The 72,089-nt window shown below is 34.2% G+C and overlaps 2 protein-coding genes across 3 annotated transcripts; one reads left to right on the top strand and one right to left on the bottom strand.

The window, feature by feature from the left end:
* Positions 1–18,910: 18,910 nt before the first annotated feature.
* Positions 18,911–19,321, bottom strand: LOC128219182 (high mobility group nucleosome-binding domain-containing protein 5-like). Its single transcript, XM_052926995.1, has one exon. It carries the CDS (start codon positions 19,319–19,321, stop codon positions 18,911–18,913), a length of 411 nt encoding a protein of 136 aa, XP_052782955.1.
* A 3,650-nt stretch (positions 19,322–22,971) lies between these two features.
* Positions 22,972–66,111, top strand: LOC128219912 (UDP-glucose:glycoprotein glucosyltransferase 1-like). Of its 2 annotated transcripts, XM_052928078.1 has the most exons (39): positions 22,972–23,065; positions 24,262–24,399; positions 25,311–25,396; positions 26,594–26,724; positions 27,160–27,272; positions 28,508–28,682; positions 29,458–29,554; positions 31,294–31,311; positions 33,148–33,220; positions 37,432–37,532; positions 37,962–38,061; positions 38,412–38,472; positions 38,713–38,868; positions 39,495–39,581; positions 40,186–40,305; positions 40,649–40,870; positions 41,700–41,828; positions 44,382–44,546; positions 44,801–44,924; positions 45,936–46,034; positions 46,675–46,769; positions 47,567–47,773; positions 48,048–48,179; positions 48,929–49,059; positions 49,264–49,359; positions 49,653–49,835; positions 51,981–52,222; positions 52,961–53,067; positions 53,536–53,621; positions 54,045–54,221; positions 55,798–55,893; positions 56,181–56,265; positions 56,559–56,741; positions 57,415–57,518; positions 57,980–58,036; positions 58,921–59,062; positions 59,545–59,634; positions 60,604–60,772; positions 62,674–66,111. In XM_052928078.1, the coding sequence occupies exons 2-39, from the start codon at positions 24,275–24,277 to the stop codon at positions 62,700–62,702; spliced, it is 4,593 nt and encodes a 1,530-aa protein (XP_052784038.1). In that variant the 5' UTR covers positions 22,972–23,065; positions 24,262–24,274; the 3' UTR covers positions 62,703–66,111. The 2 variants fall into 2 exon arrangements, with proteins under 2 accessions (XP_052784038.1, XP_052784039.1); XM_052928079.1 differs by lacking the exon at positions 31,294–31,311.
* Positions 66,112–72,089: the final 5,978 nt, after the last annotated feature.

Below are 72,089 nucleotides of genomic sequence, written 5' to 3'. Positions count from 1 at the left end.
CTGATTTTAAAGAGCACGTTAGTAAACGTTGACCAATGTTGGCCAAGACGAAATCGCAACATGTTAAAGTGTGTGTATGATAATCACACAAAGGTGGGGAATTGGTGTTGTATTCTAAACTAGTTAGATGAGCTGAAATTACCTATTTATTATTAAAATATTACTAAACGCCATTTAGCCCCAGGTTTTAAAAGTCCTTACAAAAAAATCAACAAAAGGACACTATTATATATTGAAATTTATTTTCATAACATACTTCTATTTTTTCTTTTGAATGTCGCCGTTGTATTACATAAAAAAAACATCAATTAAAAAAATATATTATAATAAAATCCAGGCAAACGCACTGAGGCATAGTTCTCAGTGCAAACCAGCACCCAACGCATCTATCATTGATAGGGGAGGTTTTAGGAAACTAGCTGGTAAGAAATCCGTCATTTTAAAAAATTCAAACTAGCGAGTTATTATAATGTAAAGGATACGTTGTATCTAAAACTATATATGAAACATTTATTCTCATAGGTTATTTTATTATTTAGATCTCTTTTGTATATAAATGTAGGCTGAGCCTAAAATGTATGGGGCTTTTTTATATTTGCAGAGTATAATTCTTTCTAGTAGAATTTATATTTATGTATTTGAAGTATTTGATTTTAATATGACTTTGAATGTGATAGAATCTTAAGACATTATTTTAATATTGAATTTTTAACAGTAGATATTTACTTATTGTGTAGAATTTAACATGTATATATAGTCCATTGCACTCACGCTACGATCAAAAAAAGCAGGAAAATGTTTTAAAACTGTATAATTAATTACTGTATAACGTAGCGTGCTCGCCGAATGGGTATAACCCGATAGCAAGGGTAAATCCCCCTCCCTTACGTCATTTGACTACATTGCATTACATAATTGAGCAGGTGCGTTGCTTTCTTGCGGCACTGAAATCGTAAACAAACAAACGGTTTATTTTGACTATTTTTTACACCTTGTATTTTTTTTAATACACATGTATTGATAGTGTTTTAATACTCGTTTTCAAGTGATATTAACAGCATCTTGTCAAAAAAATCTATCAATAATTGTATACTGTCTAATAAACAAATTATAACATTTTTTTTCAAAATGGCTGACAAGTAAATTGGTAAACAATGCAGATATCAAGAAAAAAATTAACAAATTATATTAGAAAAAAGTTTGAATTGAAAAATATTTTTACTTTAATATAGTTGGTTGAAATATGAACTGTTATTAAAACAAGTATGTCGACACGACAACATTGTGTTGTTGTTTTTTGTTGTTGTTTTTTTTTGGGGGGGGGGGGGGTATTAAATATTCCACGTTACACAACACAATTAATCACATACACACGTAATATAAACTGATAAAAAAAGAAAAGACAAAAAAGAGAGATCAAGTTTTAACTAATATATATATAAAAAAAAATCATGAGACGACTAAAATTCGATTTTTGAAAAAAATCCAATACTTATGGTTTTAATATTTAGACAAATTGGGATATTTTTTACAAGAATAGGTTATTAAGATTGTTGCACAAATTTTGTACAAGTCTACATTCACAAAAAAACACCATGTTGTTGTTTTTTGCAATATCAATTGTGAACTCATCCAAATTTCAAAACGTTGTCGTTATTTTGATGATTTTGTTTTCCATTTTCATAATAGCATTCCTTTTAATTGTAAAAAAAACAACAACACACACACACAACACATAAAAACGTCATTTATAGTCATTGACCGGATGCACTACTAAAATGATAATTAAAACATAGTTAGGTCTGAATAAGTAATGCTATGATGCGATTATGTATACTAAACAGTGGTAATGATCTCGTTTGATAAATGCCACCACAGCAGGGGACACTGAAAAACAGGCGCACTATTCCGGATAGGATGTTAATGTAAGCCCAAGATCGATGTTTATTTATTTTCAGAACCATGAATTTGTTACTACCCATTCTTGTACTCGCTTTAGCAGTTGCGATCGTTCCGGGATATCATGGAGCGAAGAGACCCAGTGGTAAGACAAGGGGCGTAACTAGGCTTAATTGAATGTTACGCACGAAAGATGGAGGGTGCGGGAGGGAAATATCCCTGTAGCCGTATGTGGGTTCGGGGATGAGGGTTCTTCCCAGGGGGAAAAGGCAAAATGGAAGTAACATGTTGAGCACTGATGTGTATTTGGAGGGATGTTAAGGTCTCAGGCCGCCGACTTTGTAGCTACCAAGTGATTGATTTAGGCTCAGTAAGCCGTATCTAGAACAGAGAAACAATGCTTACTATAGCTGATCTTTCCTTTATTCTGATATCATTTTTCAGCTTAGCCCTCGACTCGGGTCATTTTTTGGCCATTTTTTTTCATTTTTAAAATTGATGTTACGCATATGCGTAAGTGTGTGGCGTGGGCTACGCCCCTGTAAGACTATTAAGTGTTACTGTCGGCGAGTTTTGCTGTAAATTGATGATTGAACGCCTTTCAGCTTAAATAAAAAAATCTATAATAAGCGTTAGTAAACTGGGCATTAATATTACGTTACGTTACTTGGTTCAGCATTTTATAGTTGATATTATTTCAATATATATATATATATATATATAAATTGCCGCTAAGATTCATTCTAAGTTACAGGTTCGATTCCCCGCCGTACAACTTAAAACGTATTCGGCTTCGGTGAGAGCGTAAACTGTTATATACATTTGTGCACGTTTAAGAACCAGGGTCGTTCTAACCAGTGTTACATTCTGTCTGAACAATATACTATAGTAGATCAGAAAGACTAACAATAGTATCGGTGCCCTTGCCAATCGGGCATTGCCCGAGTGCGAGTATAGATAAACACACTTCTGGATGCAGTGACGGATCCGTGGTCTAGTGGTAACTCGCTTGACTGTTGATCCAAGGTTCGTAGGTTCAGTTTCCCGCAGCAACACTATATACATATCGTCTTCCGGGACGTTAAATGGGGGTCCAATGTGACAGTGCTATATACGGGTACACGTTTAAGAATCGGGGTAGCTCTAATTAGGGTTACATTCTGTCTTTGTTATCTGCTGCGAAAACCTGATATGACTAACAATCTTATCTAAGCACTCGCTAAGTGGGCCTTGGCCGAGTGAAAGTACAAAAGACACTAAAACCCACCATCACCTTCCAGATTCAGCCCCGGAATGTGAATGTCAAAGAGGCTTTGTTTTATCAACAGGATTATTTATGAATATTCTTCCAGCCATAAAATCATTACATGTTAAAAGTGTGCGTTTTTATATTCTAGATTACCGAATTTTATTTCGTTGAAATCTAAGGAAACTCTGATTAATACAATGAGCACTTCTCAAAGTCGCTCAGCGAATCATGATGTATAAACCCTAGCGCCAAGAACAAAATAGAACACTAAGCAATAGTTATATTTACCATTTAAGTTTGTTTGGAGGACATCACGGTGAAAGAAACGTGTCTTCGCCAGAACAAGATATCAAGGCGTTTTTTCAATACGTCGAGCTGCCGCTGCGAAATGTCCACGCAGTGTTTGGAAGGGGACCACAAGTTCAAAACGAAACGAGCATGCAACCGAGTATGCGGCGATAACCGTAAGTCTAACTGATTTATGAATAGTTCCCCCTGAAAACTTAAGTACCTATGACACTCCAATCTGCGATAGTTTTCCTAGTTTGTTAAGCGACTTATTCCGTGAGTGCGTTTTTGTTGTTGTTGTTTTTAGTCAAGCGTAATCCTATAGTACCTTTTCACACACTTATAACATTGTCAAAACGTGTTTGTTCATGTATTCGTATTTGAAGATAAAATCGTGATACCCGAACCCCCCAAATTACAGGAAAATAACTAAAAACAAATGTTTATGCATTATTGTATAAAATTAAGGTCATGGTGTATCTTAAAAGATCTAGAGATTTATTTGTATTATAATGCACGAAATATCAAGCATAGCTTTATTGTAAATTTGCTGGAATTATTATCTAATGAACTCAACATTATTATAACTAACATTTCTTGCCTCAATTTCGTTAGTTTGCCAATTTAATCACCATTTAATCTTTCTTATAATATCAACTTTATTTTGCATGTTTTAAGGTGAACGAAAGTGTACGTTAGCAAAATGAAGTTCTTGGTCTAATGCTTGGAGATTGTGACGAATAAACAAGCTATTTTAGTGTAAATTTGTAAGAAATTGAATTAAAACGTAAATGTACTTCTTTACGTGTCACTTTTCGTTTTGAGTGCATTATTATTTATTTTATTAGATCTAAATGCTTAAATAGATGATGTTCCCGCTTGTGCAAAAATGCTCAGGCAAGTTGCAAAAGGGTGAATTGTAAGAGATTACTGCTTAGCTCATCATAGTGCTTTCTGTGATCGAAATTTTATGTATAGCAATGGGAAAAGATATATGGAGACTATTTAGATTACGTCTTAAGAAAAACTTTGTGGTTTTATTTGTTTATAGAACTTTGCATTGCTCTGCTGTTGTAGGAAAACGCCATCTGCGTAAGGCAACTCTAATTTTCTAATGCTTTCTTGATAAAGCATTCGTTATCTAACGTCATTGATCTAAATATACATCTGAATAATAGCAAACAAAGACATAAATACTTTTATATGCTTAAAAAATTCATTCATGTTCTATTGTTTTCGGTATAGTTATGGACAACCTGGTTTCATTGTATGGAAATAATAACAACACGTGTTTGACTCGGATTAAGGGCTTTTATTCTAGAATGCCGTTTTTAAGTTATATTTCCATTTCTAGCACACCGGATAGGCTTTTCCGGTGAATTCAGCCGTGCTGGAAAACTCCATCTGGCATCCCCCCATGACAGATGAGTCACACGCTGTGACGTAATAATTTCAATTTCTTTTATAATACACGTTTAATATATAATCATAATTATGAAATTTAAATAGATGAGTTCCATTAACATTAACTTTACACAAATAAACTTTAAAAAAACAAAACAAAATAACCCTTAAAAGACGTAATGTCGAAGGAACTTATTGACGTATGCAGTGAATACAAATTACTGCGCGTCATGACGTCAGTAAACATCATCGCACGCTGTTTGGTGATATGTACAAAAATGCACCTTTTTATATATTTTCTTCACAAAATATGTTATTTAATGTATGCTAGAAAAAATATTTATCATGTGTGTCCGTTTCGGATAGAAAAATCCGACCCTCGGGCACGCTGCGTTGCCGGTAACTCGGCAAGCCTCGTTACCTGGCAACGCAGGTGCCCTCGGGTCGGATTTTTCTATCCGGAACGGAAACACATGACAGATATTGTAAACTTGGCAGCTAATAAACCACCACATGGAACGACGGCCTTTATCACATGGCCAGAAACGAGACTCGTGGGTCCGAGTGGTTCTGGTTGAAATTTTATAATATCTATGATATATAACTTTATTTTAAATAATGCAATCTGACAATCAGGCATGGGCGCTCACGTGTGATTCTCACGTGTTTAAACGGAAACGTTTGTGAATGAACAGGTCCGAGCCAGGAAAGTGTAGAGCACATCAACCTCTACATGATACATGTAACCGGGTACACATCGAATACAGTGTGTGTATATCACGTGATAAATTGCGTCATAAATGCTACATCGGAATTTTTGGCTTCGAAAGAAGACGTCTTTAAATAAAGATAACTTCACTATTTGTTCACCATTTTAAATGAAACATAGCGCAGTCTACACCGCTTACGGTGCCCCGCCTTCGGTCTTTTACCAGAGTTTAATTGCGAGTTTAGTTTCTTAAAACACTTCGAAAAAACATTTTCACAATACGGCCGTCTGACGTAGCACTGTCAAAACAGTATTTCGGAAACAGGTTTGTCGAAGTGTTTGATAAAACTAATCACTTTAAGAAAATTCGGTAATAAAACGAAGACGGTGCTCTTTAAACGGCATAGACTGCCCTTTGTTTGATATAAAATGGTGTAGTATCAGAAAAGTTATCTTTGATTTAAGTCTTTATTTTAAGCAAAATGTTGCCTTCCGACGTAGCATATATGACGTAATATATCACGTGGTATACACACACTGGAATACCCGGTTACATACATCTCGGCGATTCATTTCAGTTTCAAATGGAAACATCGGCAAGTGGTCTTCATGGTCTACTTGTACCGTTAACTGTGGGGAGGAATGTCGCCAGAACCGCCAGCGCAAATGCTGGCCCAAACAGAACAATCCTTGCGGCTGTCTGAACGTTAAACGAAAGGAGTTGCGAACCGTAATTTATGAAGGTGACGTATGAGAAATTTGTTTTAATTGCAATATAGAACGGAAAACGACGTATGAATGTAAAATGTATCATTGTTTTCGACTCCAAACAGTCATTCGTAGATTGCAACCCCTTTCTGCATTTAACGCCTACGTAGAAGCAGTTATCGACTCCAAACAGTCATTCGTAGACTGCATCTTCCTGCTGCATTTTACGCCTACGTAGAAAAAAGTTATCGGAAATATATAACATGTTGAATTCTAACAAAAAGAGTAGTGTATGATATTATGGTAAATTGTGATTGTTTTATCCATATGATATAGCCGGTGGTGAGAAATTATATTTAATCTTAGCATCTTTATATAAAACCACGAACACAAGTTGCACTGTTTCTTTGTTTTAACTATTTTAAGTCCAAAAACAATTCACAGTCAATTTCTACATTATATTTTACAGTTTACTTTAACGTTTGATTGGTCAAAGTGCAAATCTTTTGGTAAAGGGTGCGTAAAGTACAGCATCCAGAAATGATTCACTTTTTTTCAAAAGAAAAGTTCTCGTTGAAGTTTTTGGGTTAGACCAATATAGCGAGGTTTAAGATTCGCGAGTCCATAATTTTATTGTTGTCAAACATTGTGGAGTAGATATTTCCTAGATTTTAATTTTGCAGTCTAACCAGAATGCAAATGTGATGATTTAAAACACTTGCGAAATTTTACCATTATTCGATATTCGAACCGTCGAGGGTGTGTTGCCTTCGGTAATATCTTCGGTCGATATCTCCATAACAATCTATTTTAATTATTTATTAATTAAATAGTTCATAACCTTTATATGTCAAATTTTAACTATATATTTAACCATAACTAGTATATGATACGATGATACATGAAAAGTTTTGATTGTTATACCAATATAACGCGTTGGAAAAGGAATTGTTAGTACACGATTAGAGTGATTCAAGTGCAATGATGATAAGATGAAACCACCGTACCCGTAGAAAACCTTTGTGACCATGATAAACCAAACTAAGACAAGTGGAATTTTCTGGGTTCTCCGGTTTTCCCCACAACACAAGATCACACTCTCGTGAAACATCGTGCCAACGATAGTGATAAATATAAGTTGTAATACCGTCTTTCACAATCGTTGTAAAAACTAGTTTTAAAAAATTGCACTCGGATCACTGATGATGGAGGTGAAGACTAATATGAAATGATATGATATGAAAATATCCACATTAACCAATAATATCAAAGTATAAAGTACTTCTTTTTGTACACAATGTCTCAAGATAAATTAATACTTTAAGTGTAATTTTACTAATCATTTGAATTGTGCTATGCAGCTTTTAATAACTAGTTGCAAATTATCAACGTTCATTATACATATTACATGATTATCTTACCGGAAACACATGATATATATTATTTATTATATATTTTGATATTTGTTCGCAGTATTCAACGCTTAAAATTTAAAATGTGGCTTACCCATGCAAATTCAGCAAATAAATCAACGTCGTCTTAGACATAATTGTTCAAACTATACTTTACAGTTCTAATTTTTGTTTTATAGATGACGTGGCCATTTTGATTTGTTTTCGAATTCTCATTTAAGAAATGCGCGTAAGTTGAGTCCTTTTACTATTTCATGCAGTTGGAAACGGAAATGTGACACCGTGGTCCGGTTGGTCCGTGTGCGGTGTTGATTGTGGTGAAGACTGCATAGAAAATCGAACCCGAACTTGCACAGAAGTAGATGGCAACACGTGCAGCTGTCAAGGCATAACTGTCGAGGAGGAACGAAACACAACACTTGAAGGTGAAGCAAATTTTAATGTCATTGTATAATTGAATCTACGGCCGTATGAAATCTCAGAACATAATTTGATATTTAATACCCTCGAAAACACAGAAACGTAATTAACAGTAAGAAAAACAAACTTGGTGTTACCTTACTAATGATTCGACCATGGGCTACTTTGCTTGAGATCTCATTTAACTATTTTTAATTCATTAAGGTTCATAGTACATATTTTAACGGTGTACACGTATTGTTCACAAAATAGGCTATGCATTGATTCTTTTCACAGTATATACAAAGCTTCTTTACATAATATGTAATAAATTATAATTTTTCACATAGTAAAAAGAAACCTTTTATACAATTATATTTTCACAAAACACAGTTCTACATTTGACATTATGCAATGATATATTTAAGAAATATAACACACCACTGAGGGTCATATGACATTATAATGACCGGTCAGTCAGCCACCGAAAGTGTATATGGACCGAGGCGTTAGCCGAGGGCTGACTGACCGGTCCTTATAATGCCATATGGCCCGAAGTGGTGTGTTATATTTCTTTTATTATACAGAACATTTTTCATTACCATTCAATATTTTAAAGCGATTTAAATGTGTTTTATTGAACAAACCTAATAATGTTAACTTGCGACCAGTTTTCGCCGTAGTGGAAATAACAAGCCACACTTATCAATTGTATGACGTCAGCGGTCCATATTACATTTTTGGCGAGGTCCGGACAGGCCAAAAATAAAACGTCACAAAACTGTATTTTAATCAAAATACAGCGATATACGGACCGATCGAGTTTATATATACAAAGAAGGGACAAATTTATATGTGGTATAATATTTAATATTATTATACCTCAGTTCTATAGAGCATATAGTAAAAACGCCAGGGCAATAGTTTCGACTATCATCCCGCACTATCACCCTCTGCCATATTGTTGCCCTCTGACTTCATGAAATTGACAATACGCTACAAATACGCTGCCTTGTTGGATTTTTATGTGAAAAAATGATTAATATAAAACTGGCATTGCAACCTTAAAAGACATAATTATAAAACCTCACTTCCATAGAACATATGAAATTGGCAATACGGTACGAGTACGGGATTTACCGACATTTTTTATTACAGTCTGTATTATCTGAGCGTTTTCTTTACCAGCCGACAATTGTTGTCAAAATGGCAGCAAGATTCGCAGCAGTCAGCGATAATGATTTATTGTCATTAGAAACAACGGAATATTCGGAAAATACCCGGAGGATTGCACGAAGGGGTGTTGCTCTATTTTGGGAATATCTCGGTGAAGAAAATGAATTTGAAAAATTCTCAAAAAGTGAGTTTAACCGGCATCTTTGTCTCTTCTTTTGGTCGGTCAGAACGAATGAAGGTGAAGAAATGAAGAAATCATGGCTACATTCATTCAATCGGTGTTTCTTAATTCTTTATATTCCAAGTGTAACATTGATATTCAGTCTGATGCAGAATCTGTGTCTTGTAAGAGTTTCTACGAGGCAAAGGTGGTTGATTTAAAGAAGAACGGGAAAGGTTCAGTGGACCACAAAAAGGAAATTGCTGAATGTGGCATGCACTCACTAACCTTGATAGCATTGGGTTTGACACAAAAACGCCATGGGGACTTCAGAAAAAGTCTGGTTTGACAGTATGTTCTTCTTGTGCTGACGAAGCAGGGAAAACCTTTGAGAAATGGACAAATTTACATTCGCTGTCCGTCGAGATTCGTCTGGCCGATGCAGTCAGTCATTTATATTAAAGTGGTATTTGAATTATTGAACAAGCCTGAACATTATGTATATTTGTCTATGTAATAATGAGATAATTTCAAACAAGTCAGAATAAAGTAATATATATAAAAAAATAAAAAAATAAAACATATCTTTTACAATTTATTGACGTTCGATGTTTTATTATACTTTTCTTCTAAATGAGTGTTTACTTGCAGCGAAGATATTTCTCAAGATGATACCATTGGCGAAGCGACAATGTACGAGAGGAGAGGTGATCCGATGTGTCCAGTGATCTTATTCCAAAAATACTTGACGGAATTACACCCAAATCGCAATAGTCTGTGGCAAAGACCATTGGACACTTTCCACCATGATGATGCTAGTTGGTACTGCAAGGTACCTGTTGGAAAAATGCTCTTGAATCCATGATGCCAGAAATTTCACGCATTAGTGGTCTGTCTTGCATGTACACCAATCACTGCCTTCGGGCAACTTCGATAACTGCTCAAGACCATACGGAGATATAAGCTCGCCTAAGAGTGAATCTTCCAACCGAAGTCACACAAAGCGTCTTACCGAAACCAAAGTGCGTGAAATGTCAGATACACTTGGTAATGAACCGTGTCCTGCTAATTCTACGGACTTGTCCAATCAGGCAGTTTCTACAGAATTGTCCAATCAGGCTTTTGAACTGAGTGATCAGGAGATTTTGTCAGAGTTCAATGATGAAAATGAGTTTGATGCACAATAACAACTAGCTGAACCTTTCAAAACCTGTTGTTTTTGTTTATGTTCATGATAAATTGTGATTTATTATAATGTTTAATAAAATTTTAAACTGTTACAGTAAATCACATTGTGACTGTTATATGTATGTCATAAACATGTTGATTTTTATTTCAAAATTAAATTTTGGTGAATTTCAAGATCTTTTTCTTTTTATTTACATGAATTTTAATCGAATACTTCTATACTTTTAAAATTCTACAGTTTTTGTACGGTATAATAAAATCGGTCGACAGTATTTACCTCAGGTTGACAAGATGCACTGTCACCCTCAAGGCAGTCAATATTTATATATTATACAATGGTTTGAAATATGACCGCACCCATGCAATTACTTTTTAAAATTATAATGTCATGAATGACGACGACGTCTTGATATAACGTTTTTTAACTTCTCATTTAAGAATTGAGTGTAAGATATGTCCTTTTACCTTTTTGCAGTTGGCAACGGAAATGTCACACCATGGAGCAGTTGGTCCTTGTGCAATGATCCTTGTGATTTTGCGTGCATTATCAGTCGCAACAGAACTTGCGCAGAAGTAGATGGCAACACCTGCAGCTGCAATGGTGTAATCTTGAGTGAGGATTTACCCCAAGCAGGTTAAAGTGACTTTCAGTTTTAAGACTTATAATTAAAACAACTGCTCAAGCTGAACAAAATATAAAGACTTAGTTCGTAATTTCACACCTATGTATATCAGTACTGCAGGATATATGTCATGTGAAATTGACTGTTATAATCCTGCTTCTATTTGTATTTATCATAATAAAAAAACTATGTTGTAGTGATAAAAAATAACATGGGATTGACATACAATTATAAATGTGCTTTACAGTTCGAAGCCGAAGACGGAGAGTCCCATGTTAATTGCCTGTTTGCTGAGAGGGGAACTCCAAGAACACATTGCTTGCTGTTAGGAACAAACATAAAAACATATAAGCACATGCTGAAGAAGTAGCCAATGGTCTCCTCTCACTTGGTATTGCTTACTTGTATGAACATTGTACAAATACACATTTAAATGTTTTATCTTTTTGGCTGTTGCCCCGAAACGATAGGATATAGGAGTAGCATTGCCCGGATCTCAGCTTTTATGTGCCCTTGTCATAACTTTGCCATGTATCTAATGAATTTGAATTAATTTGGGGAAAAGGTTCCCCACATCAAGACGACGTTTCAGGGAATGATCCAGGGTCCTACCCTTGTCGTGTCTGCGATGTAACATATTCATGCGTGTGATGAATTAAACTATGCACAATTATTCGCCACATTGGCATACTGTACCAGGGCAGGATCCAAATTCCTACCTCAAAGGTCAAGGTCACACTTAACGGTTTTTCGTTAAAATATGCAGTCACTTTAAATATTGTCGTGTATAACTTTCTCATCTTTGGGACAAATAAAATATATAAAAGCACAATTGTTTATTGAATGGAGACGATATTTAGTGCACAAGATCCAAGCTCCTACCTCCTTCATGTCAAAGTCACCTGTATATATTACTTGGAGAAATTATGCTACACATTACATATGGTGTGCCTGAGCAGTATATTTCTTACTAATGGCACAAATGTGCATCACATGGAGACGGTCTGTCTTGTGAAATACCAATCTAGGTTCCTATATTAAAGGTCTTGGTCACAGTGAAACTAGTAGTGATTGGAGACAGTGTGCAATTACATTACATACAGCCGCCTAGCTAGAACCAAATTGGGAATACGCAGACCGATAACGGACTGCATATCCCCCCCCTCTCCATCTTTTCTTATTTCTAAATCGGGGTTTTAGGGATGACAAAAACTTCGACCTGTCAAAATTTCATTACGCAACGGCGTATGTGTGTACAGTCAAGTCCGCGCCTGGTTTCACTCAAAAAGGGATGTTAAAATGCTATATAGAGTACAGTACATCTAAGGCATATACTTCAAATAGCGTCATAATTATTAAGTTTTATACTTTTATCCATCATGTAGCGTAAACATGTTTTAGAAAAACGTGTTATGACTGCACTTTTCTGTACATGTAGGTTAAGTTTTTAAAATCCCAATTTATAACAATTTAATTTGTTATTTAAGATAACCATATTAGTATAGTGATTCAAACACACGTTCAAAATTCAAACCGTCAGTTGCAACTAATGTCAGCAAGATACACAAATTTGTTTCTTGGTAACGTAATTTACACTATGATTAAACTGAACTAAATTCTCATAAAATGCTCTTCAAACAGTATGCTATATTCGAAATGTTTGTCTGTGTTCATAGATATCTATTTACGTTTAAGAAACTGGTCAAACAACTGCATCGTTGTATTAATGTCAGACTCTTTGTATATACTTTGTATATTTTCCTCGAACCAAAAGGCATTGGTTCACAGACAGAACAAAGAATGTCATCAGAACTCATCCAAATTAAGTGATCTTTGTTTGGCCATTTGGACGTTGGACATACTTTGCCCTTCCCGTGTTCCATAAAGGAAACTTGTAATGCAAGTTCATCATCGGAAGGATCGTATTTTACTACTTTGCCAATGTATCAGTAATCGTTGTAAATGGCTGCAACAAATCATTTTCTATGAATGAAGCTCTTGATTCAAGACTTCTTTTGCCTGGTCAAGAATGACTTCTGGTTCATTTTGAATGTCTGTGTGCATGTCAGTTTCATTGTTTTTGCTACTTTGTTGTACTATAGTATGCTTGATCCGACCGTCACATCTGGCATTGAACTTCCCGGTTGTGAAAAATTCTTCACAAAAGCATGAGGTATTCTTTACAAATATTTCACTGTTCCCCACCGGAAATACACTATGCAATAGCAATGTACCTTTTATTGGTTTAACATTAACTGCCAATAACTCATTGTAGGCTTCGTCACATTCCTCCTTTGTCACAAATGCGTGCTTTGTCTGACTGTTAGCTAACGATTTACCCCAGTTATAAAAATCTCCTGCTGACTGTATCACTGTTGTTTGCCGCTTGACCGCTAAATAGACCAACCTCTTGGAAGAGACCCCTACACCATCCCATGGTCCTTTTCCGTGACCCGCTTCACCAAACGGCCACGATGCGTTTAAACCAAAGAGTTGAAAATGATTTGCCACGAGAGACATGGTATTCTTGTTTTAATATAGAGACGTGGGCCAATCAGTTATGTAATGCACATAGGAGATTCCCGGATGTTCGATCTTTAAGCGTTCTGTAATTCTCTTAATAGATGCGTACACTGTGCCCGTATTGTGAGACTGGGTATCTGATACATAAATGAAGGATTCGTGATTCAAGTTTTGATCTTTTTGTGTATATAACAACCGGGTATAGTGTGACAGAACATTTATCAAAGTATGCCGTTTAAATTTCATCAGCGTGACCGCAAGAATAATGCTCGGCGAAATCCATTTGGCAAATTGCGTGTGCTGGCGGTAGTCGCTCTTTTAAGCTGTGTACTTGTTCGAACAGAGTTTTAACTCTTGATGTGTGACTTCTAAATTCGATCAGATCTTGTTTAAAGATTTCAACAAATTCAAGTTTAGGCATCTCTTCCTGTGCAATTAACATTCGTTTTGTCAATCTACCTTTATGTTCAACTTCCTTTCTCTTCCATTGCACAAATTTGATAGCGTCAGTGTTGCAGTTTATAATTTTACCAACTATTTCATCATCAGAATATTGCCAAATCACCTGGTCAGGATATTCCGTAGTTATGGTACAAACAGTCTTCAACCCTTTAACTTTTAGGGCAATACTTTGGTGTTTATGGCAAAAGCAAGTTTTACGTGCGCTGTATTTGACCAATTTGGCGTAACGAGGCCTGTAGCTTGAAAAGGTGGTTAAATTTGTTTAAACCCCTGGATTTCCGCTTTAAATATCAGATTTTACAAATAATCATTCAAAACTCATGTTTGCTTCATTCCCGTCTTCGTCTTTGTACTTCCTCTCTTTCCTGGTAGACATGAACTGTTATCATCGCGTTCGAGAAAATCTCTAACCTTTTTGGCCATATGGGTTCTTTCAAGGACTTGACGACGTTTTACAATGCTTTTCCCATATCTGCTTTCTGTAGTTGGCCTCTCTTTACTCCCAGGGCACAGCTCGATTTTGCTCTTAGGCGGTATTTTTTCATCACCTTTCCAGAGACCACCTCTAAGGCTGTGCGTTGACGAGATCTGCCTCGATTTTGAACTATTCTAAATTTTATCTCTTCCACTAGGCTGTTATAAAATGTCAATTTATTGACAAGTCTTGTATGTTTTGGCGGTGATATGCCTTAATGTCGTAGCTCATGAATTGATTTGCTCTTCGGTGTCAGGTTTGCTTCGGAAACGGTCGCTGTCTTGCTTCTTCTTCAAGATTACAATGTGCCCCCTTTTTGCTTGATACTGTCAGATACTTTCTTTCTAAGTGAAATGTTTCTCAAGCTTAATACTCTTGACCTGTGCTTTCTTTAAAGATTGACTTTTCTTCCACTGGCCCTTTCTTGAACAAAATTTTATATTTACGAGAAGCCTTCTATCTTCTGTGACCGGTGTCCTGCTTTCATTCATAGCACTAGTAGAATCACATGGCCCGCCGGATTTATCGTCAACACTTGCATTTGATACATCATGTATGATGTTTTCATTCTGTTCGCTTAAAACGTCTGCAACTGGTTGTTGTTTCAACCTTCTCCAATGTTGCTGCATGCATTTTCTCACCCGTTCCCGTCTAATGCGCAGTTTATGAGACCCAATTTCTGAGGTAAGTTTATAATAACCTCTAACGCGATTCTTTGGCTTTCTTTATTTCCCTAAACGCCCTTTGAATCTCCGCACGTGTTTTCCCCATGGGTCTGAAACATTAGATAATGCAGGTTATTTTTTGAATTACGTTACTACTTTAAATGTGTTTTCTTCCTCCGATGTTTCCCTGCATACAAACAAATAACAACTATGAAAAATTGTAGTCTTATGCTAAAATAAAACAACGGTAAAGAAGTTAAAAATAATCAAAGAAACATTAGACATACCTTATTCTTCATTGAAAACAGACTTTAAATTCTGTAAACAAATAATTTCCCCTTTGAAAACTTTTGGGTACGACGCACCGGGAAGAGTATTTAGTGTATATGATCATAAAACCCCGTTTAATTGATCCTGGGAATTATTTCCCTTGCTTTAAACAAAAACGTTGTAACATAATTCACAGTGACGTAAATCACGTTTTGTAATATAGAAGGTTATCTTGATATCATATGAATACAGATAAACAGTTGTTTTATTATTTTATTGTTATCGTTTAATCTATGTATGAGCTTTATTTAGAGATTATCAAGAGTTTGTATATTGTGTTAGAGAGAGCATGTAATACCCATTAACGTAATTCACATTTTCGCCTAATTTTAGGGGGTCAATATTTAAATGTTATTAATTTAAACATTTAATTAAAAAGGTTAACAATGCGATCGTTATATATTATAGTACATATAAATAGGTCAATAAACAGGCATAAATTTGTTGCATTCGAATAATCATACGATTTGTTGAGTGTGGTTGAAAAATGGTAACGTAATTCACATAGTTTTGTGGGACAAGTGAATATTGCAAGCTCACTCAAAATATTCAAATTGTTTGTCACAAAATGGTCACTAAATTTTACAATTAATTTTTACGTATAAATAGATGTACGTTTTTTTTTCAATTGAGTATTACTTTAAACTATGTTTTAGATACGTTCAAAATCTACCACTCTTAGTTTGTGACAGCCATTTTAAGGGTTTTAAACCATCTTCGGTGAAAAATTACAAAAAAAAATCAGATGAAATATTGTTTTATTTTCATAAAGGTACATAATAAATCTTTGAAAATATGCATTGACATATTGGGGAACCCTTATTATTATTCGTTTATAGCCATGTGACAAGCTCTTTGCGTATTTGATTAACTTTACTCGTTTTGGCTTTTAAAAAACAAATATCAATGCTGTTCTTGGATGACAAAAATAAAAAAAGTTGTCAAAACGTTCAATCTGTGAGAGAGCAGCTTTAAGCCCACTTGTGTTTTTATATGACTTGCAATGAGTTAGCGAGTCGCCCAAAACCCAGATATCTATATTACAGAAATAGACATACCGTGTTACGAGGGAATTTATTACTATTTAATGTAGGGTTACGTTGCATTTGTATGTCAGTGCGGGTTTTGTATATTCTATTCGTTAACAAATGTTATGTTATTGTACGAATGTAATGCGTGAGGTCCAGATATCGCCCCTTCTAGCTTACACGCGGATATATTTATTGTATGCTTGGGAAGACAAACGACCAAGTTTCATAATGTCCGCGTATGGCTAGGTCAGTCGTACGGCCGATACGGAAGCTATGAGATTTAAAGCTTTGGGTACTGTGGCTGGCTCTCGTTAGACATTTGTTTAAGACAGCGGTTACCTGTTGTCTAGTGACCGGAAGTCCGTTGCTGTGACTAAAGGCTGATGTCCCCGCAGGTTTAAGTGACAGGTACTCTAACATAGCTAATACTGGACATGGGTGTGTTTTTTTTCCCGGGGGAGTTTCAACGTGATCGGTGGACCATGTTAACTGGTCTTATGTATTCGTAAGGTCACCGACATGAATTGCTCGTTGATAGCGATGGCTACGTCTTTTCGCTTAATTTGATTAGACGAACCGCTAAGGTTGGTCGCTACCAGTTTTGTCTTGGAACGAGCAGATTTTTGCGCAAATCCATGGAAACCAGTTATATAAGACTGCTGACAAAAAATTAGATCGCAGATTTTTAAATACAAGTTCAAAAATCGATGTTTTATGCCTATTTCTTAAACCGTTAGTAACGATTTAAGCCATAAAACATTAATTTTCGAACAGAAATATGAAAATCTGCGATCTGATCTTTTGTCAGCAATATTATATCATTGGTTCGCAGATGTTTACGCAAAAATTTGCTATTTCTAAGACGAAAAATAAAATAGTTGTAAAAATGGTAAATCTGTGAGACTGTGCAGCTTTAAATTGCCACCATCAAATCTCATTTCAGCTCAAAGTCATTCCTTAAGTCAATATGTATTACTACCGTTCATGATACATAGATGGGACGAAATGGTAATTGGGCCGAATTGACGACAAGTGTGTCCATGCAATTTAGGTTGTAGTTCAAGGAGCCGAAAACATTTGCTACGGAGGAAAGCAGGTGAGATGCCTGGAACCCGGGCTTTTTAGATTCCAGATACAAGCATTTTCTTTAACGTCGGGTATAAAGGAAAAATAAAAATATTGTCATTTGAAACTCAGAACTAACAGAACTTTTTTATTCTGGTAAAACTTTCACAACGTTGATTCTTTCACTTGTCAGAGGTATAGGCATACATAAGACTGCCCAATACAACTTCTTCCCATTACAATTAAAGTAACTAGCCAAGACATATTGGCAGACTCTAAAGAACTTGTTAGAAAGAATTGATGCAAATTGTAATTAAGCAATTTCACAGAAAGAGGAAACAAACCGCGCAAAAAAAATGATAACTGTGTTGTTTTGTTCAAATAACGACATTTCCCCGTGGTGACACTCTTACACGATCGCCACACGCCACTTTCAGAACATGCTCCCTAGTACATCGTTTACCATAGGCGATCGGCAGTCGGCTACGCGCATGCCCAAGAGGCCTCATTGCGCGGGATCCGCTAGCAACCACCGTAACATACGCAAAAACGCAGCGTCCCATCTGCAACTATTCACTACCACTGCCCTCGTCGTCCTAACCTCCACCGAGTAAGGTTTTAAATCTTGGACAAATTTGTAAGGGAACAAGCGGTGCTGGTTTTCAAGCCTGGCTCTCAGAGCCACTTCTCGTACGTGTGGTGTTGCATGGTACGAGATCTGTCTTCTTTTCAGCCTTTTTATTGAGTGTCAGAGTCACCATCGTGCATGCATATGTGGTCGCGCATGTTACGAGAACCATCCACTCAGCCTTCTTAATTACTACCAGCACTAATGGTATCTAATGCTCGTGTTTTTCTTCGTTTCTCTCACCCATACTCCTCCCATTTCTCACCTATCTCACCATCCCTTTCCACTCATCCTCTTGTATCTTTTCCTCATCACCGTACTTTTTAACTCTACTTTAACTCGGGTCTCCCTCCTGTTACTTCTTATTTATCTTCACATGCGTTCTCTTCTTCCATCCTCCGTTCTTGAGCTATTCTCTCATTCCTTCTCCTATTCTTCTAGCCTCCATTCATTTCCACTTCTTTCCTCCATTTAACACCTTCTCTATCTTCCCTTCTCCAATTCTTTTATCCTCAATTATTCTGATATGTTTATATCCTCACTTGTCCCATTTCCTTTTCCCCATCTTTTCCTCCATTCTTCCCCGCCCTGTCCCTTCTTCCCCTCCCACTCCATCCCCCTTTTTCCTCCCTTTTCTGTTTCCACTTCTTCCCTCCACTCTTCCCTTCTTTTCCTCCCTTCTTCATTTCCTTCTCCCTTCTTCCCCTCCCTTTCCCTTTCTCCCTCTCCTCCCCCCTTCTTCTCCTCCCTTATCCCTCTCCCTACTTCCCCTCCCGTCTTCTCCTCCCTGTTTCCCCTTTTTCCCATCACTGTATCTCCACTTTTATATCTACTTCTCTCCTCAACCTCTCTTCTATATTTCTTTCTTCTTCTCTTCTTCTGTTTTCCTCCCTCCTTCTCGTCTTCAATACTTCTTTCCCTTCCCATTTCCCCCTTTTCTATCCTTCATCCTTCTCGTTTTCTATCCCCTCCCTTCCTTTCTTCTATGCTCCCCTCCCGCTCCATTTTGACGATGATGTTGATAATAACGATGAAAACATTCACATTAACAATAACTATTTGAAAATTAAAGATTTTGTTCAAATTTTAACAATTAAAGGGTTATTACTAAAAAGTAAGAACCTGTCATAAAGTTAAGGACAGCACCTTAAAGTAGCTCTGGGTAGCCTTTATTATAGTTCTTAGTAGCTACTGTCATCACTGTGTGGAAACGGACACCGGATACAGCTCAAAAAGTTATTAGTAAACAGACAATTATGCAGTTGTTTTTCTTTACCAGAGGTAAGATCTTGCTGTGTTAACGCATATCTACCGTATCCACAAATGAAGCAAGTGTTTGAACTAATAGCTGAATGCTAAATTTGGCCTATGGTATACTTTAAAGTGCTTACGATTTAGCAGACCTCGTAAAATGTTTCTTCAAATCTGAGATAATCACCTCAAAACTTACAGAATTTCGACAAGTATTGTTATTTTTAGGAAATATATCGAATAAATAAAAAATCTGAATAGAAGGATTTCACAAGCATAAGCTCGACTGTTGTTATTGTAAGAAATGGCAATGTAACTTTTAAACTGTTTAAGATATGCCCTTAGAAATGTTCACAGTACTGTATTGGGGATAGCCGTATTATGTACACGGGATAGTTTCAAAGTTGAGAAATGTGTGTCTTGGAGATAACATGTAAAATGGGACAAAAATTGATAGTAACACTGTTAATATACAATATGCATGTATATGTCTATTTCGAACTTTCAAATAATCTGCAAAAAGTGAGAGTACAATTTGATAAGAAATGATCAGGCAAACTTTAGTTAACAATGAGTTTGATCCATGCTCTCCTAAATGAACGTATATATGCAAGCTGCGTAAATATCAGGGTTGGTCACAATACATTCTTTCTCACTGAAGTGAACGAGCAGAGACCATTATTCTGTTCTAAGTAATACCAACATCGACGTGTTCCAAATTTGATCACAATATCTCATTCCCTACTGGTGACTTTCTGTGTGCAAAAACGTTCCTTCTTGATTAACAAAGCAATACTGTATATATGAATAGCAAACACCACATAAATTATACGGCCATATGTTTTGGGTTACTCATTAAATCAGATTACCGGTGTAAATATTTAGTTATTGATGCTTGTGAAAAACACATCATGGTTAACTAATATGTATGAATGAAACAGTTTTAAGTGCATACAGATACAAAAAAAACAACAACATGTTTTTGCTCTCATCCCTCGATATGGACAACATCGAACAATTTCCCTCGAGCTCGCGTATAGGTAAATAGCCGTAATCATTATCACAGTCTCGTTATTCTAAATACATCGTTACTATCCTCAGTCCACTTAATAGCTATCCCCTGTGCAGTTATTTATTTGCTTCATCTATCCCCAGTACACTGCCAGGGCATCAAAAGGTATGAATATCTCCGTAACAACAAAAGATATCATATTGATATTTTACACATAACTAGATTATGTAATTACAATGAAATCGCTCGATTCAGTTTTTATTCTTATTTTCAATTTGTTGATTTATGTTTGAAATCGTACCACATAAAGAGGAGACACATTTCAACCATAGTCGTATATTGCACAGTATCAAGTAATTCAAAACTCTTCGACTTTGTTATATATATCACAATAAAATACAAAAAATGATAGAAAACTGTCCATGTGTCAAACTCAAATGCTTATCGATTTATCACTTTTTGAGCTATATCCGGTGTCCGTTCCCACACAGTGGTCATACTGCTTTTGTAGTTCTTAGTTTCTTTTGTGAATAGTTATTAGTAGTCCTTAGTAGCTCTTGTTAAAGGGTTCTTAGTAGTTTTTGTTTGTTTTTTAGTCAATACTATATTTGACTTTAATTATTTTGTGAAAGTATTTCTGTTCCCTGTGTTTAAACTTATTTTTAAAATAAAATAAAAATAATAAGATGTTGACATTTCGTTACAACTTACTCAGTGCATGCCTGTTCGGCAGCAACTCGGTTCTCATTTTCCATACACATTTTTGTAACAAATAGTAATTTCATGATTAAAAAAAAGCTTTATATAGTTCTACTTATTATACTTGCTTAAGATGTATTGTGTTTCTTTTTTACATAAAACATCATTTTCAAAAAGCACATGTTTAACGTAAAGGCTTTTTTCCTCTAAGGCGATGAATAGAAAGTGCAAAAATATGTGTTTTGAACAGCCCCGGCATCTTTACAGGCGTTTAATATAAAGAGGCGTATGAACAGTCAGACAATAAAATGATGAGCTTCGACTTCAATGCCTAGTTTAATCCGTCTATAAGTGACTCCCCCCCCCGCCAAACCGTGTATTGATCTTAATCTAATTGCCTAATTGTCTTATCAGACATATCCTGCTGTGCAGTTTATTGAGACTTTATTATAGAAATGGACCCTAAATGGCCCTGAACCAATAAACAGGAAATTGGCCCCTGCTGTGCATCTCCTGCTAATTGCACTGATTTCACAGTAGGGGCCAAATGTGTTTATTTGTTTAAGATTGTCATGCCAAACATTCCTTAAAGGTCTAGTTTAATCCTAATATAAGTGACCCCCCCCCCCCAAAAAAAAAAAATAAAAATAAAAATAAAAAAAAAAAAAAAAAAAAATAAATAATAAAAAAAAATATCATGCCAAACATTCCTTTAAGTAGGCCTTTAAACTAGGCCTTTAATGACTTAATCCTGTACAGTCTTAGGGCAAAAAATGCCACCCATTTCCCGCCGTCGTAGTTCGGGAATGGACGGGGTAGGCATTCTGTATCCAATTACCCGCTCGTCAGCTGCCCATTGATACCCGGGTTCCTGAATGTACTATTAACTATCAGTCAATATTAGCGGGCGCATTTCATACGTATAATTGTAAAAAATGACAACCAAGAAACATGTATATAAGAATTTAAGTTGCATACATTGATTACACCATGAAGGAGGAAACGGAACGACGAGCAGCCCTCAAAGGGAAGACAACTGAATGTGCTAATGGCTTGCATGTACATGCACTTTATGTCGTTAGGTTTCACCGTGTCCCTTGGTGTAATCTATGTGGTCCGGAAAAGAAAGTCGGGTATAAAAGACTGGCCGATCTGAAAGGTAATATGAATATATATATTGTTTTGTGAAGTGCATTTATAATTTTAATACACTTTGTAAACAGAACGTTTTAACCGTTGAAGAGTCGAACACATAGCTGATCAGCACTTTCTTTACTTGTTTTTCTACTTTAACTATTCCCTAACTTTAATGTTTCCAATCACTTCTACTTTTTCATATCTACTTTTTCATATAATGCTTAATCTTTAACCACTAGTCATGTGTGACTGAGACGATGTACGTAAGTTATCTTGCCGCATAAAGCAATTTAGTGCTTTGATTTTGGAAAATAAAATAATGCAATGAATCCGAATTTCAATGGGCAAAAATAGTTTATCTTGTATTTTTAAAATATTCTATTATTTGAAAAAAATACTACTGTAACTTTATTCCCCTTTTCTTGGAAAACAATTTCGCTGTGAATATAAGCCAATCGTATCGCAGCACGTTGACAGCCGTCAACCCGGTACTACAACATGGCAGCCTCCATGTAATATTTTGGTTGTAGATATAGTTTTAAGCGGAAAGAACCAATTTTTGAACGATTAAGGTAGGTTACAGAAAAATAAACGGCTTTTTGAATATAAGTATATGATTTAGGCTTGCGAAAAAAAAAAAATCCATACATGGCTGCAAGTTTCTGTAGAAATAAGTGCCGGCTTTTTAACTTGCACTGACACTGCTAGTCCTAAATAAGTAAATTGGTGAATACCGCATCAGTATTTTAATAATATGAATTAATGAAAGTATTCTAGAAATATATTAAAAAAAAATAATAAATGACCCCCAGCCCCTTTACCACCCCAACCAACAGCCAACCAAAAATCCAAAATCCCTCAAACATATCCAGATATTGTTTAAATATCATAATATGACATTATATGTATCGTCTGACAATTTTCTGTGACCAAGTATATTATTAAAAGGCAGACATAAAAGCCAGCAGAAAATACATACTGTGACGTGCAAGACCAACAAGGCTAACAGATCCCTCAACAGATTCCTTCAGAGAAAAGCATGCTTAACCCGGAAGGGGTCGACTGATCTTTATATACATTATATTCTCCATCGACAGAGAGACCTAGATATGCCAATTTGCATATAATCAAAAACATCACCGTACTACAAACACATCCACCTACAGTACAACATTACATTCAATCAAAATCAAACGTTGGTTAGAAACTTTTACGATTTACAATGTATATAAGGATAAAAACAAATAACTAATTATTTCTTGGTTATCTGATTAGATGCGGAGTTTTGCAGCAGGGTCATAAAATTGGATGATAATCTATGCTACCGTTCATATTAAACTCCTCAGTAAACCAGCCACTCGGAGAAACTAGGGGAATTTTCGGTAAACTGTTTTACCCTCGGAAGCAACCCACAAACATCAGCTTTATATCTCAATGATCAAGGAAAGTGGGTCTAACTCATTCAGTGTACTGTTACATGTATACAATTGACCACATGTTTTATTCTTATAATGCAATTTCTGTTACACAATTCGCCTGTCTTATATCATTATATCATTAGAATATAATTTTCATTCCTATTTTATCTGGAAGCAGACTTTATGATATATCAGTAGTCTTTCAATAAGGCATTTTGGTCATTGTTTGTGTCTAAATTGTGAAATCACTTTGGGTCATTTTATGAGATCTATATTAAACAACAAATATCAGTCTTCATTTTTGTATGATGTCACCCAAATCATTTTGAAATGTTTCTTTTTCATTTTAGTTTATAAGGCAGGATGAGAGTTGCCTGGCTATGTGTCAGTTTGCTTTACCTGGTATTGTCAACAGACGGGGCCTCCAAGTATGTGTCCGTCAGTCTCAATAGTAAATGGAAGTCCACCCCAATGCTGCTCGAAGCAAGGTTAGAATATTATTACTTATTTTAAAGGCGTCTGTTTCTCGAAGAAAAAAAAGAAAAAACAGTCAAGGTATTGTCTTAACCTTGTTGTTGTAGTTTTTGAAAAACTTAAACTCTGGCCATATTCCCAAAACATTTAAGATATTCAATTGAAGCTTGTCACATGTTGACAAACACAATACCCACTGTAATCACATGCATAGCAAGGCCTTGAACTTTGGCTAAACTACTTGTAAGGTTATGACCCCTAATTCAACTATAAATAACAGATCAGCATCGGCTCTGGTCACTCTGTAGCGCTTTGTAAGGTTTAAGCGAGAAACATTTTATCATATTGGAGTTGGCAAATCTTGCTTCTCATAGTGTTAGTGTCAAAAGTCACAGTAGATAGAATGATTTAAGATATGACAATGTAATACATTTTTAAACAAACGAAAAATTTGATAATTATGTTATGCCAGCAGGATTCATGTGCTTGTCTCAATGAGGACAGAAGTGTGGGTGCAGCTTCTTTTTTAACTTTTTAAAGACTGTTTTAACTAAGCTATTACCCTAAATCAAGCATGATGGCCTGAAGCTTGTAAATTATTCTCTCAGCCAATAGAAATTCAGGCATAACTTTACGGGCCATCAGACCAATGCATTTTGTTATTTAATACATCCAAATAGCCTGTATTTCAAAACATATTTCTTGAGACAAAGTTGAGGATGATTGAATTTCTGTAAAGAATGTTTATGATTTCTCCCCTTTTTTAAAAGAGAGAAGAGTTGTTGTTATTCCTATATTTTTTTCTTCTTCAAACAAATTTTGTTCTGGTCTCTTGAAGGATTTGATTGTAACTTGGAACATGGATAGAATGATGTGTTGATGTGCACCTTGTTTGTAATTGTATTTGTTGTTAATTATCTTTCAGTGAGTTCCTTGCTTCTGAAGGCAATGACAACTTTTGGGGATTTGTTACGAGAATAACAGACCTTAATCCAGATCTTCTGGCAGAAGGTAAGAAACATATAACTTCATTGAAAGAAAACACAACTGAACTGTATATATGCTTATTATTGGAACAATATATATCAAAAAAAGACATATGGATGATACATAAATGAGCCCAAAACTCAAACTAGTGCTTGGCATAATTTTTATTTAGTTTTTTTAACAATCTCTGCTATAATAATAAATGAAATTGATCAAACCAGGAATGCATTTTACCAGTGCAGGGCTTGCAGGCTTGCTATTTATGACATCTTGACTAACTTTATCTAACATATATATATATATCAAACTTAGTGATATAGATTTCTCAATTTAGGAGTCATTTTGACTTGCACACTTAGAAATTTTAGTGTTGTTAATGTTAACTCAGGGGTCCAAGAATTGCAGATGAAAACAATTTATTTATCTCTACTGGCTTAAGGCCAGAATGGCTTATGTGATGGCACAGTGTATGTTTTAAGCAATTGCTTGTGAATGCAATATAGTCTACATTACATGTATATCTAAATCAAACTTTTACAGTAGTTGGAGATAGAGAGCTTGGTTCCTTTCTTAAACCAGCCAGATCTGCTCATGCATGACTGGATTATGGCCATTGAAAGCAGAAATATTTTCTAAGGGAAACAACTTTGTACTAAGAATTGTGTATAATAAATATTGAAGTAGGGTTTTCCTTTTGCCTGAAAGCAAAAGTATTTTCTAAGGGAGACAACTTTGTACTGAGAGTTGTGTATTATTGTAGTAGTTTTTCCTCCTTTGCCTGAAAGTGAAAGTGTTTTCTAAAGGAAACAACTTTGTATATAGAAATGTGTAGTATTTTAGCAGTTCTTTAATTTCTCATTGAATGTCAGTTCAGTATGTAGCTCATGGGGCTCTTGTTGTTGTAAGTTATATTGTATTCAATACTGAATATCATTACTGCTGGCCGAATGTATTCTAAATATTATCTTATAGTTGTTTCACATTTGAACCAGTGAATTCACCAGATTCACAAACATTAAAAAGATGTGGGACAGGGTCAATTCAAGTAGTCTGAGACTCCCGGCTGACTAATTGCAGTCTTAAATTTATACAAAAAAAATACAAAAAAAAATAAACCATTGCCTCTGTAAATCAATTTAAAAGCTCTACAGAGCTTATCCTTGTTTGTTTGATGTCTTAAAGATTAAAAATTGATCTTACCTTATCTTTTTGTTTTTCCAGAGACAGATGAGGCCATGTACCATCTGATACAGAAGTTCTCGGCCAAGTTTCTCACACCCATGCTGCAGAACTTTCTCAAGATGTTCCTCTCTCTACGAGCCTACTCTCCGACAGTGGAAATGTTCCAACACGTAGGCTAGATTTTTACTTTTTAAGCTGGTGTAATTTGTTTCAAAGATATTTTTACATCCTTCATATTGTTGTCGATGCTGTTGTTGCATAGAGTAAAAAATCAGATCCTGTGCCAAAACTAAAATATTGGGCTATAAGTTAAAAACTGTTCCAGATATTCATATGAAACTTGGTACACATGTGGCAACTAACAAAACGTTCAGGTGAAGCAAGGCCAACAACTCATATATATAGCTTTGTAATTGTTGAGGTATGCGCTCTGTTCAACTGAAGAATAAAACATTCAATTGGCAATTGTTCTGCGAAACTATTGTTGAATATTAATATTTTAATATTATTGATCAACATTCTAATTCTGATGTAGGAAAAGTAGTCTTAATACATTAAATGAAATAGTATCTTTTTTTAATAGTAATTAATGCTGTATTTTGAAGATGGCCGATGATGCTGGGCCACCTGATGGATGTGATGCCTTTGTGTTCGTTCATGGAGAGAAAACCTGCGATGCTGACAAAATCAAGGGACTTGTCAAGTCTGCTGCAAACAAGTATGATCTCCTTCCGTATTTGTCTTTATAGATGCAATTGCCCTAACGGATGTGCATTGTTTTTTTTCTATCCTTGACTATTAATAATGCTTTTAAATATTCATTGACCAAGTTTCACTGTTTTAATCACGATCTATCAGTCGGACATTTTGTTGACTTAAAACCAATTCCCTAGAGGTGTATCTCTTAATTTGTCGATGCAATTATACTTATGAGAAAGAGGTGCAGGCCTAAATGAAGAGGTGCTTTGTTTTAATGAAGTAATGTTGCACCTGTATATTTAGACTTCCACCTATAAATATTGAAGTGCACATAATATTTTATATAACTAGAAAAAGGCGAATTTGTCTCTAATCAGTGTGTGTATAACACGTGATAAATTACGTCATATATGCTATGTCGGAAGGCAACATTTTGCATAAAATGAAGACTTAAATCAAAGATCACTTTTCTTTTACTACACCAAATTAAATAAAACTAAGGGCAGTCTATGCCACTTAAAGAGCCCCGCCTTCATTTTATAACCGAAGTTTGTTTAGGTGATTAATTTCCTCAAACACTTCAACAAACCTGTTTCAAATATAATGTTTTGACAGTGCTCCGTCAGACAGCGTTATTGTGAAGTGTTTGAAGAAACTAAACTTTCAATCAAACTCTGCTAAAAGACCGAATGCGGAGCTCTGTAAGAGGTGTAGACTGCGCTATGTTTCATCTAAAATGGTGAAGAAATAGTGAAGTTATCTTTGTTTTAAGTCTTCATTCGAAGCAAAATATTGCCTTCCGACGTAGCAATTATGATGCAATTTATAACGTGGTATACACACACTGCTAATGATACATCATACAAAACCTTGAAATGATAAGCCAGGGTGTTTCGATTCATAATGATAAGGAAGCTTATTTCTTTCTGTCAACGCATATTATAGGAATCCTAAATGTCAGAGAAAGAAAAAGCTCAAATTATTTCAGCATTCAGTAACAAAACTTAATCAAACCACATCATTATTTCATTCAAACATATTTATTTTTTTGTAGATTGGTGATTTATTTAAAGAGTATTAATTTCTTATTTTTACTCAAAAATTGATTGTCATAAATTCCAAATCTATCAAAATATTGAGTTTGATATGTAAATCATATACGGCTTTGCAAAGTTTTAACCTCAGGTAATTTGCAAACATTAATTGCAGGATCTATTGTATTAAAACCTATAATTTAACATGTATATTTCCTAGAGATGGTCCTGTGCTGTTCAAGTTTGATCATGTCTATCCTGGTGGTCGGGATGCCCAGGTGACTGCCATCCTGTACGGACAACTGGGGACAGCTGCCTTCAAGACCCTGCATGGGAAGCTTGTAGAACTCACAGCTGCCGGAGATGTCATCTATGTGTATAGGCATTACCTCAAGGTGGGTTGAGCTTGTTGGATCATTGTTGGATCATTTGTGCCAGTATTCATTCCAGTCATGTTCAGGGCTTCCATTAAAGGAAGTTTGAAGTATATTATCCCTAAAAGTGTGCCAAAACTTAAAAAATTGAGTACTTGGATGTACACAAACTTCCACTATTTTGGAGAAAACTTACAAAAGTGAAGGTTTGGAAGATCAGAATATCAAAACCTGGTGTCAATGTTACGTTATGGCCACATTTTAAACAAGTCTTGAAGTAAAATGAATTCTTTAAAAACAATTGTGTGAAGTTTGCAAGTTATAATAACAAATATTTTAGTATTTAAAGTATGTTATTGAACAATAGTGGAAAATTTCATCACGTTCGAGAGCCACGAGGAAACTTCCAAATTTCAGAGGAAAACTTCCAATATGTCTGTCAAGGAAGTTCATATTTCCAGTTTTAAATTCTTGATAGTAATAAATAAGGTTTGAGATAGAACTATTAAAATGTCTTGTCAGTTTAATGCTAGTATAAAATTACAGTCAGATATTAAGGTATTTATAATGTTTTTTGTCATAAGTTTTGTGAGACCCTAATTATTTTCATAATTCGCAACTCAATCATGTCGCATTTAAAACCTAATGAAATATCCAATTTATAATCAATTTAAATTTTTGTAGTAATGTCATTGTGAATTTTAAACCTCATTAACTGTCCAAAATCTGGTAAATGTAACAAAGGACTTCAAAATTGAAAGTGATATGCAGTAATTATTATGTTTGTTTATCCCAGGTCCGCAGCGAGGAGTTAACGAGCCTGTCTGGGTATGGAGTGGAACTGGCCATCAAAAGTACTGAGTACAAGGCAAAAGATGACACCAAGGTTGAAGGTACTCATTCAGTGCTCGATATAGCATTCTCTCTTTACTGGCATACACTAGCATATTACAACTTAATAGACTGCTCTTATGTACAATGGAACCCTGTTGGCTCGAACTCCCATGGACCAGCAAAAAATACATCGAGCGTCGGAATATTCGAGCCAAGCAGGAAAGCTTACCTTCAGAATAAAGAAATCGGTACTTAACATCCAGTTTGAGCCAAAGAGGATATAAAACCTAGCAAGCTCAAGCCAAGGGGGGTTTGACTGTATATTTTTTATGTCAATTGAACTAGGGCCCGTTTGCATTAACATATTGAGTCTGAGTTTTAGACTCAAAATAGCAAAATTTAAATTTTTTAAAATAGTTTAAAAGAAGCAAATATGGTGAAAATTGCTGTATCTTTTTCAAAGAACCATTTTGTCAAAACAAGTTATAAATATAGATAACTTGAAAAATTTATGAATTCAGTTTCCTGATATTAGTCTGAAACTCGGACTCAAGATGTTTGCTTGTATGAGCTGCGATCTTGAAAACAAAGTAGCATGTTGAGGCAGGATGTTTTAAGCTTTTTTTTGATGGTATGAGAAAAAAGAGAACTACCAGTAGCTTATTTCTGGGTTGGATATCTTATGATAATAAAATTATGTATGCTGTTAAATATGAACTATGAATCATGTGTGCAGTCTTCTTTTTATGTTATATGATGATATGTATTTTTGTGTATATTTGAATCCCTAATGCTGGTCTTTAAAGGGACACACTCATGTTTTTTGTTCTAAGTTTAATTAACTCGCAGATTTTCTATGCATAAACCTGAATCAACATAGTGTTCCATTAAGCATCAATATTTTAGCCATGGCGCCATATGTTGACTTATTGCGTGCTTGATAGAACAAAGGCAGCTTAAGCGATGCATGTTTCTCCATCTTGAAATCTTACATGTTTGTAATGGCACATTTCATTTATATGATATCATTGTTTAAGTTATGCATTATTCTGCATAAAAAGATGTTAACTTCTATATATGAGAAGAAATTCATTATGAAGTATGATCTTTAAATAGTGGATCATAATGATGGTAAGTTACTTAAAGGCTGCTGGTTTATGTTACCGTAAGCTCCATCCGAAAAATCATTGTAGAATCCTGTATATTTGGTTCTGTGACTTAAATATAATTTACAAATAATCATACCTGAATTGGGACAAGCAGGTTATGGGTCTTATAGTATTTTTCTTTCCATATTTGTTTCAGAAAAACATACCTTGTATCTTATAAAAATGTCAAACCCTGGGTCATAAAGCCATTCTGTTTTTAAGTCATTGAAAAAAATCATACTGATCTGTTTTAATTAATGGAAAATAATGTCATGCCATTTTATTTTTAGTCACAAGAAAATAATGTCACACCATTCTATTCTCAGTCACAGGAAAATAATGTCATGCCATTCTATTATAAGTCACAGGAAAATAATGTTACACCATTCTATTCTAAGTCACAAGAAAATAATGTCACACCATTCTATTCTAAGTCACAGGAAAATAATGTCATGCCATTCTATTTTTAGTCATAAGAAAATAATGTCACACCATTCTATTTTTAGTGATACGAAAATAATGTCACATAAATCTATTTTAGTATCAGGGCACTGATGTCTCTCCTTTTGCTTATATGTCATATTTGCTATTGATCTATTTCTGTTTCTGATTCATATATATTCAAACACCTCTTGATTTTTTGTTGAAAGATGGTAGTAAGTCCACAGGTATGTCTCAAAACATTGCAGCAGATGTGTAATTATATATGCAGTGTATTCACCCTCCTTTTGCTTTCTGACTTATTTTTTTCAACCTATGATTTTTCATTTTGTATAATTTCTTAGGGCTTTGCTAAAGACTTTTTGGAGACATATTTTGAAGATAACAGCTGTTCTAATAATTTAAAACACAAAATGCACAGCCTCATATCTTTTTTGAATTTTTTTTTTATTATGACCAGATATTTATGCTTTTTAATGTATTTTCAGTTAACCCTTTCGCAAACTAAGCACATGTAACAAAAAATATGTACTAGATGATAATAAAAAATAATAAACATATTTTTCAGTTAGTATTCAGTGATAGTTCAATTTGCATTTTCAATGTATAATAACTACCTGTATAAGCTTTTTTTATCACAAAAACAATATTTCAGCCACCAAAATAAACTGCAAGGAAAAAGAATTTAGCATCTATTTTCTTATAAATAAGACAACATACACAGGGCTCTCAATAAGTTTCAGTTGAACCATCTCAAATAATAAAGTAACCGACCAGCTACTTCTTATTGTACTTAAAATTTACTCTTTTTTTAAATTTGAACCAGTCCAATTTCAATTTGAATCGTCCATTTAAGCTTGGCTGGCAGCCTGTTCTTATTGACATCACTTATACATTGTTATTAGTCACAACATAGCATACTGCAGAACTTATCTTAATTAACATATACCCCAATTGCACTGCTATATTTGGAACCTACATTAATTCTGCACAATACAAATATCTCGCAATGAAATATTCCTCTGTCCCCTTGAATACTTTACACTTTCCGTGATGGGCTTTATGCAAAGTTTTCTATTTAATGCAACTTTCATCCCCGCCCACCCCTTCAATTTTATTGTTTCAAATGAAAATGTTGTTCTATAACATTCACTTGTAAAATTTTTCAATCATGTTTGTGGTTCGTCTGAAAACACATGTTTATGGTCTCTTATGCAATAAGAAAGAGTATGATCTCATATTCAACACTGAATCAGTCATGTTAGAAAAATAAAAAATAAAATGTCGCCCCCCCTATGCTTGGTGAGCACTTACCAAACTCACATACACCCAGGCCGGGAACCAATCTGGGTTGCCTTGGTAATAAGGGAGTTTGCGCGAACCACTGCACTAACCAGACAGCCAAACCAGTCGCAATTGGCTTTTCTTGAAAATGTCAATGTAGGCTTGAGGATATTTCAGTTGAATGCAAGGAGAATTTGAGAAATCAGAATTATTTTACTTGCATATTTAAAACAATTGATAGAGCCTTTAAGAAACACATTTGGTTCAGGTTACCTGACGCTATCTATACAATTGATAGAGCCTTAAAGAAACTCATTTGGTTCAGGTTACCTGACGCTATCTTCGAAATATGTGCCGACCCTACAATTTTTTTTATTCAGTTAGTAAAAAAATAAAAAAATAATTTAAGTGTGTGTTTTTATATGTATTTTAAAACCTGTAAAGCTTTATGTAGAAGATTACTTTAACACCATGCTCTTATGATGACAATAAGGTTCAAACAAATAAAAAAGAATATATATAAAAAGAAGCCTTACTACCTACCTGATTTTGAATGTAATCCCAACCAAATCATTTTTTTTCGGGGTGGGGGGGGGGGGGTTGGGGGGGGGGGCTAGGGTAACTAATTCAATAAAATCTTTTCAGAAAGAAAGTAGTTACAAAATTTCAAAATATATCTCAGTACTACCAAGAATTGGAAACAGAGATCATCAAATAAAATGGTCCCCAATGCACATTAGTGGAACAAGTTCTATCAAGGCATTGTGTTGGTATTCCAGGAGGTGATTCCGGTGCCGATGAGGAGGAGGATGCGGGTGTCGATGTGGACGGTTTTGTCTTCTCAAAGCTCAGGTAGATTATGGTGCACCTAGAACTCTCCATGATTTTTGTCATATGGGCTATTTCAAAAAAAATGGTTAGAAAAGTTGAAAAATGGTCTAAATTTAAATCATCATTTAATACAAGGCTGTATGCCTAGTTTTGATGAACAATCTTTGTAGTATACAAAATTGGTTTTGTATAGAGAAAACAACTCATATAAACATTTTTATCCAACTTTTATTAAACTAAACATGGAATAAAAACACACAATACATGAACACTTTTAATGTCATTTTTTCTTGAAATAACCTAAGTTAACATGTCTCCCAATTATTATTTTAGTAGCTCTTATGTCAGCATACATTAATAGAATGTTGAATTACTCAGTCGCTCAAAATTTCTGAAGAATTTGATTTTTTGTACTTTTTTTACCGATGAAATGTAATATTCAAAGGTATTTTTTTATTTTCTATCTAAATTGTGCAATTAAATTTAAAAAAAAATACATTTTTGTAGAATTCAAACAATAACAAGTAACATTTACAAAGAAATCATAAGAAGCATTATGATTTCACTTCATGCAGCAAAAATAAAAACAGGAACAATATTTTAAGAAATTGTTACACTCCTGACATATGTAGATTAAAACCATTAAATAGATTTCACTTAAAATTTCTCAGTATAAATTAAAAGACATGCAATAACAAAGTAATTGATAGCCAATGAAACATTATTAAACAAATTTAGCATTGACACATTGCGATTTTACATAATCTGAGAAAGTTTTTTCAAAACCATAAAAAAGTGTTACTGTTACTTAATTCTTGCTCAACTTGCTCAACTTGTAAAAATTTGCAAAACTCAATTGAAATAACAGTAAAGCACTACAACAGTAACACTTTTATTTCATTTAACTTATGGTATTCAGTGTAAGTAACTAGATACAACTGTTCCGAATTGTTACACTCCTGACGAAATATTTCAAGTTCCAAGTTACTATGTATCAAATTTCAATTTTAACCCAAAACTGAGACATAAGTGTTGGCAGTGATAGTTTTCTTAGTATATCATGCTTGGGATGGCCATGATATATCATTTGTATTTGATCAGGTGTACATCCCATTTAAGGTAGCTCACAGCATTAATCTAATCTAAATATCTGAGCCATCCACTTTTAAGACATGTTCATTAGCAAGTCATGTTTCACAACATGTTCATAAAATATCTGTCCTTCTATCATATATGATGATTAATTTACCCGGTAATGATATAAATTTATTGCACATCTACTATTGAATATTTATATTACCTTTGCTACTTTAAGTCAGAATTACACTAATACAGTGGCACTGACGTGACATTCGCAACACTTTATATATATTGTGGCCACAACTTAGTAAATTGAGTTAACAACTTTGTAACTTGAGGCCACAACTTAATTGAGGCCGCAGCTTATTAAAATGTGGCAACAATTTAGTTAATTGTGACCACAATTAAGTAACTACTATTTATTACTATGTTGTGGCCATGATTTAATAAGTCATGACCTCAAGTTACTAAGTTGTGGCCACAATATAAATAAAGTGATGTCACCTCTGTGTCACTGTAGAGACTTCTTCTTTCTGCATACTGTTAAATTACCAGCCACAAAATGATCCGGTACAAATTGAAAGTAATGGCACATACAGATATGAATATTAGTCCACACCCCAATTCTCACAGTCCCAGGTATAGTGTCAAAAAGACATTATCATACTGATATGTCAGACAGCTCTCTGTGGTTTGTAAATTTGCCTGGGCTGCCTTTTTCGACACATTTATCTGCTGTTCTAGACTACAATTTTGAACTTAGCAAATGGCGTTTAGGTACTGGTACATGACTTCCATTTACATGCATGGTGGTTTTTTGGGGGGCATGATTCTTAAATGCAGCTTTCAAGGTATACAGCTTATCTTCCCAAGCTGCTGGTTTTAACAGTGTACTTTTCAGTTGAGTATCTTTCCTCTTCTTGTATCTATTTAGACATGACATTCTTTGGCCTGACTATTTTTCTTGTTTGCAGATGCCCACTTACTTTTGACATTTTTGTTCTCATACTTTTGGACGGCCAACTTTGCTTACTTCAAGTGTTTCCTCCACAACTTCATCTTTGTCAACCAACTTTGATCGTCTGTTAGAAGCTGCGTTTTCAATAAAAGCTTTATTGTCTTGGCACAAGCTCTGGTGTTTTCTAAAAGATTCTTCATAACTCGGCAATTTTCTGATTTTTGCTTGCTTCTTGTGTTTCCTTATTTCTTTTTCATTTTTTGAAAATTTCACATTGTCATTATTAAATTTTTCTCGGTGTTTCCTAATTCTTTCCTCTGATGTACTTTTAATGACTTTCTTTCTTGTATTTTAACTTTTCTTGTTTCTTAGTGCCCCTTTGAAACCTGGAAGGCTTACAATTAATTTGTCCCTATTTCCTTTGATATTTCTTCTGTAAAAAAAATAGTATTCACACTCAAAACCTATATTTGGTCAGGAGTGTAACATTGAAGGACATGTCAAAAGTCATGCTGGAAATTAAAGTCACATAGTTTTAAATGAATTAAATTATAGAACAGGGTCATCAGTTTGCCTCATTGTAGCCAAAAAATACCATTTGTTGATTGTCTGTCACTGCATGATTTTTCTATTAGTTGCATAGGAATTAAGTTGTTTTAAATTCAAACATTTTTGATAACATTTATAGGCATAAAATTGGTTAAAACTTACCTTATTTACATCAGATTGAAAATGTATCCTTCACTTCTCATTTGTAATCTTAACATTTGTACAAATATACTGTTATACTTCTGAAAATGATGATACAATAATACGCCAAAAATTTGCGAAAAAATGTTACACTCCTGACGGGCACATATCATCTAAATGCTCAGTAACCAACCACTATTTTCACTAATGATAATTTCTTATGATCACTCAATGACATAGACTTCCAGGAAACACCCTAATTAGTACATTTGTTAACTGTTTGCCAACACTGTGTTTCATTTTATACCAAATGTTACACTCCTGACATTTTTAGGCCAGCTTCTTTCTAGAAAGCTAAGCATCAAAAAGAGTAATAACACACAAACAATATTGTACACATGTAATAATGATATATTATCCGAAACTTTAAATCAATAAATTGTAAGTTATATGATAATTCATCCGAGCTATACTTCAAAAAGAGTTTTTTAAAGAAAAAAAATGTGGAAAAATTCCTAACACACATTATCAGTATCAGTAATATTTCATGCATAAATAATGAAATATCGCTTAAATTTTTATATTACCTTGAAGTCAACATTTGTGTTTTTCTGGTTAATAAAGTTATTACATTGTCATTCGCCAATGTTGTTTACAGTAACGCTTTGAATTGAGAGCTTTTTGTAAAGTGTCACGTTTTTTTGTTACACTCCTGACAATTTTGGCCTGTTTTTTGTGCATAACTTTTTTTCCGCTGAAGCTAATTTAGTCAAACTTCCCGGATTTTTTGATGACACAGAAATACAAGATATGGGAAAGAAGAAATTATGATAATTTGTATATTATTCATTTTATTTAGAAAATACTCAAACTAGCCATTTTTTTTTAAATAGCCCATATGCCTTATAGACGAGTTTTATTAGAGGATATGACATCATCACTGAGGTGTTAACTGTTTAGGATACATACTCTTGCCTTTTGCCCATTCAGCAAAACTCCATATAGTGATTATTTCACTTCTGTAAAGCATATAAGATGATGATGATGAGAAAAATCATGTAACCTCGTTTAAAAGTCCTGGAATGTTTCAAACAAAAATGTACTCCAAAACGTATTTTTGGTGTAAGCCAATAAAAAACATTGATTCATTTTGAAATTTCAAACCAAAAAATACAGCAATGAGATCAAATGAATTTCTAAAAAGGTTGAAATCTGGCTTTTTTTTACTTACTTACTGCAGAGATCTTCTCTTCCAGTCAAGGGAGATTACTGAGTATGAAATTGCCATTCATCATGCACTTAACTTATAAATTGGAACATATACTTATATATTAGCAATTATGATCCTCAGACAGGGTTTGATAATTTCATTCATTGCTAAGGTCAATTAATTTCACATTAGCAAATCAAAACACTTGTCTCTTAGTCCTATTTTTAAGTTGAATCTAAGATGGTGTATTCCCATGTATAGTATTTAAAAAAGAAATAATATTCATATTTCAAGGGAGCGCCATCCAGAACTGAAGGAAGACCTCAAGAAGTTGAAACAGCATCTGACAGAAACCTCCAGTGAACTTGCAGCCATGAAGGTCTGGCAACTGCAAGGTATTACTATGTTACATATATTAATGGGGAAAACATTAGGCCCTGAGGCCACAATCAATTGATACCATATTGAACTATGTTTGGGATACACTTTTAAGCAAGCATCCTTTTTATAGTATAAGTCTTCTGTCATTTGTTTTATGTGTCCATTTGGACATTGGGTTTGTTATTATTTGAATTTATATGTTATTATTTTATAACTCATGAACATCTGCTGTACTATTTAATTGCCTTTACAAATTTCATTATTCAATACAATACTCATACCATTTACGGTGGCTGCCGATTTTGACATGCGTCCTATATAGTTTTATGGTATTTTTTTTGGCCGCCATCCTAACCATGCTATGGTTCTATACACAGTTTAATACGGTATTTATCATTTTTTACAGTTGATCCAAATATATGACTATACTCATTGTGTTACAGACCTTAGCCTACAAGCTGCCCAGCTTGTGATATCCGCGGAGCAGGAAAATGCCTTGGAAACTCTCACAGACGTCAGCCAGAACTTTCCCTCCATGGCCAAGTATGCTGTATATAGTAAACATGATACAAAATATTGCAGTTTGTCCATTCGTTGCCTAAAAAGTATGGTGGCAGATATTTGCCATTTTGTCTATTCACTTAAATATGATAATAAACATCGTGTGAAAACATGACAAAGTAACGGTTTTGGCAGGTTTTTGCATGGTGCATTTTTACATACCAATTGGAAGTTGTAAAGATGAAATGAAAGTAAGTCGTATTTTCCCATTACAGGAAAAAAAAAAAATCCTACCAACCAAAAAAAACAAGCAATTTTAACTCTATCAATGTTTGAACATTAGCAAAATATCCAGTTGATATGTTTATGTGGCTTAATGTTTGATATTATAGGTTGTTGTTGAAGACATCTGTGAACAGTGATATGAAACGTGAAATAGAGAAAAACCAGCAGGTAACAAATGGGGTAGGAGTGGATGGGGGGTCTACTTTCCTCTGTCTGGCATTGTTTTCGTATCTTTAAGATTTTTTTATGTAGTTTGTTACTTATCAAATTTAAAAATTATCAACATGAGTATACACACATATATACATTGATGAGTTTATAGTTCATGACTTTGTGCGTTTATTGGTATGAATAGAGTAGGAATTTTATTGAATTTTAATTTTTATGAAGTCTTGATATGTATTTCAGTACTTTGAGCAGTATCATGGCATGGAGGCTGGGGACTCGGCCCTCTACGTGAATGGCATCCCTATGGATATGGAGATATATGATGTGTTTATGTTGCTGGACATCATGAAGTCAGAGGCCAAAATTATGGAAGGGCTATTCTCCTTAGGTTTTCAGGTATATTACAAATCGTATGCTCGATATTCTGATCTTGTTTTCACAAAAATTTTACTAATATAATTATTACTTGAACTTGTTGGGTGCTCCTTGGTATATTGGGCATAGGATTTTAGTGATGTAAACAACTAATTTCTGTTTTAATTCGAAATAATGCCGATATTTTATCATTTCATGTGCATGTTTCTTGTTTCAAAAGACAGAGTATGGAAATCATTTGCAATAGTAAAAACAGTGAGTCTTTAAAATAAACGAATTAAAAGATATTCAGTTTACTATTTTACTCAATTGAGTATCCTGTTGAGTTTGGAGCAAGTTTTCAAGCACAAATTCTCAGCTGAGACAAATAAGAGACTTAGACAGCATTGAAATACCTACTGTCAAGAAAGTAGCTGAAAAGTTCAGATATAAGAGTTGAACACATGAAATGGTGTTTACAAGTGTGATATAGAGGATAATTATTGTTGATTTTTTGTGAAATAGTGAAATTTATTCCACAGAACGCAATATTTTCAAGAGTGGCAGAGTCACTGCAGTGGAAATAAGGGCAGTAAAAAAGACATGATATTTCTCTGAAAAAGCATAGGTATTATATTTTTGTTACATTTTTTTAATTTTTTTTTAAGGGAGATGACCTGTACACCCTTCTACATGTTGATGCCAAGGGAGACAAACAGGAGTTTGCCCTCGACATTCGACACTCCGCCGTACAGGTAGGTACACAGGTTCATTTCAAGGGATGTAACGTTATATACAAACTGCTGGGATTTATTCTTACTCATAGGGGTTTGTTTTAGCTGTACTCTGAGGAAAGATATTCAACCATGCAATACGACTCTTGAAAATCTCTCAGAGGCAAATGTATGAAATAACCTCTAGAATTTTTTATGCAAAGGCTTTAATGACATTCTATGATATTTTGGAGATGTACAGGTATTTTGCTCTAGATCAAGCTTATATGACGGGTGAAATATTTCACCCCTATTTTACTGAAGTTCTTGATATTTTACCAAAGTTCTTGATATTTCACTGAAGTTATTGATATTTCACTGAAGTTCTTGATATTTCACTGAAGTTCTTGATAATTCACTGAAGTTCTTTTTATTTCACCGAAGTGCTTGATATTTAACTGAAGTTCTTGATATTTCAATCGAGTGCTTGATATTTCACTGTAGTTCTTGGTATTTCACTGAACTTCTTGATATTGGGATATTTAGTCATACCTGTATTGATAACATGGCCCCACAATCTAAATTAGTCTCAAAGAACTTCTATTCAATGTTATATCTCAACCATGTCTCACCTTCTCTTTTGCAGTTTATCAACGACCTTGAGACGGACAAGAAGTACAGTAACTGGCCTGACAAGGTTCAGGACATTCTACGCCCAACTTACCCCGGCATGCTCAGACATGTAGCCAAGAATTTCTTTAACTTGGTAAGTGACACAATCTGGCTTTTGCTATTTTACAAATTCAATATATAACACCAGCCTGTTTTCTTATGTTTACATTTTTAATATCAATTAATATATTTTACATTATTTACATCAGCTTTGAATAGGAAAAAGCTCTTAGACTGTGAAAAACAGTTTCTTACTTTAATATCTATAGGTTTTGATTTGGGGGGATTTTTTTAAATGTCAATTACGAGATCTATAAAATCTAAAATAAAATCACATCTCATTCAAATACATTGAACCATAAAAGAATTGGAAAAACTTTTGGTCAAAGCAGACTTGAAACACACAATTTTTAAATATATATGTTGTATGATTCCAGGTTTTCATCGTCGACCCTCAAGAAAAAGACAGTCGTGAACTTCTAAAGATGGCGGAGTCTTTCTACGTGCACAGTGTCCCCGTGCGTATAGGCGTGGTGTTTTTGGTGAGCGGGGACAAGGACGTGAGTGGACTAGATGACCCAGCAGTCGCGCTGGCTAACGCCTTTGATTACATCCGACAGGAGCATGATGCGCCAAAGGCTCTCACCTTTATCACTGATGTAAGTCTGACCCTTTCGGAATAGGATGGCCATTTCCCATCGATAACAACTTTGGATGTATATGGATGGTTTCCAATGTTAGAAATCTTTATATTTAACTACGCTGCAAGTAGGTTGTGTAGTAATTCAAATTTAGAAGTAAAACTTATTGACATTACTCTTGAGAATCTAATTATTTATGCAATAAACACTTCACTGACAATCAATTTAAACTAAGTAATACAAAATATATGTTAAAACACTACAATAAATTGATAATATTATTTGAATATTTACAAACTGCTTCTACTGATATATTGGCATACTTCCATGGAAAATGGCCTAGGAGTTCCGATTGATGTCGGATTAAATGAAAAGGTGATTTTTAAGTTTTCAGTGTGTGACTATAATTGTCGAAGTTCGACTATTATGTAAACAAGCGCGAATTCTTACAGTATTAAAGTGAAACAAGATTTTTTTAACTAGACCTGTAATACAAAACTCAGATATTGAACAAAACCAAAAAAAACAGGGCTTGGAGGCTTACTAACTAGGACCACTTTTGTACGAGAAATAAATTTTTGATGAACATTTTTGTTATCTAATTTTTACAACTTTGTAAGCATTAAATATCAATTGTTTTGGGATTATTTTATTTCTTTGTTCAGTCATATATTTAAATAATGATTTTAATAGCAAAATGCTAAACTAATTTCAAGTTAAAATTTGTAAACATAGGTTATTGAACCAGGCAGAGTATTTCCATTATTTTGTTGAATTTATTTTTAACGTGATTGTATGTTTTTTATTTGATTTACATATAATCATTTTCGTAATTTCTTAATTTCAGGTGTACGAGACCGCCAATGGTGGGGAAATAACTGTTGCCATGGTAACCAAGGAGTTTAAGGAGCAGTTCGCTGACGAGGAGATTGAAAAAGTGTTTGGCAAGGACTCCGAATATGACTATGTAAAGAGGGTAAGCTTTCTATCTTGTTTGTTGTTTGAAGAAAGGTTTTGGTTTTATCATATTCTTGGTGCAAGTTGTGTTGGCAGAGAGCTACTGTAAATGACTGGGTATAAGACGACAGGGGGTACTAGACGCAGGCAAAAAAATCCGTGAAAAATCTGAGAAAAAACTCTTAATCTATGTTTTGGGTTAAAGGACGCATAAAAAAATTGTCAAAATCGTCTGCCAATCTTTGCCACCATGTTTGTTGACAGTGAATTTTTCACACCTTATCGTACAACTGACAAAAAATATTTTGACAGTGCCCAACTTTGCTTTTTAGCTTGACTATTCGTCGGCTTCGGCGTCTGGTTAAAGTTTTAGGGCAAGTTGGAATTTTCACTTATAAGTCCAATACCCTACATTCAATTGACTTAATACTTCACACAGTTGGTCAGGGCCATCACATGATGAGGTTAGATAACTCCATATTATACTTTACACAGATTATGGCCCCTGATTGACTATGGAACTTAGGTTAAAGTTTTAGGGCAAGTTGGAATATTTATTAATAACTTCTATATCCTTGGTTCAATTGACTTAATACTTCACACAGTTGTTCAGGACCATCACACAATGAGGTTACATAACTCCATATTATCCTTAATACAAGTTATGGCCCCTGATTGACTTTGGTTAAAGTTTTAGGGCAGGTTAAAGTTTAAGGGCAAGTTGGGATTTTCACTTAAAACTCCAATACCATTCATTCAATTGACTTAATACTTCACACAGATGTTCAGAGCCATCACATAATGAGGTTAGATAACTCCATATTATTTTTTTACAAATTATGGCCCCTGATTGACTATGGAACTTAGGTTAAAGTTTTAGGGCAGGTTGGGATATTGTTTAATAACTTCTATACCCTTCATTCAATTGACTTAATACTTCACACAATTGTTCAGGACCATCACCCAATGAGGTTACATAACTCCATATTATCCTAAATACAAGTTATGGCCCCTGATTGACTTAGGTTAAAGTTTTAGGGCAGGTTGGGATATTGTTTAATAACTTCTATACCCTTCATTCAATTGACTTAAAACTTCACACAATTGTTCAGTACCATCACCCAATGAGGTTACATAACTCCATATCCTAAATACAAGTTATGGCCCCTGATTGACTTAGGTTAAAGTTTTAGGCAAGTGAAAGTTAAGGGCAAGTTGGGAGTTTAATAAAAATACTTCTATACAGTTCATTAAATGCACTTAAAATTCAAAATTATTTACGACCATCTTACAACAAGAAACATAACTCTGTTTTAAGCCTAAATACAAATTATGGCGTTTTTTTTTGTTTTGTTTTTTTAATTTCCTTTGAAAGGCATATTCTTAACCACATTTTCATAATGGGAAATAAAGTTATTTGAATGACTTGCGTCATTGTTTGGGCGGGCTGGTGGGAGGGCAGCATCAACGTCAACTTATGTATCGAATAATTTTAGTTAGGTTTGACATAAAGAGACCAAACTTGGTATTATTACATCGTTATTGTATTCTAAAAGTCAAAGCGGCGTAGTCGAGCGCGCTGTCATACGACAGCTCTTGTTTATATGCATGTTTAATTATTGTTTTATTCAAAATAATATTGAATAATTTTAATAATTTAATCGTACAATTTTTTTTTTTCAATATAAACGTCTTTCGATATACCGTATCCCGATCTTCAACTGCCGTTTTAACCTGTATATACTCGATCGATATGACGCGAGTAACATCCCTTTCAACATAAATCTTAACAAACTCTCGGCCTGACATTGACCTCAGAAAAAGAGTTCAAAAGCTTGTTACTGGTTATTAGACGCACACATTTTTTACACCGAAATCTGAGGGAAAAAGTGCATCTAATACCCAGTCATTTATGGTATTCAAGAGTACCATGTAGTCTGATTCTGAAAAGTGCTTTTGGTTTAAAAATAGGTAAAAGTGGAAATCATTAAACCTGGGGGAGTAGGAAGAATTAGTCCCAGGTTAAACCACATTTGTTTTTACCATTCATTTAAGATGTAGATTTTCTATGCACTTCACCTGAACCAATATAAAGCTTTCCATGAGCAAAATTCTAAGCTCAGGGAACGTCAAAGGGTTCATGATTGTCATAACTTGATAGCTGAGAACACAATGTCAAAATAATCAGATGTCTGGTTACTTGTAGAGTATTAATCCTCGTCCAATATATCCAATATTAAAAATATTCATAAAAACATAATATGTTAGTATTTAGTATTTTGCTGAATAATTTTTATAATTTTGAAGATTCAAACTGTTTTCAAATTGACATTTAGCTTCTTCTAACGTATTTCATCACGATCGTGAGGACATCTTAAAACTGATATAAACCACTCTGAAGCCACTACTTGTGTCCTTTATGAGAGTCCATGAGAAATTACCCCTGGTGGATATTAAACTCACGACCTATTGAGTGAGAGGTAGACATCTTTACCAGTAGACCACTTAAATTTATTCAGTAATACCCGAACATGCATGTATCTTCATGTTTTTCACTTACATTGTATTTCAGAGCAGTTCAGACTTCATTTCTAAATGTGGGTTGACTGAATTCCCAGCGGTGCTCGTAAACGGAAAGCCCATGAAAAAGGCCGACCTAACTCAGGACAGCTTTGAGGAAGGTGTTATTACAGAAATCATGCAGGCTACTCCAGAGTTCCAACAGAATGTCTATCAGGTAAGTCTATAGCTTTTTTAGTTGTGTTACTTAACATGTATAATAATCTCTTAAAGGATCTGCTACAAGAGTAATCAAGCAGGCTTTTATGGATTTAAAACAAAGGGGGATGGAGGTGTAACCCTGACGTAGTTGATTAAGAGATGATGTCACAGATACTAGAGGACTGTCGAACAACAGCTGTGGATCTTTGTGAAAACAATGATATTATGTACCTTCATCGCATTGTATGTTTTTTTCTCTCTCTTTAACAGGGTCGTCTACATGAGGGCCACAATATTTTGGAATGGGTGATGGAGAAAGACCATGTTCTACCCCGGCTCAATTCTCGAGTGCTGAATGGACCATCCAAAACGCTTGACCTCTGTGAAAATATTGGTATGATTAAAGTGTTGTGTTTCTGAAATATTTATATAATAATGATTCTTGAATTCTTCTTAAACATTGCATTGCTTTTCCTTTAATATAAGAATGATTAATAACTGTCAACTGTCAGAATGGTTATAAGTAGGGATGCAAACGAATGGCAAAATTGATATTCGAATATTCGGTAATTCTTTTGAACGAATATTCGATTGCCAAATTACATCTTTTAAAACTTGTAGTTAACTATTATAATATATGCTCAATTAAGAGCCCGGGCATTTAAGCCCTACTTTGTCGTAAGCACTACGCGCGGCCGACCCTGAATTTCACGAAATGAGCCTCTGAAATTCCTCATTTCAGAAAGACAAAAAGTTACAAATTAGGAACAAAGAAAAAGCAAAATCATTTCATTTATATTCCTGTGCCTTCATATTTGTAAACAACGTGAACTTAGATGGATTTCTGGTCAAATGGCGTTAATACGCCAATGGAGGGTCTTTCCGTAGGACGAGCAGCCTCGTTCTGGGATTGACCTGTACTATTAAATTAAACTATGGAAAAAACAAACCAACTCGGGAACTAATTTATTGATTAATTGGCAAAGGCATTTCAGTTTACCGAAAATAATTATTTTTTGTGTCACTTATGTTATAGCCAGTTATTGTCAAATACAGGGACTTTTATAGTACCCGACGGTATGTCCCAAAATGACATAATTTTATGACACGTGTTTCGTGTATTGTCAACACATTCACACCTCCGGCAGTATAGGCCAATCGTTGTAAAAACAAGACAAACAAACTTTTAACACAACAACAGAGTTGTAGGCAATATGTTTATTATTATATTTATTCAACAACAAAACATCGAATATTCGAATACCTATTTTGACATTCAAATACCAAACGTTTGATCGAATATTCGAATATTCGTTTGCATCCCTAGTTATAAGGTACTTGATAAGCCTAATTGGGCTTAAAATGAATAAAATTGTGAATGATATTAAATGGATTTTTTTTTCAGAATCCGGCCTTACTGAAGATTATGACACATTTGAAATGCTGACATCCAAAGATATGTGTGCCTCCCTGGCTGATAGTCTCGCCTACCTTCACAGGAATGGTATGATATACTCCTTTTTGTGGATACAGCTTTGTCCAAATTTTACACCGAAGTTGGTACAAAAGACTATCTTTATAGGGATAGTTTGAATCACATTTCCATTGTTATGAATTAGGAGCTAAAGGATACAGGCAGAACTCAACAGCATAAAATGAAGCAACAGGCGATGTCTGTTAAAACTTCTTTAAAGGGACTGAACACCAGATGATATAATTGCAGGAAAAAAAGAAAATTGTCAAAAACTTACAAAATATTTACCTTGTTGTGTACAACAACATATTGAATCTTACTTACTGATGTACAACTTTACGATATCTGCTGATTTTTTGACCATCTGGTGTCTAGTCCCTTTAAGTAAAAATTGATTTTATTTGTTGACTTATGGGTATATGGACATGCAACGTTGTATCCATAATCAGGTATTCAAATAAGTATCATTTATTATTAAAGATCTATATTTTAAATTAGTTCTAAGAATGAAGACCTATTACGACCAAGATTAAGTAAGATTAACACAATTTCATTTGTGATAATAGATGGCCGCAGGCTTGTTACAGGGGTCCTTAAACTATACAGTTAAAACTAAAAAAGAGCTTCGATGATACTTAAAATGACATTTTGTTTTCCCTTCTCTCAACAGATGACTCGAAGGTCTACGCTTTATCCCTGTGGCTGGTTGTTGACCTTCAAACCTCGGAAGGTCGCAGTCTAGCATACGCTGCTCTCAAACGACTGGTATGATAAGTTTTATATTGTTATAAGTTTTACGCTCTAAGATAAAAGCAAAACTGTTTCAGATACTTGAATTAATTAGAGGTTGATACACGGCGTGGCGAGGCTGTTGAGTGATAATTGGCCCAAGTGACTCATAATGGCCCGAGACGTAGGTCGTGTTTGCCTCCATTTAGGATTTTGATAATTAAACTGTTAAAGCAGATCAATAAATTGTGATTAATTAGTTAAGACATTATTTTACAGTCGCCAAATTTGATTTTAAGACAAAAATTGAATTCGATTGGGAATGTTCTACGGGTCGCAAAATAATCGATAATCAGCCCAGGCCGCAAAACTGATAATCACTGAGTCATGCAACTAATTGCGGAATCCCTGTAAAGTATCCCTATATATAGTTACATATGTATTAATTTGCCTGTATAGTATGGTAAACATGTAGCGATCATTTCTTGAAATTTCGAGTATGTCTAGTTGTGTCCTCAAACCTTGGCAGTTTTAAGTGTGTTGGTATGCATAACAAAGGTAATGAAAATATATTGTTTGCATGTCAACTGTCATCAGATTGCGTTTCTATGAAAAAATCTTACTTCTTATATAGTGCTTTGATTATATAAAAGCACTACAGTAGCGATATTATATCCAGAATTTAAGCAAGCTTAGAAGCATTTTGCGAGTGTACGGCTTGTTCTATTTAGACAACAGTCCAAAGCTAAATCGTAATATTAAAATGTTTTTGATGTTTTGTTCAGTACATGTAGTTTGATCATCTTTTTTTAACTAATAAATTTATTCCCCAGAAACACTCCAACGACATGCGCCTAGCTTTCATTTTCAACCCAGAAGCACCATCTACAGGCAAAGTGGACATCAACAAGGCAGCTCATGTGGCAGTCAACACTTTATCAAATACCCTTGCGAAGAGCTATGTTACTAAGCTGGTGAAAGAGGAGAATTTCGATGACCTTCAGTCCGGAAAAAAGACGCTGCAAGACTTGGAAGTTAATGTAAGAGACCAATTAGTTTATTACACGAAAACATTGGAAACACCTCAGACATTTTCCAGTGATATCAACCTCCGACGTATTTAGACGATTTACTATGTCAGAATTCTTTACATTTAACTAGGCTGCAAAGAGATTGAGTAGTAATTTCAATTTAGCAGTTACCGGTAAAGCCTTTTAAAGGACTACTTTTAGGTATCCTAATGATTTTTGCAATAATACAATTCATTGGGAATTACTTGGAATAGGTTTGAATATAATTTCTTTCCATGAACAGGGTATGGATATGGCTGCTTATCTGAAGGCTTATGAGGGGCAATCTTCAGAGTTTCTACAGGTGCACCGTGTGTTTGCCGAGAGGACACTGGAGATCCCTGGTTCCAAAAGGGGATTTGTTGCCAATGGGCAGGTGCGTAGAGAAACAATTATATCGGGAATCTTTAACAGTTTTAATTGCCTCGAATACCCACTGAGGCCTAATATGATCTTTGTTTTAAGCATAAAAAACATCCGGAATGGTTGTGTCAATTTATTTTATTTATGTAGATTTGTTGTATAATAATTAAAATTTAACCAGACAATTACACATCTGGCACGGTATTAAATAACCAAATTAAATTGAACTTAAGCTTAAGATTAGAATCTGAGTGTTTTGGCCTGTATATTGACCAATAGGCTGAATGGAATCACTGAGGCATGATTAAGGATAAGAACAAGATCAATATTGAATACTGGCCCAGGCCAATTTCTGAAACAATCTTGAAGTCCCATATATCATGATCAATCTAAGAACACTATTTTTCTTGTTTGACTATCACTTTAATGAGTTCTGAGACTGCAAAGAGAAGTTATGTTTATGATAAACTATAATAATTGTTTGTTTTAAAACTGAGGATTAAGTAAGAAACAAGCTAAGGGCTATTCCATTAATACATATTACGCCCGGGGGGGGGGGGGGACGCAATTATTTAAATCGTATATGGATGGGTATCTTTTTACGCTTTAAAAAGATTTTTCAAGAAATTGGGCTCTGAGGAAAAAAAGATTAATCTTTCTGTATCACAACCAGTGCACTCATGAGCCATTACCAGTTACATAATGCAATATATATTACATAGACAATTAACAATAAATTGATCATCATTTTCCTATATATAGGTGTTTGGACCATTGAGGGTGGATGAAGAGTTTATCACTGAAGACGTTGACCTTTTGGAAATGTATGTGAAGCAGCTTTCCGCCAATCGACTCCGCACGGAGATCACCAAAATGAAATACACAGGCAAAAAGTAAGGCAAATTTTATTCTTAGGATTGAAATATAAATTATACATAATGATATATTGATATATGCTACAAATGTGCATGGTTATATAGGTCAGGTTTCTGCTAATCAAGGCGATACCAAGGTCAATGAAATAAAATGTACGGGCAAAATTTAATTTGTCGCTGTGTATTGTCACTGAGTATATTGGATTTTTAATTTCACTTAAGGGGCAGCGACCTTGTAATGAAGGTTGGCGGACTTCTTGCGTCCATAGAGAAGAGTCACACACGCAAGAAGGTGAAATATGGCGGAGACCAACACAGGTTAGCATATTTCCATCTGGGTTTTGAGATAAAAAATGACATCATAAAGATAGATGTTTGACCTGTTAAACATGGAATGTTTTATGATGTGCTCAAACACTTAAATATAAACAAGTACAGCTGAAATATTTTTCTCAAATTCTGTTAGAATTGCAGCAGATCATAAGTGTATCCATTAATCTTCATTGGCAGTTACTATTTAAAAGTTAACAATGATGATGTTAACAACTTTGTTAACTGTTAAAAAGTTGTATGCAATAGGTCCACTATATATTTCCGCTGTTTTTTTTTAGTGTGGTGAAAATACCTGGAAATAATGATATGCCAGCATTCCGTATAGAGGCGATTGTGGACCCGGCAAGCATCGCCGCCCAGAAAATGGCCCCAATTCTCATGGTGCTGAAAGACCTATACAACCTCGATATTCGTGTCTACATGAACAGCAAGGATAAGCTCTCCGAGATGCCACTGAAGAGGTAAGACTGGTGTTGTCATTGATCAATTAAAGCCATCTGTTTTATAAGTAATCATATGCAACTAGTCTAAAACAAATAATATACATCAGGGGTGAGAGTATTCTGTGGTGTTACAAAATTCTGGATTTTTTTTCTCCTATCATGTAATGCAGTTATGATAAACATCAATCTGACACTGTTAAAATGCCTTAAATCCAGGGGTGGTATTCAATATTCAACTTCAGTTATTCTGATGGTCATACATCATTGACTTTATTCACTCTATTGGTCAGTTATTAATAGCAAGTAATCCGATTAGCTACATCGTACTTTGATCCAATTAAGACTTATATTGAAAACCAGTCCTGAAGTTTAAAGGTTTTCTCCCTGTGACCCCATCCAAGGATCTACCCTTGGGCTGTATTCAATAAACATCTCAGTTTAAATATAATGATTAAAATGAAATCTGGCTGGTTTGATTGGATTAATAATATAAATTGGCCAATGGAAACACTCAGATTATTCTCCAATCTTAGTTGCTTATTGAAGACTAACCCTGGACCAGGAATGTTGCCTACCTCAATGTAAAGTTCAGCTTATTGCTTTCCTCCTTTTTCACCCACTGATACATTTCAATAGATCATAGATCAACACCAGCATATTCTTGCATATCTGTGCTTTTTGTGTCGCCTGAAAAGACGACATATAGGGGTTACTTTTGTCGGTGGCGGCGGCGGCGTCCTCGTCCCATTTTCGTATGTCCGGGGTATATCTCCTAAACTATTAGTGGTATCAACTTGAAACTTCATATGTACATAGATCTAATTGAGGGCAAGTGCAGTGCACAAGAACTGTTACTCTTGCTTCCATATTTTTAGAGTTATTGCTCTTTGTTATTTTTCATGCTTAAAGTTTTGTCCGGGGCATATCTTGTAGAATATAAGAGTTATCAACTTGAAACTTCATATGTAGATAGATCTCATGGAGGGCAAGTGCAGTGCACAATAACAGTAACTCTTGCTTTCTTAGTTTTAAAATTATTGCCCTTTGTTAATTTTCATGCTTAAAGTTTTGTCCGTAGCATATCTTGAAGAATATAAGAGGTATCAACTTGAAACTTCATAGCTAGATAGATCTCATTGAGGGCAAGTGCAGTGCACAATAACAGTAACTCTTGCTTTCTTAGTTTTAAAGTTATTGCCCTTTGTTAATGTTCATGCTTAAAGTTTTGTCCGGGGCATATCTTGAAGAATATAAGAGGTATCAACTTGAAACTTCATAGCAAGATATATCTCATTGAGGGCAAGTGCAGTGCACAATAACAGTAACTCTTGCTTTCTTAGTTTTAAAGTTATTGCCCTTTGTTAATTTTCATGCTTAAAGTTTTGTCCGGGGCATATCTTGAAGAATATAAGAGGTATCAACTTGAAACTTCATAGCTAGATAGATCTCATTGAGGGCAAGTGCAGTGCTCAAGAACCGTTACTCTTGCTGCCATATTTTTAGAGTTATTGCCCTTTGTTAATATTCTTGCTTAGGTTCAGTGGCATATCTCGTAAACTATAGGAGGTTTCAACCTGAAACTTATTCCATAGGTATATCTGATTGAGGGCTCAAATGCCACCTACGCTTGAAAGTTAAATGGCAACATTATTGTCTATAAATGAATAAAATGCCAATCTAACAGCTATAAAGTCGACAGTAAATAATTCGTCAGGCGACACATCCGACTCGCGGAGTTCTAGTATGATATAAGTTTAGGGAATGTTGGTGTGTTATATGAAATAAATATAGATATTCACTTGAAGTCACGAGTACCAAACGGCTTAAGGCAAGGGCTATTGTAAACTTAAAGAATACTTCAATAAAAAAAGGACTGTTGCTCTTTCTTTGATTTGATTAATTCTCTTTAGTTATGCCTTTCTTAATGTAAGCATAATGAAACTGTTGGTCATTAGGTTAGTGTGCAAAGTACAAAGTATTATTCTGACAAACTGTTTGCCATTATCACAAATGTACAATATGAAGGGCTTAAAGGAAGTAAGTAAGCATTTTGATATACAAACTTGTCTGTAAAAATATGTTTTGAAAATATGAGTAATTTCGAACCAGCCCTCGCTTCCGAAATACCCAAAAAGTCCTTGACCTTTAATTTGCATACCCTAGGTACTACCGATACGTCCTTGACCCTGAACTCAAGTTTAAGGCTGATGGGAAATTGGCGGGTGGACCAAAGGCGAAATTTGTCGACCTACCAAACAAGTCTATCCTCACCCTAGGGATGGAACCTGCAGAGAACTGGCTCGTAGAGGCGATACGGGCACAGTACGACCTTGATAACATTCTACTGGATGAAGTGAGGGGCGGCGTGGAGGCGGAATTTCAACTGGAATATCTACTGCTTGAAGGTGAGTATCTTTTCTGCTTGAAAACGAAATGCAACTTACCACTTGAGTGAGTACCTTTTCTGCTTAACTTAAGGGTAGTACATTTTTTGCTTGAGGGGAGAACCTCTTCTGCTTGAGGGATAGTACCTTCTATACTCTTGATAGTGCGTACCTGTTTTACTTTTTTGAAACCAGTTGGTGGAATTAAATTATTCTTCATGGAAACCATTAATTGAAAGAGGAGGTGCACATATTACAAGCATATGCTGGCTGTTTTTCTTACATAGAGTTACATACTATCCTCTGATGACTCCATATGAAAGAACTGGAAAAAGCTTTACAATTTACGGTGTACCGGTTTTGGAGAAAACATTGTTTGCAATGAAAGCCTTGTTTGTTGAGGGTATATACCTTCTTTATGGGTTTATTACTTTTAACGTGCGGCTGAAAACCTTTTTTTAAAGGTTTGTACCTCTTCTCTTTATGGTGAGTTCCTTTTTTCTTGAGGATCAGGACCTTTTCTCTTGAGAGAGAGTTCCTTTTTCCGGGAATCAGAATATCTATGACCTTGATTAAATTCTGCTGGACTAATTTCATCTTGCTTTCATCCTGAGGACGAAAACCTTGATCTCTAGACTTCTTGTTGCTCCTCTTCTCCCATTGATATGAGAAGTTCAATTTCTTGATTAATCACTACAATTCCCTACATACATGTATCATTGCCGCTCTCAAAACTCAACTGTATGTATTTATTTCCAGGTCATTGTTACGACTCCAACTCGGGCCAACCTCCTCGGGGTCTGCAGTTTGTCCTGGGAACCAACAGCTCAGATGTTAAGCAGGACACCATTGTTATGGCCAATCTGGTACCCAGCTTATGCTTTTTAATCATTGAACTTATATTTCTGAACATGACATGTGTTATAAAATGACACAATTTTTAGCGCAAGAGTCATTATCTGTTACGTAACATATTCAATGTATAATGAAGAGAGACTTTTAAAAGTATTTATGCTGACATCTCAATTCTCTAAATGTATGCTTTAATTGCTAGTAGATACTTACAAAAATTGACTACCATGATTGCTTAGTGATTATCTTTCTACTTGCTGTTATGTGTGTTTTTGAACTAATATTATATTATCAAAATGTATATTGAAAGAAATCTGGGCAACAATGCTGTTTAGGAAATGTTATTAAACAAATTATATGTATACATGTTCTTTTATATCAAAGTTAAAAATAAGGATGATTGATGTTTTTCTTGATCGCATGCATACTTTACATGTCAAACATTATGGTACATAATTTATATTTTATTCTTGTTGTGACAGGGTTATTTCCAAATGAAGGCTAACCCAGGTGCCTGGACGCTCAAACTGCGACAGGGCCGGTCTTCAGAGCTCTATGACATCTCGAGGTAAGAAGTGAATATGTATATTTTTTGGACCAACTGGTGCCTAAAATTACTCGGAAAAAAAAAAATCCATTCCGAATATTTGTAAAAAATAATACCATTGGAATTACTAAAATTGCTGTATTTTTTTTCTCTAAAATTCGTTCAATTTTTGTTTTATTCTTTAAGAGCATTTGATTCTTTTTCTTTTTATTCATTGTTGACCTGTTTGATTGACGTAACATGTGTTTTGAGGGATCTGTTGTACAATAATGTATAATTTTGATGCCCAGTGACCCATATTATCTGTTACTAGTGGTGTGGAAACCGTTAAAGACTAAATTAATACTTAATCAATGAATATACAGATTGCAATACAATGCTATCATTCAGAGGCCCACATCACAACTTATGATAACTCTTATTTACTTTTATGTCTGTTTGCAGCCATGAATACACTGAGACCCCGGCCGGTTTTAAGGACGTGATCGTTGCCATGAAGGACTTCAAGTCGCGGACAATCCGGGTCAAGGTCGCGAAGAAACCTGGAAAGGACAAAGAAAAGCTCTTGGATGACTCAAAGGATGAAGAAGGGGCCAGTGGAATTTGGGATACCATCTCTAGGTGATTATAAAGGCCAGGAAATCCGAAAACCATTTATATCTCTTCCTGGGCCAGTATTTTTTTTTTTCACTTTTGCCTCATTATTTTGCATTTTATTCACAGAACTGATTTGTTTTTTTTAGCTCTAATCTAATGAATAGGATTGTTGTTCACCATGGAAAATTATGTGTCCGACTCACTTAACAATGGCATAATGACAATCAGCTTTTAAAATGCACATACTCAGGTTGTTTATTCAAAACACCACATTTACACATTCTATGAGTGCAGGTGGTGTCTGGGGGTATTCATCACTCCTGTGATAGCTTTAGTTTAAAATGCTTTTAAACTTAATGTAAATCAATTCTAAATAATTATATTTATTTAGCATTAGAAACAAGCAGGCAATTAGTAAGTAACATCAATGGCATCCATTTTCTATAAATCTTTGTTGTGTTTTAAAAAAAGAACACATGCACATTGCTGATGTTTTATAACTGAATTTCATTTCCATTAAAATTCCATTTCCTTAAGAGTTAGCATTTCTCTTTTTAAAGTTATTGTATACTAAATGTATCTTTTCTTTATAAAATTGCTTTATAGTTGGATTTTCACAGTAAGTGTTGAAAATTGTTTTAAAATTCATTATTTTTGCTCAAACATTGTTTTGAATAATGGTTGTCTTTTCAAAAGACTCAAAACACTAAAGTCATTGTATATTAGTAGAATTCTTAGAGAAATAATTATCCCCATGGAATTGTACAATTTATCAGAAAGTACCGACAATCTTAAGACATTCATTGAAGTATAATGAACTATACATCAATGAAGTTAATGCCTTGTTCAAATACTTCTAATACTTCTAATTCCATAATTCACTATGTCTCAGCCTTCCTGAAATGTTTAACTTTCATAATGCTTTAAAGCTGAGAATATTTATTAGTCATTTGCATTTTCTTAATGTCTCTCATGTTACAATCTTCTGTATCTTATTAAGGCAAAATAAAATAAAAATGTGTGGTTTGGGTTACATCTTGTCGAAAAAAAAAACATGAAGGGGATAAAGGCTTTTTATGATTTATATCTTATTTCTATAATAGGGTTTATGTTAGCAATGGTTAGTATGGTCTTCACTGGGGAATAAAAACACTCAAAAGTAAAATAAAATAAATATGAGACCACAAAAATGGTAAGGTTGGCACCTACCAGGTATTTCATAGGTATTGTCAGTTAACTCATTAAAACCAGAAATATAATAATATTTTTAAAGGCTTACTATTGTACTTTAAATACAAAAAATGGGATTCCTGAAATACATGTCATTTATTATGTTATATGACTTTTGATGAATGCCTCTAAATTAAAACACCCAAAACATTTCTTTCTTTCTTTTTTACGGAGGGACTATAAAAGGTACAGTTTGCGCACATTTCCTATATAGTGTCATGTTAACCAAACCAGAAATATACATACTTTTAAAGGCCTAATATTTGGCCTTTCAATATGGATTAAACATAACAGTTACAATTCAGTTTCTAAAATACATGCAATTCATCATGTTATATGACTTTTGTTGAATGTGTTCTGAAATTTTCAGTTCATTTTCTGGTGGTGAAAAATCAACCGAGGATAAAGACCAGACATTAAATATCTTCTCAGTGGCATCAGGACATCTGTATGAAAGATTGCTCAGGTAATTGTTCATGTTTGAACATTTGATAGTTGTTCTAGTTTATATATTTTTGAAACAAATAGTTCCATGGTCTTGTCCTAAGTGTCAATCACAACTCAGTATTTTAATGTAAATAATTCTTTCTCTGCATTTAATGAATTCTAAGGTAAATTTAGGTAAGCATGTTTTTTTTATGTTTTACTTTTAAGTTTCAAAATACCCTACTTGTTTAATGCATGATTTGTATATGTAAATTATGTAAAATATTTCCTTTTTTTGTAAAAATGAACTCTTTTCATCTTTTTCAGAATAATGATGATGAGTGTTATGAAAAATACAAAATCCAAAGTAAAGTTCTGGTTCTTGAAGAATTACCTCTCACCAACGTTTAAGGTAATGTCACACTTTCAACAAATTTTAAGGTAATCTTTCCACTTTCCACTACCTTTAAAGTGAGGTCACTCTTTCACTAACGTTTAAAGTAATGTCACACTCTATTTCACCTACTTTTAATGTATTTTCTCACTTCTGGATTTAAAAAAGGAAGAGTTTTAAGATATAATATCGCGGACAACTTAAATATTGGCCACTTCATTGATTTGCAAAGGGTTTTGAGAATTAAACCCTACCAAATTTTAACAAGCAACAAGCAGGCATTTAGTCATGCATTATGACATATATTTCAGGAGTTTATCCCCCACTATGCCAAGGAGTATGGTTTCGAGTACGAACTTGTGCAGTACAAGTGGCCGCGCTGGCTGAACCAGCAGAAGGAGAAACAGAGAATCATGTGGGGCTTCAAGATCTTATTCCTCGACGTCCTGTTTCCACTGGATGTGAAGAAGTTTATATTTGTTGATGCTGATCAGGTACAAGCATTTAAACTTTTTTAAAGTTTTTTAAGGAAAACAAAATTATGGTCATAGCCTTTCATTAGGCCAAAAAAAAATGGTTGTTTAGGGTAACCTTCCCAAAAATTTTAGGTAGGGATTTTTTTTTTTTTTTTTTTCAAAATCTGTCGTAAGTTCAGAGTGTTTCCTTGCACATGCTAGTCTTTCCTACATTACTGTCATTGCCTGACTTTGTTATATCATATAAACAATAATTCTGATCGTCCAATTCGCATTTATCTGCCCTTCGTAACTCTCTATTCGCTAACGAATATTTTTTTGCTCAGAAACGGAAAAAAATAGTTAGGGTCGGCGCATTTTTATAGGTAGGGTCGGGTTACTTAGAAACGGACATATTTTTTTTTTAGGCCTTATGTGCAAACTTAACCATGGCTATAACTCTAAAAAATGAAAGACATCCAAACGAAACTTGATACACATGTTCAGAAAGTCAATACACACATGTTTAGTAAGGCCCATAACTCTAGCTTTAGTCGTTTTAGAGTTTTATCCCATGCTCCATGTCCAACTTTTAGAGAAAATGCAATTGTCGATTAAGTGCACTTACCTCCAATATTTTTTTTAACATGGAAGGGCACTGTATGGCAAACCCTTTTCTTATTTATGTTCTTAATCCCTTTTTCTGTTGTAGATTGTGCGTACCGATCTCCAAGAGTTAAATGACCTTGACCTGGGAGGGGCACCTTACGGCTATACACCCTTTTGTAGTGACAGGAAGGAGATGGATGGTTTCAGGTAACAATTAACTAGCTTTTGTAAACCATTTGTATAAGATGCAACATCTCGTTAGAGTTGTTTCTCTTGTATTTAAATTCTATTTTACTAACACAATATGTTTTACATGTGTAATATATCTTCTTTGATCTTTGCCCATTCTGGTATGAGGTCCTTACCTATTAAGTATTTCTACTGAATCAAAATATTTCTCTGCTTTACTCCTTACGCATATTTGACAAGAGTTAATATTCTTCGCTTTTCAATTTTGGTGAATAGATCTAGTTGCAAATTTAAAACGTAGTTTATTATTAATTTAACAATGTTTTCTGATGATAAAAATTGATAGTGATAATGCCAATTTTGAAAATCAAGAATAATTTGTTCTTTGAATATTTTTTTTTTGGAAAATTAAAACAATTTGCAATGGACGAAATTGAAGTTTTAAATTATTGGTTTATAAATCACTGTTTATCGTTCAGGTTCTGGAAATCTGGCTACTGGGCGGGGCATTTAGCGGGACGAGCGTACCACATCAGGTAATTTGTGTTAGTTAGTGTACCAAATTAATTTTAGTTGGATTAATTAACAAATTAATAAACTATTATTAATAAACTAAATAATGATTTATATTGCATTGAATAATGGTGGCAATGGTGGAATTTAGAATAATGCACTGGCCCCAATTTCTTCTAAAGTCTTATAACATGATTATGCTAAGCTCACTATTTTGTTTTTCTATAATTTGGAATAAATTAACTTCACTGAGATGTTTTAGACTCTAAAATGGGATTTTTTTCTTCTGATAATTACAATAAACATTTTGTATTGATGAAAATCATATCTAAGTATATATGTTGGCTAATTGAAATAAGCTACTTAAGCCTATTAAGCTTAAGAAGTTTCGTGAAATTTGGGCCAGGTGGTTCCAAAGTTGCTGCCATGAAAGATTAAATTGATATTTAAACAAATGACAAGAAGTCTGCCTAGCAGATTTGAAGGAAAATGGCTATCAAAAGCAGTGAATATATATGTTAAGTGAACTACTGATTTATGAAATTATCTCATTTATTATACATGTTCATGCATGTTTCTGATTGTTACTCCCGAGTGAATGTTATTTTCATGATTCAAAACTTGACCTAATCTCCCATAAAATGTAGGACTATTCCATTTAAACATATAACCCCCCAGGGGGGGGGGGGGCACTTTTAAATTATACCACCCCCCTACAGAGGCAAATCTGCCCTTTTGGGGTCCAAACTAGTGAAAAAAGACACCCACCCATATACTAAGAAAATAATTGCCTCCCCCTTCCATGGGATATATGTTTCATTAGATTATAAATTTGCCCAAAAATGTGGTATTATGAAGTTATAAGAATGAACCTCCATTAACATATGAATTTTTATCCCATACACAGTGCCTTATATGTTGTGGACTTGAAGCGCTTCCGTGAGATAGCTGCAGGGGACAGACTTAGGGGTCAATACCAGGGGCTCAGCCAGGACCCTAACAGTTTATCAAACCTTGATCAGGATCTTCCAAATAATATGATACATCAGGTTAGTATTAAAGAGAGTTAATTATGATTGTGGCAGGTGACTAACTGATGGAAAACGGGCCGATATAAAGGAGGGGCTATAACCAGGGACTAAGGCTCTACCAGTTTCTTATATCTAAACCAAGATATTTCAAACAATATGCTTCTCGTCTGACTGTCATTAAATGTATATTTCTTTGCCTGAAATCAATCAAATTACAAAACAAAAGATTAAATGAGATAGCTCTAATCTCTTGAAAGAACTCCAAGGGTAACACTTATGAGATACTTATTATTAGTGAAATAACTTACAGCTTATCTTACAAAACATAAACAGTTAATTGCGATTATCCACAGTTTATCCTTAAACTAACTCTTTCAAAACTCTTTAAAGGGAGAAAACTACACACTTCATACCAAAACAATAATAGAGTGCTGAGCTGGATCCTATTTTAATATATTGTTGCAGTTATAAAATACTCATGAAATAAATTATTCCTGCAGGTTGCCATAAAATCGCTGCCACAGGAGTGGCTTTGGTGCGCGACATGGTGTAGCGAGGAGTCAAAGAAATATGCCAAAACTATTGACTTGGTAAGTAGAACTTTGAGCGTACACCAAGGAAACCTCGATAATAATTTTGATTGTGTTTCATATGCTGCTATAAAGTTTTGCAATACCTGTACAAGGAATTAGGTCTCGGACAAATACATGCCTACAAAATATGTATGACTATATTTTGTAATTTGTATGGCATTATTTTTTATCTTTGTTTTCATTTCAAGATGCTAATAATTACTGATTTGAATATGACTCATCGAAATAAAACAATATAGATTTTAAAAAAAATGATAACAGTTTAAAGCAAGTCATCATGTAATCTTTTATTTAAAAAGTTTCACATTTTGTATTTGATTGTTAAAGGGACCCTCTCATATTGGTGATGATATTTTCAAAATTTGTACAAATTGAGTATTTTTAGTTCATTATTATTATGAACAAGAATATTAACACTAAACACTTTAATTGACAGATATTATTTTGAACTTGGGTTCAGAATTTCAATAACGATGACTTACACTTTCTGGTAAAAAGAGAGTTTTTTCTGTCATATTTAAAACGATTTAATGACAAAAGAATACTAATTTAAAATTCATAATACAACTATCCATATTACCATAAGTGTATTCGCAAAACACATAAATAATAAAATGACTTTGTAAATTGTGAGAGACTCCCTTTAAATTCCATCTCAATCTGTGTAAGCATCTGGCCCCAATTTCTTGAAACATATTAAGCTTAACAAACCTAAGTAGCTTATTTCATAGGCCAAAATATATATTAGATTAGATTTCAATAGAAGAAAAATTGTTTATTGTGATTATCATGAACATTATTCCTATACTAAGTCTAAAATCTCTCTAAAAAAAGAAGAAGAAAATATTACACAAATTATAAGGAAATCAAAAATAGTGAGATTTACTCAACCCTTTTATAAGGGATTTGAGAAGTTTTGAGAAATTGAGGCCCAAGTATCAAACATGTTATATAATTCTTTTCCAGTGTAACAATCCCTTGACAAAGGAGCCCAAGTTAAATGCTGCTATGCGTATTGTGCCGGAGTGGAAAAACTATGATTACGAAATAAAGGTGTTTTGGGATAGCATTTACGGCACAAATACACGATCTCAAATAGAATACGAACCTCCGGAGCTGGATAGTGTAAAGAAAGGTTGGTACCGTATTTACTCTAAAAAGTTTTGCAAAGAAAATAATGATGAGTAGAAGTAGTTATTCTTGCACACCGGATAGACATTTCCAGTGAATTTAGCCGTGCTGGAAAACTATCTGGCAACCCCATACTAGATGAGTCACTCGCTGTGATGCAAAACTTTTTATTTTTTGTATTATAAACTTAATGTAAGCATTATTTTGATATTTCAATATACACTTTCCATAAACATTAAGTTTACAAAAAATATAGCTTAAAAACAAAACAACCCTTTAAAGATATTGCAGGAACTTGTATGCAGTGAAGAAAAATTATTGCGTGTCATGATGTCAATGAACATCAAGTGGCGTGTGTTTATTAAAATATTGTAATTTACCCACTAGCTACTTACTGCATGTTAATAAGATGAGTGCCTACCGATTACCATTCTGACATTCCAATATAGTACTATTTCTTTAAGTTAATCAAGAACATAAGCTGACCTATTTCCATTCATACCTGATGTAAAATATAAACTCCAGTTATTAAAGGCCTGTGTTATTTATACTTCATACAAACTAGACCGGAATCTATGAATCACTTCACTTGAACTTGACCAAAAATCTATGAATCACTTCATACAAACTAGACCCAAAATCTATGAATCATATCATACGAACTAAACTCCAAATCTATGAATCATTTCATACGAACTAAACTCCAAATCGATGAATCACTTCATATGAACTTGACCCGAAATCTATGAATCACTTCATACGAACTTGACCCGAAATCTATGAATCACTTCAAACAAACTAAACCCAAATCTATGAATCACTTCGTACGAACTAAACCCTAAATCTATGAATCACTTCATACGAACTAAACCCTAAATCTATGAATCACTTCATATGAACTAAACCCAAATCTATGAATCACTTCATACGAACTAAACCCCAAATCTATGAATCACTTCATACCAACTAGACCTGGCCCTGATATTACGAAAATACTTAAGTCGAAACTCAATTTCAGTCTCAACTCATTTTAACACATAGCATCAACAGTTATTAAAATCAATCATATAAGTATTTACACCTTTTTAAAGCCATTCTACCATAGAATATTTTGAATGATGCTTTTGGTCAAGATTCCAAGGGAAATTATTCTTCTGCCAAAAATGTATTTGAGTACATGTCACTGTTTTTTAACAATTACTCAAGTATATTTTTTGCTCTAGAATTAGTTTTCTTTGAAATATTGACAAAATCTTTTATTAACACATTCTGTGAGAAAATACTATTTCAGCAAGTATAAAAACATGCAGTCATACGATGCCTTTATGTGGTAAATTGAGTTGAGATTGAGATATTACTTCAGTATTTTTGTGATATTAAATTGGAGCCTGAAATCTATGAATCACTTCATACGGGGAAAAAGGAAAAAAAATAGAGACAAAACTGTCAGTCTGTGAAAGTGCAGCATTAAATGAATTATAAGTTTGCAATTTTTCAATAGCTCACTCTCATTAATCTAAAGTCATGTTACACCATTTTTCAAACATTATTGAAATAAATAACAACTCATGGCCATTATTGTATTAATTTTAATTATTTAGAAATGATAAATTAAACACATTTAATCAAGAATTGCCTATTGTAAGATTCTGAATAATATTTTATCTGGATAAATATCAGTATAATTAATCTTACTGAGCAATTCCCTAGAATTTCTATCATTACCATTAATTATTCTTATAGTTTGAATTTGAATTGTCTCGATAATTCAAAAGATTTTTTTGTTCTGCTTTTGAATCATATTAATGTCTTTAAATATGATATAACACGGCATTGTTCACATTTTTGTTTGAAATTCAATGTTTGAAATATTTCATTAATTTAATTATTTTTAATCTTTTTCAGAAGCCTGGAGGGATAGAATAGAATTATAACACAAAGGTTTCCATAGTAACATTTTTCCATTCTGTATTTATATTGTCATACTGTATGAAACGATACAGAAATGTTATAAATTTCATCAACTTCCAGACATAATATTTTGTCATCCAAATAAATCTTACATTAAATGAATAACATTTCATATTATTTTCATTTAAATTTTGAAGTTGAATCATATTATTAGATATACAAATTCCATTTTGAATTTGATTGTTATTTTTGAGTTTTGAAATTAATATTGCATAGAGCCGTTCTATTTATTCTACAAACTTTTGGCAAATACTGTAGCATTGTTTTAACGCTGTAAAGGTGAATACTTACATGTTGATTATTTCATGAGAGAAGTATTATGTAATTTACAAATGATATATGTATCTGGTAGATTTTTAGCAAAGGAGTAAAAATATACACTAGCTGAAAAGTTATATAGTTATTAGTTATTAAATATCTAAACCGGGTATTATTTAAAGGGACTTGGCGCCAGATGATACAATTGCAAGAAAAAAATATTGTCTAAAACTAACATAAAAATAATATTGTTGTGCACAACACTTTGAATCTTACTTAATGATGTATCACATCTTATTTATCTTTTGCAGCTTTTGTGTATATTTCCGATTCAAAATTTACTCAGTTTGTCTACCAAGTAAATACCAGTAAATTTAAAAATAACGTCAGTATAAGTATCTGTACTAATCAGGTGTCTTTCACATTCTAAATATACACCTAGAAACTGGGAGACCACTGGTATGATGTGCTATTTTTAAATGGGTGAACTCAGCCAAAACAGCCATGAAATACTCTTGAAATCATGTTAAGGGATGTATTAACGGCCTCTTACTAGTTCAAAATGACAATTGATGAAATACTGAATTTGTCGATTTTTGGATTATCTGGTGTCTAGTCACTTTAAATGTTTCATACATGTATGAACACAAAATTTTCCCAAACGGTTTATTTAGTTTACAAAATAAATGTTCTCTTCTTTTCATCATGTGAATCTTAAATCATAGAATGACAGAGGATTTATTCAGGCGTCTGAGTGAAATCCTGGTTTTATACATGTATGTTAAAATATATGTTAAAATCATGTATAAAATGTGTTATGAAATTCAGGCAACTATTTTTAATTGTGTGAGTGACAATTTCACAGTAAATCATTCATTTAAATTGTATACGTTGAAATATTATAATTATGAGAGAACCATCAAGCATTTATATATGGAAATGTACACTTTGAATGATGGCTTGAATGAAATATAATTTTGTGTTTGGCTATATGGTGATGTTACATACATTTTGATATAAACGAGTTTGGTGGTTAAGGTATTTGAAATCAGTTACTTACAATGGGGCAGTTTTATTAACAAGTAAAGACAAATTATTGTTAGATCAGCAATATCAATTTTTAATTAATTTAAAAAATTAAAAATTTTAACTTACAATGACTTACTAAATAAGCACAATGTAATATTTTTATATATATATAGCCTAACTTTATTGTTGAAAAATATCTCATTTTAAGAATAATGGAATGGTAAACTAATCTTACAAGAAGCTTGTTAATAAAATGGCTCCTGTAAGTGGAATGACTTGGAAAGAAAGTTGTTATGTTACTTTTAGCTTTTTCTGATTTTCAAAGAAAAAAATAAGAAAAGGTTATTGCTGTAGCCCTTGGTGTCTTTGTGTAAAAACATGTAACTTGGCCATAATTCAAGAGTTATTCAACATATTCGATTGAAACATAGTACACATGTTTTCAGAGGCAATATGCATATTTGATTGGCAAGGCCAATTACTCTGTCTTTAATAATTGAGTTGTGCCCCTTTTCGACTTTACAATCATAGATGAGCTTGGCATTCGCTTCAAAACATTATTGTTTGAATGTGTATGTATATGTATAAATAAGTGTTGATAGTTTACTGTTAATGAATTTTCACATATATCACTTGACTTTACATGGAGACTTGTAAAACTTATCACGGCACTTTATTCAACAGTTTGTCATGACATAATTGTCTGAAGCTGGCATCATTAGGAAAGGGTCAGAGATGTATATATTTCTGTCGTTTATTTGTCGTAAAAAAATGATTTTATTATCCATGCACATGCGAGTTATTTTTTTGCTGTCACAGATATTGTTTTGCATTTTACTGAATTTAAGAATTGAGTGTTGAAGTATTGCAGTTCATAAGTGTATGAAAACATTTGATTAGTGAATTGTTTATTAAGTCTGATGGCTATCATGATTATCTGTGCACAAGTCAAAGTGTTTTCTTACACAGCTGTCAACACAAAATATTCAATAAATGGCTTTATTAAAAATACTGCAAGTAAGTTGTTTGTGAAAAAATTGATATAATTATATAATATTATCCATCTGTAAGTGATACTGCCACATCTGATGAAAATGTATAAAATACCTTAAAAATAGACTCTCAGTTGAGTATAAAATGTCTTCACTTTTTTGCCAACACATTAAATGTCCTAGTAATTACATAAATATATACAAAGGTGTCTGGTATTGTTGGATGCTGTTAAAACTTGGGGTGTGGTAAATTGTATGGCTGTTAAGTGTCAGGCACATTTTTATGAATATACGCATTATACGGCACTGTGATATATGCATATATTATGTACAATGTATAAAAGTGTGAATGATTTTCATGAACTGGATGTGGTTTAAATGGTTAACATGGTATATTTTATATGATATGTATGAATAACTAGCTAAACAATCATGTTTTATGTTAACTTCGACCAAAATTATACATGTACCTATACTAATGATATTGATGTGACAATATTTGTGCTGTTAATATGATACATAATGAATTATGAGTTTTTTGGATGACCTTTATCAGTGTGTGTATTCAATGTGATAAATAACACCATAAATTCTACATCAGAAGGCAACAATTTACTTTGAATGAAGACTTAAAACATTTTAAATAAAATAAAGTGCAGGCTTTGCTGCTTAGAGAGTCCCGTCTTCATTTTATTACCAGAGTTTGATTAGGTGATCAGTTTAACAAACCTGTTTCCAAAATGTTTTGAGAGTGCTCCCTCAGACGACAGTTTTGTGAAAAGGTTTGTCGAAGTGTTTTAAGAAACTAAACTCTCAATCAAACTCCAGTAAAAGACCGAATACGGGGCTTTGTAAGCGGCTGAGACTGCGCCTTGTTTCATTTAATATGGTAAATCAATAGTAAAGTTATCTTTGTTTAAAGTCTCAATTCTAAGCAAAATGTTTCCTTCTGACATAGCATTTAGGATGTAATTTATCACATGGTATATACACTGTTTATTGTTGATACTAATTGTAAAATAGTTCTGGGAATATTTGATGACATGGAATTGGCAGATTTTTCTGCAAAATGAAATAAAAAGTATAAAGACAACCAGGCTTTTTTGGGAATCGTTTTTGGTATTCTTTATTTGATTATTTCCCTTTCACCATTTCAAAAGCTTGACATGCAGTGTACAGTGACTCAACATTGATGTTAGAGAGAATAATTATCTCGATATCATTACATGTGCCAAGGGTTCTTACATGCAATTTAGTGAATTTGTTATGCTTGGTGACCCCATATTACTTTGAGGTCATTGAAAATGTTCTAGGAGTAAACATAAACTATTTATAAAAGTAGCTGAAACATATTGAAATAAGCGTTTTTTGGCCGTGAAAATTGCAAATAAAGTTATTTCATGTATAATTTCAGTTGATATTAAGAACACAATTACACACTGAAATAATTTATTATGAAGAAGTTGTGGTCATTATGATTAATTTGTTGATTCCTCTTCATACATGTAGGGTTCAATCTTGAAATCAAAATTAATCATTTAAGATTAATGTTGTTTTGTGATCTTGGTACAAGTAGGTTTTTCCTCTCTTAGACTATATGCTTTCTTACATTTAAGGGACTCAATGTACAACTAAGCTGGGTATTTCCGTATCTTTAAGGTACCTGTTGTAAAACTAAGCTGGGTATTTCCTTATCTTTAAGGTACCTGATGTAAAACTAAGCTGGGTATTTCCTTATCTTTAAGGTACCTGATGTAAAACTAAGCTGGTCATTTCCTTATCTTTAAGGTACCTGATGTACATCTAAGGTGGTCATTTGCTTATATTGAAGGTGTCCAATGTACAAAAAAGCTGGTCATTTGCTTATATTTAAGGTGCTATATGCTGGTCATTTGCTTATATTTAAGGTGCTATATGCTGGTCATTTGATTATATTTAAGGTGCTATATGCTGGGCATTTGCTTATATCTAAGGTACCCAGTTTACAACTAAGCTGGTCATTTGCTTATAATTAAGGTGCCTGATCTACAACTAAGCTGTTCATTTGCTTATATTTAAGGTTTCATGGTGTACAACTAAGCTGGTCATTTGCTTAAATTTAAGGTTCCATGATGTACAACTAAGCTGGTTATTTGCTTATATTTAAGGTTCCATGATGTACAACTAAGCTGGTTATTTGCTTATATTTAAGGTACATGATGTACAACTAAGCTGGTTATTTGCTTATATTTAAGGTTCCATGATGTACAACTAAGCTGGTTATTTGCTTATATTTAAGGTTCCATGATGTACAACTAAGCTGGTTATTTGCTTATATTTAAGGTTCCATGATGTACAACTAAGCTGGTCATTTCCTTATATTTAAGGTACTTGATGTACAACTAAGCTGGTCATTTGCTTATATTTAAGGTTCCATGATGTACAACTAAGCCGGTCATTTGCTTATATCTAAGGGACCCAATGTACAACTAAGCTGCTCATTTCCTTATATTTAAGGTACATGATGTATAACTAAGCTGGTCATTTGCTTATATTAAAGGTTCCATGATGTACAACTAAGCCGGTCATTTGCTTATATCTAAGGGACCCAATGTACAACTAAGCTGCTCATTTGCTTATATCTAAGGGACCCAAAAAACAACTAAGCTGGTCATTTGCGTATATTTAAGGTGCCCAAAAAACAACTAAGCTGGTCATTTGCGTATATTTAAGGTGCCCTATGTACATCTAAATTGGTCATTTGCTTATATTTTATGTGTCCAATAAACAACTAAGCTGGCCATTTGCTTATAATTAAGGTACCTGATGTACAACTAAGCTGGCCATTTGCTTATATTTGAGGTGTCCTATGTACAACTAAGCTGGCCATTTGCTTATAATTAAGGTACCCGATGTACAACTAAGCTGGCCATTTTCTTATATTTGAGGTGTCCTATGTACAACTAAGCTGGTCATTTGCTTATATTTAAGGTACCCGATGTACAACTAAGCTGGCCATTTGCTTATAATTAAGGTACCCGATGTACAACTAAGCTGGTCATTTGCTTATATTCAAGGTACCCAATGTACAACTAAGCTGGTCATTTGCTTATAATTAAGGTACCTGATGTACAACTAAGCTGGCCATTTGCTTATATTTTATGTGTCCAATAAACAACTAAGCTGGCCATTTGCTTATATTCAAGGTACCCAATGTACAACTAAGCTGGCCATTTGCTTATATTTAAGGTGTCCGATGTACAACTAAGCTGGTCATTTGCTTATATTTAAGGTACTCGATGTACAACTAAGCTGGCCATTTGCTTATATTAAAGGTACCCGATGTACAACTAAGCTGGCCATTTGCTTATATTCAAGGTACCCGATGTACAACTAAGCTGGCCATTTGCTTATATTCAAGGTACCCAATGTACAACTAAGCTGGCCATTTGCTTATATTTAAGGTGTCCGATGTACAACTAAGCTGGTCATTTGCTTATATTTAAGGTACTCGATGTACAACTAAGCTGGCCATTTGCTTATATTAAAGGTACCCGATGTACAACTAAGCTGGCCATTTGCTTATAATTAAGGTACCCGATGTACAACTAAGCTGGCCATTTGCTTATATTTATGGTGTCCTATGTACAACTAAGCTGGTCATTTGCTTATATTTAAGGTACCCGATGTACAACTAAGCTGGTCATTTGCTTATATTTGAGGTGTCCAATGTACAACTAAGCTGGTCATTTGCTTATATTTAAGGGACCCAATGTACAACTAAGCTGGTCATTTGCTAATATTTAATGTGTTCAACAAACAACTAAGCTGGTCATTTGCGTATATTTAAGGTACCCGATGTACAACTAAGCTTGTCATTTGCTTATATTTAAGGGACCCAATGTATAACTAAGCTGGTCATTTGCTTATATTTAAGGTACCCAATGTACAACTAAGCTGGCCATTTGCTTATATTTAAGGTACCCGATGTACAACTAAGCTGGCCATTTGCTTATATTTAAGGTGTCCGATGTACAACTAAGCTGGCCATTTGCTTATATTTAAGGTACCCGATGTACAACTAAGCTGGTCATTTGCTTATATTTAAGGGACCCAATGTACAACTAAGCTGGTCATTTGCTTATATTTAAGGTACCCAATGTACAACTAAGCTGGTCATTTGCTTATATTTAAGGTACCCAATGTATAACTAAGCTGGTCATTTGCTTATATTTAAGGGACCCAATGTACAACTAAGCTGGTCGGTTGCTTATATTTAAGGTGTCCAACAAACAACTAAGCTGGTCATTTGCTTATATTTAAGGGACCCAATGTACAACTAAGCTGCTCATTTGCTTATATTTTAGGGACCCAATGTACAACTAAGCTGGTCAGTTGCTTATATTTAAGGAACCCGATGTACAACTAAGCTGGTCATTTGCTTATATTTAAGGAACCCGATGTACAACTAAGCTGGTCATTTGCTTATTTTTAAGGTACCTGATGTACAACTAAGCTGGTCAGTTGCTCGTATTGTTGTTCATATTTCATGATACCTTTTATACAAATAAGCTGGTAATTTTTACCGAGCCCTTAGTGTACTGCGATAAGCGTGATAGCAATCTTGAAAATGATGAAAGCGTTTACAAAAGTGTTCTTAGGGCTATCTGTAAAACACTCTTTTAACATATTTCTTAGAAATAGTTCACAGTGAAGATGTTATGTCTACCACAAGTATCATTTTACTATATTATTCCGCCATCTTTAGCCATAAGTGCTTTACCTCTTAAGCTGACCCCATTTTCAAGTATGTTATGTAAAAAGATAAGGTTTTCACTTTTCAAGCTCGTCTATTTTTATGAGAAAAAAATCGGAGAATTGTGATAGCCTTGGCGTTTAGATACGAAAACGTTAGTCTTGGCTTGAACTCAAACACGGTTTAAGATAGTTGAATTAAACTTGATACACATGTTGCAAAAAACAGCATCCGGATTAAGTTTGCAAATCCGGAATTTTTGCAAACTTATTATTTTATTTTTTTCACCCAATGTTTTTTATTTTTGTATTTTTAAAACGTGTTAGGTAATAATAATAAGAGATATTTTTTGTTTCCTGAAATTTAATTTAGAAATATGTTTTTTGGCATTTAAAGTCAACTTTTCCAATGGGAGTCCCATTGGAAAATGGCCCTATTGGAAAATGGCCTAAAGACAAAACAGAGATGTAAATCAAGGCCCATAACTCTGGTTTTGCTGTTTGATTGCAAAAACAAGGAGTGGCGGTCGCTCCGCAGCGATCTAGTTAACATTGCTGTGTAAATATATAATGCTCGTGTTCTAAATTTTAATATTAAACATAAAATGTTAAAGCGAAAAATCGAAATTAGTTTGCTATGACCGGAAACACCAAAAACAATTATCCAAAACCACTGTGCACACTTTTTTTGCAACGTAGTTTATTATTGCTTAAATTTCACGCCAAATGACCAGCATCTGAAAATGACAGCGCCATCAATTAGACCCACTGCCAGCCTTCAAATTCTCCACTAATTAAGTCCACTTGCTAGCACAACCCCTAAAACAGACAGGGAACATCCTTAATTGTGAGTTGGTCTTATTCCCAATGAGAGGGCAGAATTGGTATTAACACGATCATTAAACTTGACAAACAAGAGTGACAAAATCGCTAACCGCTAGGCAATAATTTCAATTATGTTTATTGGAAGGTCAATTTGTAAAAATTACATGGTGAATTCGTCGTGAAAGCGCCGGAAAGATTCGTCTCTTAAAAGCTTTTCATTATTGTCTCAATCAAATGAATAAATGCAATTTGGTTGTGTCTCAAAATAGCCGTGAAATTGTCAACATTGTGTTGGTTTTGTATTTTCCTAGTTAGTTTTGTCAGTTTTATTCTTGGAACTGTGGAACTTCCGCTAATGTCACTTGCGGGTGATTAAAATTGACGATTCGGCGCTGTCAATCATTTAAGAACGTCGATCCCATCGTCAGTTCAAATCTTTCAGCACCTTTATTTGGGGATAGTCTATGCATTTTGAATTTCAACCATATTATAGAATATGTCCGTCCGTCTGGGTTAACATAGCGGTTTTAGGAGCAGTGTTTTAGGGTTGAGAGCAATTTGGTTATGTTTTCTTTGAAAAAACACATACAACTGCATGTTTTAGGGGGCCTTTTAAAAGAAAGGAAAAACACATATACCAAATATGTTAGTGCCTCCGTCCGATTTGCATACTTCTTAAACACTACATTTCGATCATTTTTTACCGAAGCCATTATTTTTTTAAAACATAAATGACATAAAATCATACATACTCAAAAGCAAGGGTGTATATCGTTCATCTTCATTTGCTTAGCGGCCATCTTGGATGCCATCTTGGATTTTCGGAGACTTCAGCACTTATGGTAAATATGAAACATTGTTTCAACATGTAAAGACCTTTACGAACATTTTGATACATACTAGTCACTGATATCCGCAGTAAACCGGGTGAGTTCCAGAAACAGCCCTCGCTTGCTTCACTTATTTATTGAATGGTTTTTTTTAAGTGCTTTGAACAATATTCATACCGGTAAACAATTCTACGACACGTCATTGCCGTAACGTTTGTACAAGGTCAAGGGCACCAACATGTCCGAGCTTCTTTCTTTCTACATACTTGCACAACTTCTCGAATGAGTTTTACCTTCATGGAGATTGGCAAAAATGGCTAAAACTAAAAAACAGTAACGACTTGCCAACTCTTATTACTCGGGTTGATACTTTTGGAATGCGCCGAGGACTAGCTCTTGGAGTACACCGTGGCTCAGCTCTAGGCATGCGCCGTGTTACAGCTCTAGGAGTAGACCGTGGCACAGTTCTATGCATGCACCGTGGCTCAGCTCTAGGCATGCACCGCGGAAAAGCTCTAGACATGCACGGTGGCTCTGCTCTAGGCATGCACAATTATACGCAATTATATGCATGCACCGTGGCACAACTCTAGACATAGACCGTTGAACAACTCTAGGCATGTGCCGTGGCACAAATGTAGGCATGAACGGTGGCACACTTCTAGGCATGTACCGTGGCACA

This window comes from Mya arenaria, chromosome 15 (assembly GCF_026914265.1).
Source record: "Mya arenaria isolate MELC-2E11 chromosome 15, ASM2691426v1".
Classification (NCBI taxonomy): Eukaryota; Metazoa; Mollusca; class Bivalvia; order Myida; family Myidae; genus Mya; species Mya arenaria.
Note: the sequence above shows the minus strand (reverse complement) of the source record. Positions and strands in the feature narration are given on the sequence as shown.

What these genes read in the sequence shown, in the direction of transcription:
- LOC128219182 (XM_052926995.1), bottom strand. Translation starts at nt 19,321, where the DNA reads ATGGGAAGGGAAAGAAGTATTGAAGACGAGAAGGAGGGAGGAAAACAG.
- LOC128219912 (XM_052928078.1), top strand. Translation starts at nt 24,275, where the DNA reads ATGAGAGTTGCCTGGCTATGTGTCAGTTTGCTTTACCTGGTATTGTCA. An exon ending in CTGTATGAAAGATTGCTCAG is followed by an intron (nt 55,894 to 56,180) that starts GTAATTGTTCAT and finishes CATCTTTTTCAG; the next exon opens with AATAATGATGATGAGTGTTA. An exon ending in CAAATAATATGATACATCAG is followed by an intron (nt 59,063 to 59,544) that starts GTTAGTATTAAA and finishes TTATTCCTGCAG; the next exon opens with GTTGCCATAAAATCGCTGCC.